The 72,089-nt window shown below is 36.6% G+C and overlaps 1 long non-coding RNA gene across 1 annotated transcript; it reads left to right on the top strand.

The window, feature by feature from the left end:
* The first annotated feature begins 18,231 nt into the window (after window positions 1-18,231).
* LOC311430084 lies at window positions 18,232-64,946 on the top strand. Its single transcript, XR_014688543.1, has 4 exons — window positions 18,232-18,360; window positions 22,897-23,026; window positions 62,860-62,987; window positions 64,584-64,946. It is a non-coding gene; the product is annotated as an uncharacterized lncRNA (long non-coding RNA).
* Window positions 64,947-72,089: the final 7,143 nt, after the last annotated feature.

The following is a 72,089-nucleotide window of genomic DNA, read 5'->3' as shown; positions in this document are numbered from 1 at the left end:
TCTACTAATACAGGGATGAATAGTATATTAGTTATACAACATTATGACCCACGTTTTTTTGTTGTTTGTTTGTTTGTTTTGAGAAACAGCAAAAAATAAGGAAACTATGTGAACATCTTGAAAATAAGCAAAGTTTTATTTGACTTGTAAATAAATACATTTTTGAAAAAAAAGCAGTTTTAGAAGAAACATGTTTTTCTCATGATTCTTTGTTTTTTAGCACATTATTTTTACGTGCATTTTTGATTATTTTAATTTAGTGCATAATTTGCTTATACTGAACTATAGAAAACAAAACTTTTAAGAAAACTCTCAGGTTAAAAAGAAATGAACCTAAGCAATTCAGTTTTTATTTCCTTTGGTTACAGGTGTGTGCTACTTCATGAATATTGAAGTGATGGCATATTTGTGTTTATGTATGTCTTCATAGCCTTTTGTTTGAAGGAATCCCTCTTTGCTTGCTTTTTGCATTCAGTCCTCTTGATTTTGTGTGTCGCTCTCTTGTTTGTTTGTTTGTTTGTTTGTTTTATGTTTTTTTTTTTTTTTTTTTTTTTTTTTTTTTTTTTCATTCTCTGACTAACTGGAAATTGATTTATTTCCGAGTAGGATGGTTATTTCTGTGTTGTTTAGCTAAGTATTTCATCTGACATTTGATTTTTTTTTTTTTTAATTTTTCCTTTTGCTGCTGGTTTGTCTTTACTGTGTAGTGCTATAATGATTCCTGGTAGGCTTCCTATGCATTGATTAATTGCAATAAATAAAATGACAGTATTTATGGTAAGAAGGAACACACATACATATATTTCCTGTATATTAGTAATCTGACTCTTTTGTTCTCTTTCTCTCTCTAAATGCAATTACATCACAAAATTGATTTTTTTTTTTTTTTCAATGCAGAGGAATAGTGAAATAAAAATCTACATTTAAGGGGTATCCTAATTACTTCTTACAGGTGAGACAAGGTTTTTAGCATTTGGACGCAAAAAAAATATTTGTTTTTCGGTCTGCACAACACAAATATTATGTATCACAAATGTCGTAAAATGGCTGTTCTTGTTGCATGCAACCCAACCAAAAAATTATTTGTGACAGTGTGTAAAAATGTTTAAAACTGTTTCTTTGAGGACAATCTGAAAAAAAAATTATTTTTTTATTTTTTTCCAAGTTGGTCATTTTTCTCATTTCATTTGGGAAGGAGTCTTCTTTGCCACTCTGAGTGTATAATAGATATATACAATAAAGAGCAGCAAGACACCAAGACACAATGTCTCATCAACTGAAGTGAAAAATCTCATTTATCTAATCACACACTCCTATTATATTTTCATTATACCAAAGAGCACCAGTTCATCTGATGTAAGACTAGGGGAAGGGATATTAAAATAAGTGATGAAAAAGGAAAAGTTACTCACTTAATTCCCTTGCCTGGCAAGGTTTCAAGAGGCCATCATACGCTGTGAGAATTGCAAGACTGAAGAGCTAGCTATAGGAGGGGGAGAAGTGGATATGTTTTAGTACTCTGTGATGGCATCTTTATCTCTTGAGGACATAACACAAGCTACTGCCTAATATTGTGGAAGGCTGTACATTTGATCATAATCAAGGCCAAAGAGGCTTCTCAGCATTGGGACCCAATGCTTACTTTGCAGATATTTATATAATTATTGACAATTCAGACCAATTTGTGACTATCCAGGCACCTCTTTGTTGGGACTTGCCAGCAGTTGTCCTCAGTCATTGAAAATTATTACCAATAGCTGCAACTGCAAACAGCACTGTCCTTTTTTTGTTACCTTCACTTAGGGGTTCTCTGCTGTTAAATATCCAGCAGCACTTGTTATCGCTGACTTGACCTGCCAAGTTACCTTTTTTCTTAATTTAAAATATCTCCTTTAACATATATTTTGTCAAATAACTAGAAAAGTCAAAATGGTATTTTAGGAGAAAAATATACAGAGAAGACAGCATGAAAATAGAAAGGAATGTTTATGAAAAAAATTACAGCTAATGAGTATTTGGGATCAAGCATCAAAATACCACTGGAAAAAAATACAACTGCAGCCTTTAGTACTTTAAAAAAAAAAAAAAAAAAAAAAAGTATAATTAATTGGAAGATGAATTTTCCATTTCATAGTAGTTTTCACATTCCAGAATGTGCTCATCATAAACATGTGCAATGTGCTGAAATTTCAAATTATTTCCTGTCATACAAAACCTAAAATATTTTTTATTCATTTACTTCAAATAATCCTATTACAAATAATTACTTTGATAAAGCCAAAATATTTTATTTACAAAAAGCATAACCCTATCATCCGAAATAGGTATAACTATATTCAAAACTCCATTTTGGTTTTGATCTATTCAGGATCTTCTCATGGATTGCAAAAGACATTCTAATGTAATAACTTAGAACAGCTTCCTCAAAAATGTTTAGATCATCTCTTAACTGATACTGCACATGCAGCAATCGAAGAAGGAAAGAGTGCTTCCTAGATACAGTAGCATGCATCCACAACTTCAATTATGAATTGCATGTTTCAGATATCCCTCCATGGTAATATTCACAGCCCAGCAGAGCTAGCAATATAAATCACAGAGCATAACGTAAAGGAAAGGCAAGTTGATAGAAAAACATCCTGCAATTTTAGTAAACAGCATGTGCACAGCTTTCATTTACACCATGGAGGGCATTCAGTAAATGCTGATTAGCTTCTTCATAAGTTCCAGAAGCCTACTGAGTTTGACATGACCTTTCCCCATATCTGTAAATACTCAGAAGACTTCTGAGATTCAGAAGACTCTGGCAAAAAAAGCAATAGGCAACCTTAGCTCTCATATTATGTATCGGTGTAGATTGGGCCCATTTACCATTTGCTTTTGGATTTGGTTTATGTAATGAACCTGTGTGGATGGTCCCTAAACTAGGACATGGGAGGATACTTCTGAAGAACATGACCTCCAGAGTTGCCTAACAAATAGTATCAAATACCTCACTTCTCTTTCCTCCTTATTTAGTTATTTATTTATTTAAAATTATCATGTTAGGTTAAATGCTGAACTTGCCAGGTAGTTGGGAGATGAACTGCTATCATAAAGAAAGGTTGGGCTGGTAATGGAGCTTGATCATGAAAACCAGCAAAAGAACTGGAGATGTATATAAGCATTCCCCTTATGAAGCATAACAGGAATGGGTGGCTGATTGTGTTGTTCTCGGTGTGATAACCTCTACTGACAGTGGAAATACGAAGAAATTTCTGGATCAATCAGGCTTTAAGCGAAGGTCCTAAATAAGTAAGATACACTTAGGTCTCCAAATCTCTGAGAATCTTTACTGCATCTACTATTCTTCTCCGTTCCAAAGTGTCATTTGTATTATTCAAATAGCACTATTCTCATTATAAATGAGGTCACAGTATGCACACTCTGAGGAAAATCAGCTCTCCTTTTTTTCCAGTACATGCACTTCTTGGTCACTGCTTGATTTTTTCACTTGTGAAACTGTAATATGGCATGTGGACTGAAGAGCCATTTCTGTACCTATGCCACCCTGCGAAGTCAGGCAGTCAGTGCTCAGCCATGACTGTTAGTACTGTTTCCAGTTTTACTCTCCTTAACACTGAATTTGCCATGTTTTTCTGAACAACAAAAAAACATAAAAATAAAAAAAAGGGAAAAGGGAAAAGACTTACTGGAACTCGCAGATGCACTCAGCTTTTTGAATGTAGGTGATGAAATTAGAATATGAAGCTATTTCTGCTGCAGACCCTGCTTAGAATAGTGAGCAAAAGCCTGTGACTAGCTTCAGTCCTTGAAGTGTCTAATAAAAATAATTGAAAACTTTCATAGCCAGATTTGAGTGCAGTCAGTCCTCAATGGGTACAATCAAAGTTGTGCATTTAATTCTAATATGCTTCAGGTCACTGCTCAGAATTGTCTTTTATAAGAACACCACTTCCAGTTTCCTTTTCTAGTAGCTATACAAAGTTTTTTTTTCCAACACTTGGAAACACATGATCTCCTATGTGGCATCAAAGTAAATAAACTTTCTTGTTTCTTCTGTTCTGCCCAGTTTAGTTCTCCAGTCAATTTTATGATTTTTTAATATGTAATATGTGTATATATATATATATATATATTTATTTATTTTTTTTCCTGAAAAGATTATCTTGGTCCCCCAAAACCTTCCCAAGTCTTTGTTTTACTTTTGTTTTCAAATCAGTCATTTGTGGAACGATTTGCATGTTTTAGGATCTGTCTTGACTCCCATTTCTGATAGATTTTTCCTCAAACATGAGAGTTCTTCTTACAGAAATGACACTTGGCTTTGTGCACTCCCCATTTCTTATCCCTGACAGTCTGTGCAGCTCAAACAAGCTGGCATGTTCTCAATCTGTGGTGTCCAACTGAGATTATCATTTTTGTAACACTTGTTAATGTCAGTGGCATTTAGAAGTTTCTACACTGAGCTATGAAATAATTCAGATACAGAGAAAATCCTCAAAATAAGCATTTGAAAAGAGTGCCTGCAGACAAAAAATGATAAACATCCACTATTCTGAACCTTCCTATTTAAGAGGATTTTGCCAAACAAATCTGATGCTCCCAGCATGAGAGTAGGGCCATTGGCCAGATCTCTTTGGATGACTGAGCTGGTTAAGAAGATATAATACATCCAGGATGATGTTGGTGCCAGTTCCAGATTCTTTACCTGTGACCATTGAAACTCAGTTTCACCTGTCCCTTCTCACACCCCTGAAAAATTGTGTATTTATTATGCTGGTTCTTTAACTTTCTACTTATGGTTCTTGATGTGACGTACTGACACTTATTTTTTGTCCTTATTCTATTCCATTGGGGCTCTAAGAACTATCAATGTATTGCAAAACAGGTTTTAAACAAAGAAAAAAGGAGTCTTTAGCTCTGTTCTACTTTACCTCCTTTATATGACAACATTGCAGTGAAAAGGCAGAAGAAGGGATCCATAGGATATGGAGCTTGCCCTTATGTTTGTTACACAAAGGGCAGCTTAGCATCAAGTATCTTTTGTTTCCCTTCGTCATCACCTTTAATTAATTATAATAGAGAATCTGCTTTTCAGTGGTTCACCTTTTTACCTTAAGCCTACAAATAAAAGCAGAACCTGCATTGACTAGGCATGAAATTTGGAAGAGGATAAAGCAGCATTTGAAAATGAAGGGTGATGAAGGAACTCTGCAGCTTCTTCAAACATGTAAGGAGAAATGTATGTTAAGGTTTTACTAAATACCTTACAACTTTTTAGCTGGTATCTCATAAATTTAAGATGCTATTTTCAATATTCGATCACCCAAAATAGTAGGTATATGATAACCCCGGATCTCCCACCACACCAAAAATATTTTAGAGTGTTTGTTGACCTGGGTTTCTCCTCTGGTAGGCGCGCAACCATAAGGTTATACTCAGCACCATTTGTGACTGTGAAGCAAAGACAATATTAAGTAAGAGAATGTTTGAAATATTTTTTTTTCTGTACTTGAAGCATAATCAGTATGAATGTTAGATGTATTAGGAAGGATTTTATTTTTTTAGAATACTGTTTCACTGATATTTTTTGAGACAACATTATGCAAGTAGATCTTGATACTAATATCAGAAAATCCCCCCCAAAACACTGACATTTCTTGAGGCATACCTGAACTAGGCCATCAAATTTATTTGACTACCACAAATCACAACTTTTATTTCTGAGTAATGCAGTACCATGCAGAATAAATGCAAACTTTGGTCCTGGAAACCATATACATATATCAGATCACTATGGCACTTTGAACAAGAAGCCTACCTGCTCTGCAGGACTAATTAGTCTGAGTTCAACACTGTGTTCCTGTGATCATATTGTCTTATGTCATAGGGTTATCTAGTGTTTTCTCATGCATTGGTCTTTATAGTGCAAACATAATCAGTCAATAACTAAGTTATTACTTATTAACAAGGTACAGAACATTAAATCCAAGGAGATTTCTTGTCAGGTCCAGCACTCTTTTCAGATTACCTGTTGTTGGAAACATCTTTGATTTGAGTTTTTACTTAGACCGTTGTTTCAGTGGGGTGTTCATAGTGTGTTATGAGCTAAGTTCCTTGCTGCTACGAAGTCCTGTCCTGCTTTCCTCTTCTGCTCATCTTATGCCACTGCAGACGCTCTCTGGATCTTTGGTGGGCTGACTGATCTTATTAACCTCTCTTAAAATTATTCTATCAATAACAGAACAACAAGAAGTAGGTAGCTTCTGATAGGTCACCAGTCTGACAAGTTCCTTATCTAGGAAAAACAAGAGCAGGACCACTTAGTTGTTACCAAGGGAGAAGAGCGGTAGGAACAGGAAAGGATGAATGAGACCTTCTCCCTCTTTTGGGGGTTGTTGTTAGGTTAGACTTATTCCTTGAGTGACCATGACCTAAGCAGACAAAATAAGTGAAACCCAAGGAAAAAGTGTTGCATAACTGTGCTAAGCACATATATACAAAAAGTAGAGGTCATGGTTCCATGCTGTTGTTCTCCGACCTTTATGTATGGCAGAAGTAAATTCATTTTAGCAGAGTCCAAATGGCCACCCTGGAAACCATAACTCCTGAGTTATGAGTGCATTAAATCAGATCTTTAGATGATTCACCTAAAACAAAATGTCATATGAAGTCGTTTTTTTTTTTTTTTTTTTTTTTTTTTTTAAGAAACAGGAAAAAAATCTCCACACCATATGAACAACTGAAACATAGTAATTGTAAGGGAATTTCTCTCTGTGGTGGACAGAAAATGGAAAGGATGAGGTGGCCTGAGTAGATGAGCTTGGCCATCAGGCCAAGCATGGATGTGTAACTCTGCACAGTATTTCTAATATAAGAAAATCCATAGGAAGGTATTGTGCGATAAGTAGTGAAGATCTGGGAATTTAATGTAGACTAAAAAACATACAGTAAATGGCAGCCTTGTCTAAAATGCAGTATTTTTATCTCTGACTATGAATAACTGTAGTATTTAATGTACATAAATATTTGATGATTAACTTTGGTTAAGAGCTATGCTATCTTTGTTCATATCATCAATTCAAGCTCTGAAGCAATAGTTTGGACAAAACACTAAGGACTCAATTGTGCCTTGAAGGCACGGCGCCACATTGGGGATAGTGCAGAGACACATCACCTCAGAAAGAGCTCCAGGAGGGATTGTGCCTCAGGCAAGCACTCTGCCTCCTGGAGCTCTTGGGGAGTGTGGCTAATGCATTCCATTTGTACAGGGTGCCACATGTACTCCCCTCCAAATGCAGCCAGCTCTCCTGGCCTTGGAAGACCTACCAGAGTCAGAGACTTTTGGCCTCATGACCCTGCCTTGCTTTCTGTGAAACAACATCACCATCAAAGGCCCTAGCACTAGCAACCTGTCTAAGGGAGACACCATGAAGTCAAGTCATTATACTCCACATTTGGCTATGGGAAAGCCCTTTATGACAACTCCTTTGCAATACAGCATAGCAGGAAACTTTTAAGTGTCTGAAGGTCATTTCTATATTGTCTGGATACTCTGTAACTTTCGTGGCAGCTAGTCTGCCTAGCAGAAGGATGGTTGTTTCTTTGCAAATAGCCTAGAGGAGAAAAAAATGTCCATGTGTCTTAAAATTGCTCTAGTCTGCATGATATTCTAGGACTTCAGCTCACCTACAGTAGAGAAGTTGATGGAAATATCAAGGACTGTCATGAAGTTTCCTGCCACGAAAATGGTGAGTAGAGAGGTTCATACACCTCTGCTCTGCAGGCTTGAACACACAGTCTCACTCTTAGTCCTTGAAACTAGCATGCAATGTTTATATACATTATATTATGTAGCAGTGACAAGAATTCTTGTGTCAAGAGTCTGTCAAGAGTTTTTGTCTCTGGAGAAGAAGCTCAATGGTTGGGTAGTACAGTAGTATACTGCCAAATATTAGAATAAATAAAAGTGGTGGAAAAAAAAATGGAACTCATTACTTGCTTGCTGTTTAAAAGGTACCAAGGTTGTCAGAAACTCTTTTTTGTTTTGTTTTGTTTTGCTTTACTGTTTATAGTGTGCTTCCTTTTAGCCCTTGTTTTGAAAAGTTGTTAAGACACCTATGAAATTTTATGCTGCTGCTATTCTGTGTGGCTGTCAAAGTGATCTGGTTGTCGGTGGGACACCTTAATGAGTTACAGTGGGTATAGTATCCTGACAGATAACTGCACATAAATTGTTAAATTGTTCTTACCTAGTTCTTAAATCCATTCTCTACTGGGCCATAGATCTTATTGTTTATTAACCTCCTGGTTAGAAAATGCCTAATGACTAACTCAAACCACATGGTAAAAGCCTAAACCCATTCCTTTTTCCACTAAACCCTACAGAGATGAAAAATAGTTGGCTTGTTATTTTTCACATAATCTCACTTTAAAACAAAACCAAAACCAATAATCACCCCCCCTTAAAAAAAATAATAAATGCATAAAATGTAATCCCACCTCCTGTCAGGACTTGTGTAGACTGAACAACCTGATTATGTCAACCTTTTCTTTTGTTCCCTGTTTTCTTGCACTCTGATCATCCTTGTTCTTTGAACTGCTTCCAGATATTATGAATTTTCACTGAGGCACACTGACCACTATAAAACAGCCAAAGAGCTACCAAAGATGAATAAAATAGATTGGTTTGGGTTGTATGTATTTTATCATCACACTCATCTTTGTACTGGAGTCTGCTAATCATTACATTATCTTGTCCAAATAAATATGTTGCTGACATCAGGATATGGTGTGGCAGATCAAGCTGTGTGGAAAGAATGGATATTTTAAGAGCCTGATTAACAGGGAAGAGTTCATGAAAATCTGGTGGTGCAATATAACTTTGGGTGAAAGGGATCACAAGTTCATCATTCTGAAAACAGGTAGGAGGAGTGAGAACAGCCGAGTAGGCATAATGGACTTCAAAAACACACTCTTCAACAGCTGAGGGAACTGGTAAGTAGGGTCCCTTGGGAAGATAATATAAAGCATAAAGGAATTCAGGAGACTTGGCAGTTATTGAAGGAGACTATATTAAAGGCACAATGCAAAGTATTCTGATGTGAAGAAGAGCTTGGAAGCATATAGGGAGACAATGTGGCTGAATCAGAAACTCTTTAAGGACTAAAGAATAAAAAAGAGACCTATATTAAAAGTGAAAACAAGGACAGCTGAATCAGGATGTGTATGAAACATAACAGAACCTGGAAAGGCTAAAATGTAAAATGACTTAAAACTAGCAATGAAAGGCAACCAAGCAAGTCTCTATAAATACATTAGGAGGGAATAGAGAGAAAGCAAGGAAAAGTATCAGTTCACTACCAAAGAAAAAAAGGAAGTAAATAACAGAAGGTGCAGAGAAAGTATGTTGTGGTGTTTTGTTTTGTTTTGTGTGTGTGTGTGTGTGTGTTTGTTTGCTTGTTTTCCCATAATCAAAAAAACCTATTTTTAAAAAGTTAACATAATTTGTCAGTAGACCCTGACAAAATTCATCCTCAAATTCAGAGGACACTTGCTGAAGCAATTTCTGAGCTGTCACTTTGGTGAATTAATGTGAGATTGGAAGAAGGGCATATAGGCTGTGAACATCAGCAAGTAGTGCAGCATAGTATTATTATGTAGAGGCAGAGCTGGCATGGAAGTAGGGTCTTCAAAACATTTTTTTCAATATGTTTTTGTTTGTTTGGTTGTTTGGTTGTTTGTTTGGTTGGTTGGTTGGTTGGGAATTCTTCAAATTGACTTCTGTTTGGTCCCATGGAACACCTGCAGTGGGCTTTTGATCAGTGTATTCCAGTTTAGTTTAATCTAGAAGGAACTCAGGAAGCCTTTGAGACTGCTCCACAGTGTGAACCAAAAAGCATGAGATCCAACATGACATTTGCTTTAGAATCATGCTCTTGATTTGAACTAGAATGGTAAAGTAGAGGTGCTCATTTACAGTTAAAGTGGGGCAAAAAGTAAGGGAAATATAGAAAACTCAGTCTATATTCAATAGCAACCCAATTTAACTTCATTTTAAAATGAAAAATGAAAAAAAAGAATCAGTAGATGATGTAAAGATAGGTTATAATTATGTGACAATTTAATTTTGGATCAATCTGTACACTCCATAATAAGTACTCCTATGTACTTTCATAAGCAAATCAGAGAAACAGCTGAATGAAATCATTGGTACACTGTGTCAGAGGTGGAAAACTTTGCTTAAAAGCAATTATGAATTGCATTGTGAGAACATTTCAAAAGAGATCCTGCAGAAGCCTGTGTTGAGCAGGATTTAGATAAATTATTTGGATGATGGAAGTGAAACTGCATTTGTACATTTTGTTCATGACACTGAACTAAGGACGTTTGTAAGTGAGAAGGGAGACAAGATCTAATTATATTAGGCCAGAAGTCAAAATGATCTTGATATATTGAAAATATATTTGGCCCCAAATATACCAGCTCTTGAGGAAAAAAAAAGGCAACTGATTCTCAGATGTGTTAACAGGACTGTCATGTATAAGTCAGGGAGATTACTGTTTTGCATTGCAGTTGGAGGCTCAGGGAATCTCTTTGACTAATCTGGGGCTCCAAACCTAAAGAAAGGTATAGACAAAGGGCAAGAGTCCAGCAGAGAACAAGAATGATATAATATTGAGGAACCTTAAGACCTAAAGAAAGGTTCAATAAATTGATTGTCCTTGGATGGAAAAAACAAAAAGAATATGAACAAGTACCTGAAAGTATGGATATTTCCTAAGTTGAGTTGCCTCTTCACTATGGTATAACCAATAAAAATACAGCGTGAATTGGAAAGTCTCTCCTTTGTCAGATACTTGGTGAAACCAAAGCAACAGCTGCAGTTTGAATCAAGCCAATTTTTTTTGGTTTGGTTTGGTTTGATTTGGTTTGGTTTTGCTAAGCAAGCTAAAAGGGAGACCAAAACTTATTCTAGTAATACAAAACTTTACAAGTGCACAAAGTTAGAATTATCTGTCATCCCTACATGGACATCTTGGATACTCTTGAGAATTTCAGTTAACAATAGTTAGCACCTATGTTTGGGCATCTGAAATGTGACTATAGAGTCTGTGGATTTGCTTTCATTTGAAGCCTTATGGCAAACATTTTAGAGAAAATTGCTATCACAATTAGTGGTAAAAGCAATGATTCTAGTTGTAGGATGAAATTTGTCTCAAAGAGGTACATAAAGTAAGCAGTCTAAATCACTGTTATTTAGGATACTGCTTCGTTGTTCCTACTACCATACAACATCCTTTTCAAACATCCTTTCAAACATCATTAGGAAACAAACAAAGAATATGGTCATAGATGAGAGGCAATCCTGGATGACAGCATTGCTCTCACTCTGAATTCTACCATAAAGGGAACAGATATTTTTTTGTTTGTTTTTAATGATCATTATCATTATCATGTTTTATTTATTTAAATTTAATTTAATTTTATTTTTTTAATATATATATATATTTTTTTTTTTTTCAGTATGCTACCATTAAAAGAAAAGTCCCAAACAGCTGGCAGATCTTGGTGTGTAGTTACTCCTAGTCCCACCCCAGATTGTTTCTACCCTACAAGAGCTACTGCTGCCCCCGCAGCTCTGCCCTATAAGCAGCTTAAACATGGTTTACTAGTCACCTCAGATATTTATCCATTTGTGTGCACTATATGCAAGCTCCAGTTCAAACTCTTGAGGGAAAACCCTGTTCCAAGGAATGTGCAGCACAGAGAGAAGTTAAAAAAAAAAAAAAGTAGCTGATGAAATCCTAGGTGCTATCTGCTTGGTTGACAATGGGCACATTTACTTGGGGAGAAGGAATCTGGCCCAGAGCACTGCAAAAAAAGTTTGCATGTGACGATATGTGAAGAGAAATGATGCAGGAGGCAAGATAAAGATTATTGAGCTTAAAAATTATCTATATCCTTATATGTGGATACGTTAACAAATGGACAGGGTGGAAGAGGTGTTTGGAAAGGGGCCTTTATGTTCAAATTGATGGTGAAAAAATTGTACACTTTTGTTTGTATGCACTGAAGAGGAGGAGGGAAATCTGCAATATGCATGAAGTTTATATGTCATATGAGACCTTAAGGTGAATGGAGTTTATCTGAAATGTTGTTAAACTTGCCCTGTAATGAAGCTTGAACTCGTACCTACAGTAATATCTTGACTTATGAAATAGAAGTCCATGTATCTGAGGATCTGAGGATGACATGTCCTTTTATAGACAACTTAATAGATCATTTTAAACAGCTCTACAAAAATAAACTTTCTATGAATGTGCTTCACTTTTTTTTTTTTTTTTTTTTTTTTTTTAGATCTGTATATAGGAGGAAGTGATGACACTGATTATGAACCATATTACTAAAATTGTAGTAACACTTTATTCATAAATGTCACTTTAAAATGATTTCAGATGAGTATAAATGTCTGTGAAATTACTGTTTTTACTTAGTCTCCTTTGGTATTAATAAAAGGAAATATTAACATAAGAAAAATGTGGGAGCTTGCAGAGTAGTAACAGAAGTTTGGTAACACACTAAGTTTTCAGTAAATTATATTGGTAATTAAAGTCTGGTGTTGCTTACCATAATGTATTTCTACATATTTTATGTAAGGTTTTATAAAGAAATCAGCTTCACAGGAAGAAGAAAAGAAATTTAGCACTTCTAATTCAAATCTGCTAGTATCAAATCCTCAATGAAATATATCAATCCTGGAAGTCAGTTTCTACTGATATGCTCACTGCAACATTATTGGTGGTAATATACTTAATTAGTGAATTTTATATAAGATTTGTTTTATTCACAGAAGCTTCATCTGATAAAATCCTTCATTCCAATTCATTTAATAGGTAGACTACAGAAACTACATTAATATTACATCCATGAGCAAAGAGATTACCCCACAGTTAATGATTCTCTTGGGTTGCCCTTTCTGACAAAGGCTCAGAGCCAAGGAGTTCTAAATTTTTTTCCTTCTCTTTGAAATAAAGAACAATTGCTATGTAAAAAATTAAATGTTGTGTTCTTTTATGTAACATCTGGATTACAATCAAATGAGAACTGGTAAAATTTAACTAATTCCTTAAACAAACATGGCTCTGCTTTGTATTGACAAAAATCTCTAGAGTAAAAAAGGATTCCAGAGGTTGTTGATATTGTCTGGAAATGGCAGTCTAGTCATTTTTCATTTTCAAACAAAAAATCTAGTACTGAGTGGGGTTAGAGAGAGAATTATGCATCTTAAACTGCTGCAAGGAAAGTTTTTAAGTCATACAGAGGTGTTACTTGGAGCATTACTTGTGCATATGAAAGGTTTGACAGCTGCACACCAGCATTTTGATGGCTTCCACAACTTGTGCTTCAGAAGATCTTGTATTTGTTTTGCTTCTGCTATTGCTTCTCAGGGGCAGGAAGTATCACTGAGATAATACTTTCTATTGCAACACTTTTTTTTTTTTTTTTTTTTTTTTTTTTTTTCCCCACTGTTTTTGCAGTTGTGTGGGGGAGAACAAAGAAAAAAGGTGCAGACCAGCAGCTGAATAGGAATATTGCAGACAGAAAAGGGGAGAGTGGTGTAGAAAGGACAGACATGATGGTCTTCCACAAAGGCTTGACATAGACTCTTATCCAGCCACATTATTTCATGGAGGAAATTAAACATTGCTGAATGTGATAAAAGTTTTAGTGGAAAAGAAGAAATGAAAACTATACTGATCTTGGGCATTTGCTTACTGTTAGGGACAGTAGTACAAAACCACAGAGAAAATATGCTGTAACAAGCATATTGCCATCACAAGGCAATTCATCCCAGTTTGAGATGTCTAGATAAATGAGGTGAATCACTCCCCACAAGTATCCATCATCCTTCACTGGCTGTAGAGGTAGCTTAACCAAAATGTCAGTCTTTTGATCTGAAGCTAGAAATCTTGGCCTTGGAGTCTGAAAACCTATTTTGTCTTCACAAGAAACACATCTTAAAACATGTAATGTTCAACTGCATTGAATTTCTCTTCTCTGCTCTCCAGTTTCTGGATTTGCCAGAGGTACATTTTTATTCCCATTTGCTAGGCCTCATAAACTCAACAGTCCCAAGGTGTAGGCCTGAGGACCAATACCGGTTAGTCCCTGTTGTGGTCCTGGACTTGATGTGGACTTGGCTGGTGCTGACCTGCCTTTTCTTTACAAATATTTGGGCATAGCTTGGGGTCATGGGCAGAAGACTCTGCCCAGAAATCAGCATACCACCCCATTTTGGGGAGGGAAGAGGTGAACTGCTTGGATGCAAGCTGTGCTGTGCCTTCAGTTAGTTTTATTTGATTTCTGAAGCATTCACTTCCTACTTGCTGAAAAGGCTGCTAAAAGGCACTCGGACATTTTCTACAGAAAAGCGTAACATTATCCTTTTTATTTCCTCCTGTTCCATATTTCAGCTCATTGAATAACCGTAAAATCCCTATTGCTTTATAATAGACTCATAATAAGTGGCTTTTGCAATTGATTAAGTACCTCAGCTTCACTTCTGTGTTAATCAATTGCAGCATATGTTTATTGCTTCATATAGTGCTGCAGTAGAGTGGATCATTTACAGTACACAAACTTCATCCCAACTGTGTGCACTGTTTTGGCTCTAGACATCAACTGCTTTTATGGTTGTGTTTTCCTGGACTGTGGAACAAGAATCATAGTGTGTTTCATGATCATGGGAATATGGAAAACAGGAGTAAAATGCATAGTGACCTACTTTTATGAAAATAATTGGAGCATATCACATATGTTTGTAACATAGAAAGCACATTAATATTTATGAGGAAGTACCTTTACTTTTGAGAAAAAAAAATTAACAAGTATTTTTTATGGTCCAGGTCTCTGATTTAAAAGTAAACTGTGTTAATTTTAATTAAACTAATTCTATTTTTTTAAAGGCTTCAGATTAGTTGTGATATGTTTAACTGAGAGTAAGACTCTCATCTTATTTCTCCCATCATACCTTGATGAAAAGTGAAATATTAAAGAAACCTGAAACTATCAAAAATTATATTTTCCATAATTTTTCACTTTAATGTCTTCAAAACCTTTAAAATAGTGATGATTTGAGTTTCATAGTCAAAACATTTCTTTTGTAAAGAAACATGAATCAGAATATAATTTTTAAGCTTAGCCATGTTTATATGCATGAGTGATTATTGCATAAGGAGATTAATAATAAATCACAGAGAGATTTATAAATAAGTTATCCATGGGAAACTGAGCTAGTGCTGCCAATTTACTCCTTTACTTTGTACACATTGGATTACCATTAAGCTATTTAGTTCTAAACTATTTAGTGCTTAATTCCATATGTTGCCATTTTATGAATTTAGGTAGTAGAAGTGGTGAGCTGCATAGCTATAGCTCACTGGCCTGCGTGGCAGTTGCTTTTCTTCAGAGACTCGCTGGATCTATTCACTGGAGCAGAGGTGCACAGTTATGCATACATATATATGTGTGCTTACTGTCAATCAGAGTCTTGCTTTGACTCAGCTGAAGTTGCATTAAGCCTCAAGTCAGTAGTTATACACTATTTAGGACTACAATTTGTCAGCTACTATTAGTGACTTCATGAGATTTCTACAATGAAAAATACATTTTTCCACTATAAATTCAATGTGAGGTACTATGATTATGTGGAAGGGTGTGATTGGAATTACAAGGGTGGTCATATGTGGTCTCTAACTAAAGAGAGTATTAGGTCTAAATTAAAATAATCTTTCTGTTTTTACAAGTCTTATTTTGGCCAAATGTTCATCCTTCTCATTTCTGTGAAGGCATTTGTGATCAGAACTTAAAAAGAGATAAAAGTAAAATAAAGCATTTTGTATGTTATGTAAGTCATACAACACAGCTGTTTTATGATCCTATCAGTTTGAGAAAGGGGGTATGAGAAGTCAGGGAGGCTTTTTGAATCTAGTCTTACATAGTCCATCTGGTGTAACATATGACAAGAAGCCAAGCATCTGAACTTTTAGGAGCTGTTTGGATCCTTGGAGTGGGTCTGGCTCTCACCATACAGACAGTGTTGATACTTCTACTGATTGCACTGATTGACTGTTGTGTCATATTATCCCTGGCCTTTCCGACTCCCTCACTTCAGGGGATATCAACACTAGTAATCGTCAGGCAGAGCTCAATTGATTATCTTCAGAATTTTCTCTGGCTATTGACCATAATGGGAAAAAAATGTGTCTCTGAATTATTCAGAATGAAAACATACACAGAAGAAATCGATAAGGCACATCTGATATTAAAGACAAATTAAAGCAGGCAGTATAACTTGTCTTGGGGCACCTGCTACATACAAAGAAGAAAGCATTTTAGAGGTAAAGAAGACTGTTTTCTTTCCTTCCTTTCATTCTTTTGTAAGTATTATATTTTAGCTGTCAAAATTAACATCTTTATGAATTAAGACATTAAAGGTTTCTTTTCAACTTGTTCTTTGTAAACGTTAGAATTTAACTTCAGACTCTAGGAAAATAATTCCTTCTTTGTATCCCTACAGTCTTTTTAACTTAAATGTAACATGCCATGCTGGAGGGATAAAATTATAGAAAAATGTTCAGGTCAGAAAAATCACATTAACAAATATCTAGAGCTAGGCACTAAGCCTCTGAAGACTTTGAAAGTGTTAGAGATTAAACTAGGGAAGAAAAATGCGCCCCTCTCAGAAATATCTAATGTGTTAGCAGTGGGAAAATGTCTCCTATTTGAATCACAGATAAGAATTTTAAAAGTCTATAAAGGAGGAATGGCTTGTGTTTTGAGGCAGTGTTACAGAAGAGTCATTCCAGTTTTTACTCTGAGTTTTTGATTCAAGACAAACTACATGAAGTAGAATGATGTAAGGAGTGTCATGTAGCATCCCTGATTTTCCCTTGAAAACATTCAGGGTTTGGCATCATTAGCATATTCTCTGATTGTGGATCTGTTATGAATGTGTTAAATATCTCAACAAGCATTGCAGAAAGTTGTCATGTATGTGGTTTGAAGCAGTCAGGGAAATACAACAATATATTCACATGACAATGGCCATCTGAACATTTCTAGCACTTGCTTGGAAATATGTACTAGGACCTGATTCCTTGCACCGTCACTTTATGCCTTTATTATTATTATTTTTTTTTTAGCATTAGTCCATTGTCTTCTTTGTAGTTAATTCTGATTTACATGGAATCGAAAGCTGTAATCAAAATCCAATAAAATATAGAAAGGTTAATATAAATATATACATATGTTTTCTGAGGAATCAGGTCCCTTATCCAAAACACAAAAGATGGGTAATCACCACTGTGGTAATGAATGCTCACAGGATCCTGAGTTGTGTTCAGGATCATTTCACAGCCCCCAGGAACGAGAGCATTTTTGACTGAGTGGTATTGCAAGTAACTAACACAAACGGAGTTTGTTTTCACTGACAGATGAAATTTATAAGGGCTGTTGAACCCTACAAAACCAAATGGGCTTTTGCTCAGAATTTTGAAGGTTGGAGTCAAATACAAAAGGAACTGAAGCTGGTGTGTAAAAGAAGAAATCTGAATAATTTCTGATGTTAGTTTGTTGGGTTCTTTTAACTGGGAAATGTGAATAGGCTTAAGCTGTTAATACCAGTAGATTTTTACTGCAAGAGGTACGATTTCTAAAAATATAAATTATTGAGAGATGCAGATAAAATATTTAAAACTACTTAATGTGTTAGGTGCCCAAGTTCTCTTGATCTCAATGGAAAATGGGCAACTAAGCTGCTTAGCTGTTTAGAAAAATCGTTCTGGTATCCCATCCTCCCATGTAAATACATAAATACACCTGAAATCTGGATAAAAATGCACAATGAGCTGTGGAGAGGCTATGTAACATGGCTGGCATTCTTTTTGTCTAATTTTAGAGAGTAATCAGGAATTTAGGTGAGATTTTTAAACAGAACTCTTTAGTGCCATCAGAGATGCCATTGGATTTGTACAACTCCATAGGATTGCCAATATGATATAAGACCATCTGAAAACTCCGTCCGTCCTGGAAGAGTAGGTTGAAACTAGGAGGGAGAGTTTGGGTTATTTCAAATATGACTAGAAGTGTGTGTTCAGGCAACTGAGTCCCATGTTGGGGTGACTAGTGTAAGTGTTCTTTTTATGGCTTTTCTCATATTTCCAGACCAGAGAATGCTTCTGGTGTCCTGACTATGACAGAGTGACAGTGTGAAGTGGCATCTCCTCATTTTCAAGATATGACTAGGAAACCTGTGACTACGAATTGAACAGAAACTGTGGAGGACTACTACAAGTAAGTCTAAACTCAGCGCAGGGCACCTACCTGTATCTTTTCACTTGCAGGACCTGAGACAGACAGCTGAGACTGGTTAAATATGAGAAAAATGAGAAATAAATATGCCTTGGAAAGGGACAGAGTTTCACCCTTCAGTTGAAAAGTTTGAATTTTGCACTGGTTCTGAAACCTCAGAGTGTAATAGTGACTGATGTTGAACCACAATTTAAACAAAGTTTGAGTTTGTTCTGCTTGTACAGTACATGTTCTGTACTGGTAATGTGTAGTTGCTTGTTTCTTCTTCATCTTGCCTGAGGATGCTCTCCTGTGGCATCCCTGTGACAAACTGTTTTCAAAATGTGTGCTACTGTGTTTAAGATACACACACACAAATAGATCTCTTTTTTTACTTTACCCATCATTTTGACTATTTTTCTATTGTGATTAAACTTTTTGCTCCTGAAATGGAGGCAGAAATATCACATTACAGTGACTTGACCCACTGATAGGGAATTATACAAAATTCCTGTTGATGTCAAATGAGAATTCTGACTGTTGAACCGAGTAAAATATGGTCAATTTTATAGAGTCTATAAAACTGCTGGGAACTGCCTTGCAGAACTTCTTTTGAAAGTATCTTACGTAATTTTACATGACAAAAATCTATTTTTTTTCTCTGAAATTCTGCTGAAGCTTTCATGTTGCTTAGGTAGATCCATATTAGCACGCAAAAGATGGATATAAAGATGAAACTCTAAATATTTTTTCCCATAATTACATCTGCACTATTGTCTACAGCAACACCAGCTCCTAGATTTAGATTACGGGGCTTATATGAAGGCTTTTTGCATCCCAAACTCTGTGTGTGCATATATGTAAAATGTGTCTGTACTCTCTACATCAAAACTTGGAATTGCATATAATACAGTTTGATATTTCTCCTTTGCACAGACTAAGTCTTTTAACAATATATGATTCCTGTTAGACATGTGTTCCTCTGTGAAACAGTAAGGTGAATGAATAAAGTTATAGCATTGTTTACAAAGAATGACATGTGTTGGAAAAATCAATTAAATGTGAAAGAATGTAAAAGAAACAAAACAACAACAACAAAAAAAAACAATAGTGTATCTAAGCATGGCCTTCAGTGAAGGAGCTAAGGGACCAGATACTTGTCTACTTGCAATTTCAGTTTACATTGCTGTCAGAGCACAGATGTGTTGAAGAGGTGCTTTTTGATCTATCAGTGAAGAACATGAAAACAAAGTGAGAACAGGTCAAACCAGAAAGAGAATATGGCAGGAATGATTTTGGTAGTTATATTTCCATGCTGTCAAATAACTCAGTACCATATCAGTTTGCTCCAAACATCTTTTTTAGAATGACCAGTTAGGCCTAGTGAAAAGAAACCCCAAATGTCATTCTGGAGATAGTTCAGCACAGCTGACAGCATAGATATGACTCTACACTGATTTAGTTCCCTCTGTCCTAGACAGTCTTCCAACACTAGTGCAGTTGGCTTTGCATCCTCAGGCATCTCAAAGTATACAACAAATTCTGTTTTCATAGCATATTATGCTATGAAAACACCATCTTTCTGGGCTGAGACACATTATTTTGGACCATCGGAGCTGAAAACAAACAAACAAACAAAAAAACAACTAAGAGTATAATTATCATGTTCCAGGGTCACAAGGCCCCCATTGCCATAGAACATAGATAACTGCAGGACCAAATGCTGTGCATTGTGAAGGTGGCCAGTTGGCCTTAAGGGGGTTATTCCTTAGCAATGTGCAACATATGTCATCTCTATTCTTTCATAGGAGATGAGAAGAACCACTCAAATCTTGATAACATTGTACATCTATCTCATTCATGAACCCCAACAGGTTTCATAGCTATCTGTTTTGCTTATAGTATTTGGCCAATGAATCTTCCCATATGTTTATGGGATTTCAGTCAAACAGATAAAGGACAGGAATCATCATATCTTGTTTCCAAAGTATGCATTACTTTATAAACTACAAAAAGAGTCAATATCTCTCCTTATTCTTCTGCCATCAGAATAAAAATATAACTCTAACTAGAAACCTATACTGAGAGGTGCATTCAGGATTATATATGCCATTTGAATGTGTGTTTCCCTTTCAGTCTGAGTATAGGCACTTAGTAGAGAAGCTAAGAAGTACATCCTTCTCCATGTCATTTCTCACACAATGACTTAGGTAGCCCTTTGCTCAGTATTTTGTTTTTTTTTTTTCTACATGTTTTTAGGTACCTAGTTCTTCCTGTACACTCTATGAGCAGTGACAATGCTGGAAGTTATAACTGTAACATGGATCTCATGCCCCCTTTTCGATTCTAGCTAGTAAATTTGCTAAGAAATTATCTTTAATAATGGAAGACTCAAAAAATCTTGGACTGCAAAAATAGATCAGATGATAGTCTTATTTTGTGTTTGTGTTGTAATTCTAAATTATAGCAAAACGAATATAAACTGCATGGAGAAATATCAGATGATGAATACTATTCACTCTACAGATCTCTGAAAGCTGACAGAGGAAGTGTATGGAAGTGCACCCTTGCTGCTGTTTTTCCTGAGCATTCACTACTGGCAATTGTCAGGGGCAAATCAGAGGAATGTCCAGTCTGAAGTAAAGCAGCCATTTTAAATATTTTTAATAAACTTGTGGAATATTAAGATCACAAAGTTTCTCAGAAAATGGTATAAAAGACCTATAGTTGCTATCTGTGGCGGAGAAGATGTGGAGACTGCTAACATAAGTACAGTTTTCATGTTTTCAGTCAAAATATTCTCCATGTCCCTCTTTAGTACATAAAGTGGGATTAGCCAGCCAGCAAAATAAAGAAATATGACTAATCTTAGATGACGCTTCTGAGGAAAGCTTCTGCTAAATCTTATGTGCCTCCTGAAGAGTGGAAATGCTTGTGGGTGCCTTTTTTTTTTTTTTTTTTTTTTTCTAGCTGTTTTCAAAGTGCTCATAGTATTTGTGCTGTTTGCATCCCATTTCAGCAAAAACTCAGGGATATAAAATAAAAGCTTCAATTCCACATATAGAGATATGCTAAGGATCAATAACAAGAGAAGTCTGAGTTGCATGCCTTTCTGTGTTTTATCAGGTTAAAAGCTCATTCTACTTTTTCAGTCCATTGCCAGTGATTTCTGACAAGATGATACAAAAACACACACTTCAAGGAACAGGAGGAATGGAACGCTTTAAAGAAATTTATTCAAAATGATTTCAGATGATAGTTTGAAATGTTTTGGAAAGATGTTGGATTATTTTTACATAGATATTTTCTTGTTATATGGGAAGTGATATTGATTGGCTCCTTTAGTATGATGCTACAGACAACATCAAGCTACAAAGAAGTAGCAATTGTTGCAATATGAAGTTTAACATGATAAACTGCATTTTGAGTGCCCAAATGTAAGGGCCTTGAAAATAAAAAATCAGAACTTGTATGGTATTTCCATGAAACCTTTGTCACAGTGTAGATTTTCACTAATATACTCATTTGTGCTCTTCAAACTTCCCACTATCCTGCTCCTAGAAATGAGGTTGTCAACTTTTCATAGCTTATCTTTTCACAAGCAGAATATGGTAGAAAGTAGGTGTCAGCAGAATAAGTCACACTGGAGATCTTGTTACCCACAACTTACAACAGGGTCCTGGGGCAAATAGAAAGTATTTATATTAGTTTACCAGGTGATACAGTACTGATTCCTATAGAAAATCTGTGAATGGAAAAATTTAGTTAAACACTATATTCAGAAGATAAAATACTTTGGAAATATTATTATTTATTATTTAGCAGTTTGGGAAAATCCCAATATATGAGGAAATATGTTTGCATGTTTAATTGCTAACAAGATACTATCAAACACAATGATGGGGGGAAAATCTGAATAAACAGAAAAGATACTTTTGTCTTTATCAGGCAGTGAGAACAGTGTTTCAGAATGTTTTGGGGTATGCAGTCCAGAGTCAAGGGAGCTCCCCAGCCTCAGAAGTTACATAGATGTATTGGTGAAATGTCAAAAGCAGATGAGAAAGAAAATTGATCTTGGAAAGAAACCAGAGGATGACATAATCGGTGATTCCAATTTACAGTCTAAGTTGGAAGTGGTAAAAAAAAGAACTGCACTGGAACAAAAATGTAAGTGGCTGTAATAAAAATAAATAAATAAATAGATAAATGGATGAATCTCCTGAATTTGAAATGGTTTAGCTTCATATGCCATTAATTTTGATTACAACTATCTGAAATCAGAGAAAATGAAGGAAGTATTGTGACTGTTCCTTATTCTTCTTCATTCTAGTGTTCTCCTAGCTCTGTATACTGCAGTTCATCATGGTTAGGTCTCATAGTTCCTTTACAAAAAGTTGAGCTAGACAATGTATCTATTAATTAAAAAAAATATATATTTTTAAAATAACACTGTGCTTGTGTGGCTTTTCATGACATATATAAAAGCTGCATATAAAAGTTTATATCATGAACTAACTACTCTCTGTCCTGTGATTAAAGGGCATATGATGACCTCGTGAACCACCCTTCAGACTTTCAGTGCTTCTGGCTTTAATATTCTGTGCTAGATTCACAGAGCTCTTCTACAGATGCTAAGCGTTCAATCCTGAAGGCTCCACTTCATCATCAGGTAATTAGTATTTTCATTAACTTGCTTATTGTCAAGGAAAATGAGCCTTGATCATCTAATTTTTCCTCAATGAGTTGAATATTGTAATATATCTATAATTAATGTGTTTTATGCCACAAACGTGTAATGGAGTGGAAATCTGAGCCTGCTCCCAGCAGTCACTGTCAGTAAATGTTTGATGAATAAACAGAGACTTTCTAATGGGAAATGGTGGCGACTTTTATAAGCAGACACAATAAAGACTTTATTAACATACTTAAGAAGCATTCTGGGAAATAGAATTGAATGCATTATTACTGTAGGCTCCTTTTGTGAAAAGTAAATTTTACTGTCCCCATAACAAATGTTTGCTTGTTTGATGTAACTTGTAGTGTCATTCTTTTATGGAATATCTTTCAGTGTAAATCTGTGAAGCATTTTAAATTAGCTACATATTCCCTATAGGTCTATGATCTGAAAAAGAATCCCTCTGAAATTTTGTATAAACCAATCACTTATACACCTGCTTGTAATGGAAAAAAAAAACAAAACCAAAACAAACAAACACCTCTTCCCCCATTACCTCCCTCCCCCTCCAAACTAACAGATATTTGAAAAAAAAATCCAATGGAAGAGAAAATCTTGTTAAAATGAAAAGGTAATGTTCAAAGAGTGAAGAGAACCTAGGGTGGAATGGCAGAGCATTAACAGTGCCACATCTGCTATAACTAAGACTAAATATGTCTTTAAAATGTATTAATTAACAGCTCCAGATGTAATATTACCATGATATAGTAAAGAGCCAGAAGTGTCTCTGAGCTAGTCAGGAACTTATTTAGCTTCTTGGCTGGGTCCAGAATGGAAAGAACTATAATGTCTCAGTTTTCAGTGTTGTAAAGTGTACAGCCTGTGCTGAAGTCAGTGGTGGTTGCAGATGCTGTAATAAGACAGATTTCAGAAAAAAAAAATAAATAAATAAAAAGGAAAAAAAAAAAAAAAGAAAAAAGGGAAACAAACAAGCAACAAAAAAGAAAAAGTCCTTTCCCTTTCAAGTTTTTTTGTTTTGTTTTGTTTTGTTTTAATCTGGTGTGCTGTTCACCTTCCTAGAAAAAACTGTGTCCGTGGAAGATCAATTGACCTAAGAAAGACACTTGAATCACATCTACTGCTTTAACTTACCTAAGTGCAAATTCTGTGCTCTGATTTGCATACAGTCAAGAAGCTTTTTGTGTCATTGATATAATATGACAGAGACAGCAGGAATAAGAAGAGAAGAGAAAGGGTAGAGAGTGGGATGCAGAGACAAATTTCCCCTAAAAATATTGCAAAGACAACGGTGAGCGTAAGCAGTCTGGCCTTTGTATACCACTGTCTGAATCCCTGCTCTGAGAACATCAGATAGTCTTTTCTCTGATCCACCATCATCTCCCCAATAATTTCAATGACCAGTGTTGGTAGCCAAAGTCTCTGTGTCATATGCATGATTGTTGATTGTTCCCACTGCAATAAAATTCTGCAGTGAATTGTCTGACTCACAAGGCACAGACACAGGCTGGAAAAGGCTCCCATGTTGCCTGTGCTGCTAGGAGTGGACCAGACACAGCTGGCAAAGGTGAACTCCAGATTATGGTCTGGGATGGGAGCTATAGATGGAGACCTGGCACCATGTCATGCATCTGAATGGCAACTTGCCAGCTATACCTTGTGGAGAGGACTGCGCAAATCTAGGATGTGATGCATCTGTGCTACTTCAGATGTCTACCTTAAGATTTCTGAATCATACTGTAATGAATTATTTCAACCTTTTTGTTTTATTTTAAGGTCAAAAGTTTAAATTTTACATTAAGATGTGTTTAATTTTTTTTTTTTTTACACTGTTTAGACAAAAAATATGATCACAAAATCATAGAATATCTTGAGTTGGAAGGGACCCACAAAGATCATCAAATCCAACTCCTGGCTCCACACAGGACTGCTTAAAAAACAGACCATATGTCTGAGGGCATTGTCCAAATGCTTCTTGAACTCTAGCAGTCTCAGTGCCATGACCTCTTCCCTGGGGAGCCTGTTTCAGTGCCACATAGCATGGGTCACATAACATTATTAAAAAATATTAATTCAATAGGGGAAGTCATTACTTTGTCTTTTCATCCTAATTTGGTGGAAAAAAAGAGTCAAACTTCTGTTCAGACTAGTTTTCTTGTAGGTATAAAAACAGAAACAGAAGTTTTGATACAAGTAAATCCTGAGACAGTGTTACTTTGTGTGGTAGATATAAATGAGATTTACAGGAAATTTCCAGAATTAAGGAAAGAATACATTGTCTACTCTGGTGTATTTCAACTGACCAACTGTAGGTGTTTGTTACAACTACCTTTAAACTCCCAGATCAATGAAGAGACACTGTTGTCTGTAGGCTATCTATCTCATCCTCTTGTAGATCTCTATAATAAGCCAGATCTAAAAGTATGAATTTCTCTTGACCTCTTCACTAATTTAAGGAGAACCAGAAGTCACTCACTCAGATATTGACATATCCTTAGTAGACCTTTACACTTAATCTAAATCATAGAATTATTTAAGGTTAGAAAAGACCTCTGAGATCATCTGGTCCAAAATTTAACCTAGTACTGACAAGTCCACCACGAAACCATGCTACTAGGTGTTGCATCTACATGTTTCTTCAAGACCTCCAGTAATGGTGACTCAGCCACTTCCCTGGGTAGCCTATTTCAATGCTACACAACTCGTTGAAAACAAACTGGTCAAAACATTACGAATTTGATTGCAGAAGACGTTTTAAAATGTCAGAGGATGAAGTTGTGAGACTGATTTTTTTTTTTTTTTAAATGTTGATCAGACATGATCCTGCCCTACAGCAGCACAAGAAATTTCAGTTAAGGTATGCAGCAGGGGTGAGATGTAGAAGAGTTTATACAGGGAATTTTAACTGTGGCCTACAAGGTTTTTCCAGCAAGCAGGTTCTTCATCTGTCCTAAAAGGGATTTAATCAAATTAACTCCTGGAAGATAATATTAAGAATATAAGTGAACATGGCTTAAAGGTGTGTTCATTTCACCTACATTTAGGCACCCAGATGGGAATCCAAAATGAGGTGTATAGTCACTGAAACTTCATCTGGAGAAAGCTTAAGACCTTCATATCCAGTCTTCATATGTAGCCTATTTACCTGAGATCTTAACACCTAAAACTGGAAATGAAAACCTGAGCTCTGAGGTTTGATAACCATGACCTCTGACAAATATAGTTTAGCTAAAAAGGCCAAAATATATTTTTTACATTGGCTGAAATATCCATATTAAATTTTACAGAAATGTGTTTGTTTTTATGTTTGTTTGTTTATTCACTGTCCATTGCAATAATCCAGATGGATGAGGTGTTTTAAAACAGATGGAAAAAAAAAAAAGGAATATGAAAATCCGAAAATCAAAACTCAGTAAATCATTTTTAAAGTATACTTTACTGCTGCCTAGTATCATAAACAAAACCACCTAATTTAAACAGCAGTCCAATTTTCAGAATGTTGGAGGCAGGAAAGTTATGTACTCTTCTGAAGCAAGAAAACCAATTATGTAAGATTTTCTGACATATCTATCTTCAAGCTAGTGTCTAGGGTGGAATCTGGGTTATTTTGAAAGCAGAGGGAATTTTGGAAGGGTTTTTGTTAAAACATTTTCACAGCAGCTGGGATTACATTTATATTCTTCAGTTATGACATGTGGTAGCATACTGAATTGTATAGGAAATATCTGAGAATTTGCCCCATGCTTCTCTACCAGCTTAACTGCAACCTTGTTATCCCGTACCTGAAATGAAAACAAACAAACAAATAAATAAATAAGTGAAGAAAATATTTTGCAGGTCAGAATTGGTTATTATCACAACAGATAAAATCCACATATGTACTTTTTTTCCCCACTAAAATTACTAGAAGACAACAGACCATTGAACATCAACAGCATAAACTGGAAGCATATTGCTGTTCTCCATTGTGATGCTTCTGATCTCAATATTGACACCTTTTATTTTCTCATTTACACTACCATTACTAAATGTAATACTTGATCCTGTCTTCCAATAAAAAATACACATTTTTCTATTGCCTTCATTAATCTTTGGTATTTTTCTGGACAAGCCTGAGATTTAGTAAAATATTTATCTTTAGAAAATATATTAGAGTTTTTATAAAAATTCTTTTTATATGTAGTGTTCATAACTATTTCTAGACATTTAATAGCTTAAATGACTTATATATTTAAGATTTTATTGAAAGTGCAAGTTAATGACTTTTATGAAAAATCTTCATTAAGATGTAGGCCAAACAAATATGTCAGTGGAAAACCAAAGTAATATGGTGTTTTCTATTTCACTGTAAAAAAGATAGAAAAGAAAATGAGGTTGGCAAAATAAAGCATATAAAGGCTAGATATCTGTGTCCTGAGGCCATCAGACACTTCCCTAATGGACTACAGAATGTGTAAAATAATTAATCATGTGGAGAAGGTATTGCCAGGGTTAGAGATGGGGTCTTCAGCTTTTAATGGAAATGCTTTGTGATTGAGCTGGAAAAAAAACTTCTATAGTTAGAAAAAGAGGGCATCTGTCATATTTATAACAGTTTAGGAGTACGATAAAATACCAGAACTGGGTTAGCACTTTTATTTTGTGGAGTATTAAAAGTATACAGGAAAAGTACAAATATGCACTGAACCACTCTCCAGGGTAGCATTTCTAAATTTCAACAAGAGGAATACCTAAAAGGTTAAACTCTGACTATGTGGGGTCAGATTTCTTTCCTCACCATTACCATTACCAAAGTAATACATTGACCTGACTAATCCTTCTGTATATACTTTTTTTTTTTTTTTTTTTTAATGTAGTGCATATTCTATCTGCATGTTTGATAGGTAACTGAGAGAGTGAAAAAAGGATCATTTAATATATTTGTTTGCTAGAGGACTGAACACAATGCTAATTTAAAATTATAATAATATTTTTTCTTTAAAAAAAATCGCTTCTGTATTTACATACAAATTTTACAGCCCAAGGACAATATTAAGATTAAGGCTGAAGAGCTTAGAAGAGAAACACAGTTAGGGTTGCTTATGAATGTGAAATCTACATCTGTCCATCTGGTGGAGACACATTATGGTACAGTCTTTAGTAAAATGATCTGTAACCTATCCTTTTTCACAGGATACCTGCCTCATTTACTGTATGGGATGAACAATGTTCATTATGTGAGCAATTCCTTTAAGTTCTGTTGCATCCCTATAGGTCAATGAATTCATCTAATTTGTATTCTTCTGAGGTATTTAAATCACTCATTCAACAGTCTGGATGTCCAAACTGAGGTGGCTGACATCTGGGTTTTATTCAGAGCTTGGACATTTGGCAGTGCTGTGTATGCACAAAATAGAAATCCCAAACAGTTCAGTTGAAGAGATTCTCTTCAGAACTAGCACAGATGGAACTGGGAAGCATCAGACTGGATGCTCAAAAAAATGAGAGTACAATCCACAGAAAATCATCAGTTTGAGTATATTAGTCAACAAAAGAATGACTATTAGCAAAGAGGCTTGAAAATGCAAGAGGTACCTATCCGTGCAGAAGATTTATTAGAAGCATCAAGGGAAATATTTAAATGTTTCCATCTGAATTTTTGGGTACAGGTTGAATCATACACAGTAAGGAAGAAAGAATTCAAACTGAAATAGTGAGACAGAGAAAATGAGTTATGTATTTATCAATTGTCTTTGCACATTCTGGGACTGTTTAGAAATAGAAATAAAAAGGTTGAAATGCTCCCCCAAAATGAGTTTTTTAGCCCACCTACAGTCAAATAAATATTTTGGTAAAATCTATACTTGTGAGATTTCAACTCTGACTTAATCCAATGTAGATCTGTACTTAATATGAATTATGACCATTTTTGCAATTGGAGGGGAGGGGGGGATTTTATTGATGCGTTAGTGGTTTTATCCTACTCAGGAATCAATAAGTTAAATTAGACAGTTAAGGTTGAAGAAGAAATAACTAGCAAAATATAAATATGTTAACATAGCTCACTAGCCATATGTGTATGAAGCAGAGAAAAAACATTCATATGTAGTCAAACTTAGAATCATATTGCATGTCAGCTCACACTGACTAGACCAAAAGGCAGTATGAGGGGAGTTGACAATGAGACACAAAAGTATTGTTGATATTGCTTTCCAATCAGTTCATCCCATTTGGGACCACCATCAGGGACAGGAGTTCTAATCCTATACAGTAACTCCCCTCACTCTACCTGTAAGGTCAATTCCAGGAACTGGAGTGTCAGGCCACTGTGCATTAACAAGCTCTGGAACACGGCAGAGAAGAGTTAAAAAGGCTGCCCACAGAAGCAGAGCTAAGTCTGTGCCTAAAGGCACTGTGGTTCAGCACGTGTGTACACATTCATACTAGCTTTAATCGAGATGAATGGGAACCACGTAGGTTATCAAAGGCTGGCACAGCATCTCCTTCAGCACAGGCTGCACACCTGCACAGCACTCAGGTGCTTTCTCATGTAGCTGCTGTTCCCTGAATCACTTGTTGCTGCACCTATATTCAGACTTAGCTGTATCTCCTCTAAGCATCATTCCCCAAAACAGAGCAGGCAGGATGTAAGCATGCAGTTGCAGGCTCTGGGCTTTAGATGAGAGGCGATTCAACATCTCTAACACAGCTGTGAAGAAGGTATCTGATGTGCTTGAAGTCTGGGTGATGACGGTCAGTATCCAATATACTGGTGATGCAACTAAAGTATGTCATAACAAAACATGTATGTGTGGGCACATGTATAATTGTGTTTGCTTGAATTCTTAACAAAAACAGATAAAGGAGAGGGTCAAGGTCCACCAGCACTGATGGACCTTAAAATGCAGTGGTGTGAAGGCAAAGGAAGTCTGATGTCTGAATGTCACAGCTGTGGTCCAGTGACAGACAGGCTGGGGCAGCAGAGGCTAGAAGAATGGTCATATGATGGTAGGTGATGTGTCAAGGGGGTACAATTTATTGAAAAGCAGATCACAAAGGAGAAAATCCTTCCTGCATATTATTAATGCTATTGATTGATTTATATAGTGCATTTCTTAAGCAAAGCTCTTTATAGAATTACAAACTATTAAAGCTGAGTGAATAACTCACAATGAATAATTTATCCCATGAATTTAACCTTTCTTTCAGCTCATGAAATAGCCACAAAGAGATCACTATTTCCTTAATTATTCAATGATTTTTTTTTTTTTTTTTAATGAACTTTTAAAACACTGTGAATTGATCACCAAGAATGTTCTGATAACACAAGGTAGCCAATGTGTCCTCGGGTCCTGATTGTTAAGAGACAGCCATACATGTGGCTAACAAAAGCCCGTGCACTATCCTATGCAAATCTGGTGGCTTGAGGTATGCATTGTCTGCACAGCTCAGCGTTTTGCAGAGATATCTGAGCTATCTCTGAATAGGCACAGTTTTAGACAGAAAGAATGACAGCTGTGGCAATGCAATGTTGTAACCTGCTATCCATTCCTCTACATACCACAAGACTCATAGCTGCTACTCTGGGATGCTGACAAACATGGGTACATGGAGCAGTAGGGTCTTGTGGAGACGGATGAGACCTTGTGAAGCCTCTCAACAGTGTTGTGCAGCTCATGACTACCTATAAATACTTCCCATACACATCAAGCCAGCTGGCTATGTACCTGAGCAATCTTTTTTTATTTTTTTATTTTTATTCTTAATCAAAACTAGAACTGTTATTCTAGTATAAGGCACATATTATTTTTTTCAACCCTCACCTCCTTCCAACAGTATGAGTGTGTAAAGCCCTGAATTTCAAAGCTGTGTTACAGTAAAATTCCTCATCTATTAATATTCAGGCAATGAATGTGCAAATTGATTCTTTAAAATATTTTTTGCTAAGATAGCTTAATTCCATAAATGTTAGCAGAAAATTAACACAAAAAAACAGGGTACTGCAAAATGTGACAAGGTAGCTAGAGAAGTTTTGCACTGTGTGCTTGACCCACAAACCAGTTATCCCTTGGAGTCATTCTACTTCTTTTATATTAATATCAGTCCTCCATGAGGAAAAAAATGAACTAAAAAATAACAGGAATAGCAGAAGCACTATCCAGTAGTTTGTGGAGAAGACAATGTCTTCTGAAAAGGCATGGGAACTGAGATTTCATTAGAAAATATGATGAAGTCTAGGTAGAAGCCTATATTGGCTAACATAGGTAATGCATCTGTAATGCATCTGTAATGCAAATGTCATTTTGGGAAGATAGGGGTAGGTTCTGAAGTTATCTGTAAATCATGGAATCATAGAATCATTAAGGTTGGAAAAGACCTTCAAGATCATCTGGTCCAACCATCCGCCTACTACAAATGTCACCCATTAAACCATGTCCCTAAGCACCAGGTCCAAACTTTTCTTGAACATCCCTTGGGACAGTGACTCTATCACTTCCCTGGGCAACCTGTTCCAACGCTTGACTACTCTTTCTGAAAAGAAATGTCTCCTAATTTCCAACCTAAACCTCCCCCTGTCAGGTTGTGCCACAGGAATTTAAAAAACTGTTTCACAATTAAAGTTTTATGCTGCACAGTTGGAGAAAAATGAACTTCTAGCATAGCTCTGTGCTCTGGTAATGGACAGTTCCTTTTTAAATACAGGACAAATTTTAAGATATTCCACAGCTACTGTATCCTAATACAATGGCAAACAGGACTGAAGACTAATGCATTTTGGAGCTGCAACTGTGTGTGTGTTAGGGCTTCCTGGTGTTAATACCCTGAGCATGGCAGCAGATTAATAATTCACCTATAACAGCACAGTGCAGATTTTAAATGGAGTAATTCAAAACAAGTTACTGACAATGTCTGTACATTTTTATTTTTTTTAAAAAAAGATAATTTAATTTGGTAGAAAGAAATATGAAATTCTACTCTCAGATCTTTACTGAGCTTCTAGATGGAGAGCAGACTGTCAGTCTTATTTGTCACATAGAATGAGGAGCATAATTTTACTGAAAGATAGCATTAATTGCTCTGTCAGCCCTTTTGTTAAGCACAAGGGAGATCTTTTGGAGTGACCTCCTTGTGGCTAGGTCGATATCTTAAAGCAGTCATGGGCTGACACAACAGATTTCTTTGGGATGGAAGGAAACCTGGATTTCCACATTTGAGGACCAAACTGGACTAGGTCCAGTGCAGCCCTCTTCCTTCCTCCCTATCCCCTAAGTGAGTACAAAATGGTTTTCAGGTTCTCAGTAACAACTTTTGTGATCTATAAATCTATTCTTGTTTGTCCACGCTAATGGATAAAATAGACGTAGACTCATTTAAGGAAAATACCATTAATCTTAATTTCAGTTTGAGGCAGTCTGGATGTCCAAATCAAAAATATAACATGAATAGAGATAAAATATTTTTCTGATGAAATTTAAACCTCTTCTATCAGATCATTATCACCTTTTAAGAAAGTAGCTATGATATGCAATTTTCCTAAAACACATGCTAATTATGATAATATGTCATTCTCATTTTAGCAAGCTAAACAATCCCTCTACTTTCATAATATTTAAATAGTCAAATAGATAATTCTGGATACCTGATCACTGTGCACTTCAGATGTTTAACAAATGTTATGAGCGTAAGTGTGCATCTCAAATGTATATTCATATTGTTGTGCATAGAGTAATGTGTCTTCTGGGTCCTATTGTAAACAAGCTGTCAAGCTTAACTGGGTTAGCCTGTAAAAATATCTTTCCATAAATAAATTGGAAAAAAAATAATAACAAAAAAAGCACACCACTCTAGCAGCCTCTTCTAATGGACTTGATCAGAAAATGCAGGGGGGAAATATAATAACATGATAATGTAGTCTTGTGTACATTGTCTCTCAAAATGTCAGTACTTGTAACTTTGGGATATAGTCAGCTTTGGGCTACTTTTCTTTGTTCTGTGCTTGATGATGTGGAAAATTCCAGATTCAATTATGTCCAGTCACACCCAGTTTGTTATTCATCTATTCTAGCTCATTCATGTCCTGCCAACTTAGATATAACTAAAATTATCCACAGAGAGATCAAGAGTGCATTTGCCTGCAACATGTTCAACACTGCAGTAGCAGAGCAGAAGCATGACAGCATCACAAAGAAAAAGTGACTTTTTCAGACAGCTCAGTACCTGAGGAGGATTAGAAGTAATGCACAGAATCTAGAGATTATTCCTGATGAAATTATAAAAGTGTTAACAGAGATCAAATATAATTTATTTTGGCTCCTTTTCTAAGTATGAAATCTCTGTTGCTGTGGCTGTTTGTTTCTTCTCTGTCACCCTCTTTGATCTACTCTGCTTTCTCATACAAATACTGTATGTAATTATGACACTTATGCCAACCTTTAAAATAAAATCACTTTTGTTTTGAGGAGGGTTACATAGTAGTACTAGACTTCTCATAAACCCAGAGTAAAATGCTCTGACGTTCTAACAGATGACAAAATAATTGTTTATATAAAATTTATTTTAGAACTTGCTAATTAAGAATATGAACTGCTTCCATTAAAAACTCCAGTTTAATTGCTCATTCTTTTGAAATTGTTTTTGTTGGTGGTAGTGTCTCTGTTTTTTGTTTGTTTGTTTGTTTTGTTTTAATAATTAGCTTGATTTTTTTTTTTTTTAATTTATAAAATATTTTGTTTTCTAAAGTTCCTTGTGAGGAAGGTAGAGTAAGAAAGACAATTTTCTCTCTTTTCAAAAGAAGTTTAAAAACAAGTAAACTATGGTAATAAAAATTAAAAAAAGCTCTCCAGTAGGGACAGCCTTCAATGAGGACTAGATGGTGGGCATTTGAAAACAGATTCTGACACATTTGGAAGATATTTCAGACTGCTTTTTTTTTCTTAGTATACATTAGATCTAGCATCTGAATGACATTAGATTTAACAACTGAAAAATTTCTGTTCCCATATCTATATCATGAACTCATGCTGACAATGAGTTTTGCACCTTCCATTGCAATCACTGCTGGTTTGCCTTCATCTTGGATAGCCACTGATGTTAACACAAAGATAAATAGCAAGCCACCTTTCTGACTAAATAGACCCTTCTGAAGCAAATATGCATAAATTTGCATGAATATTGAAAAGTGCAGAACTACAGGGATTCAGCTGTTTTGTTAACAGTGGACCATAACAGAAAACATAATGTAACAGGATGGGAGTGAAGATTTCACATCCATTGATATACTCTAAAAATAAGAATAAAGTTGCTTAACAAAGTATTATTATTCCTCTTAAGAGTTCATAAGATTGTGACTTAAAAGGTCTGTACAGAGCAGGAAGCTCCAAGATAAACATTCTCTAGTTGGGATTCAATATCAAATTTCACAATTGATACTGAACAAAGCTAAAATTGGGTCTGATGTTATTTCTATCTTTTAAAAGATTCCTGGAGGCTTCATCACCATATTTTTTTTTCTTTTTGCCAACATTGTGCTGCTGTTTTTATTTTTTTATTAATTATTATTATTATTTCTTTCTGTATAGTACTGCACTGTATAATTAATTTTAAATACTTTCATGCTGTTTTTGTTGTCCAACCTAGGAGCCTTACTGTTGCTCCTCCCCCTACCAGACACACACACACACACAAAAACCAAACAAACACCACCAAACACTTATCACCAAATAAAAAGCTCTTCCTCGTTTCTCTACCATCTGAATGAAGAAATGTTTGGAAACAAAATATGAATAACACAGCTATGCTAAATGCATGGACCTTCGCTTCCCTTGGCTTGATGAATGCAATTTTGTCTGCCCGTGCCACATACCAGTTATGCCCTGAGGTACTAATGTTATGTCACATTATGCAATATTCCTGAAGTAAAATGTAGAATATCCTGAGTTGGAAGAACCCACGAGGATTTTTGAGTCCAATTCTTGGCTCCACACAGTACTACCTAAATGTCTGACCAAAACCATATGTCTGAGAGCATCATCCAAACACTTGAACTCCAGCAGCTTGGTGCCATGACCAGTTCCCTAGGGAGACTGTCCCAGTGTCCAACCACTCTCTGGGTGAAGAACCTTTTCCTAACACCCAGCTGGACCTTCCCCTGTCTCAGCATTCTTTTCATGGAATCCCAGAACGGTTTATGTTGGAAGGGACCTCTGGAGGCCATATGGCCCAACGCTCTGCTCAAGCAGGGAAACACCTAGAACAGATTGTCCAGGACCATGTCCAGGTGGGTTTTGAAGACCTCCAAGGAGGGAAAATTCACAGCCTCTCTGGGCAACCTATTTTAGTGCTCCATCATCTACACAATAAAGTACTTCCTGATGTTCAGAGGGAACCTCTTGTTTTCTGCTTTGTGCCCACTGCCTCCTGTCCTGGCACAGGGCACTATTGCAAAGAGCCTGGCACTTACGTGTATACATCTACATCTACATCCTGCACCCTCCCTTCAGATATTCATGCACATTGGTAAGATCACCCAAGCCACCTCTTCTCCAAGCTTAAAAGCCCCATCTCTCTCAGCCTCTCCTCATAGGCAGGATGCTCCAGTTCCTTGATCACCTCATACTTTTCATCCATCAACACCCTGACTCTTTTGCATCAGGGCTGCTCTCAATCCATTCTCCACCCAGTCTGTATTCATGCTTGTGATTACCCCAACACAGATGCAGGATCCTGCACTTTGTCTTGTTGAACTTCAAGAGGTTTTCACAGGCTCACTCCTCAAGTTTGTCAAAGTCCATCTAGATGGCATCCCTTCCTTCTAGTGTGTTGACCACACCACTCAGCTTGGTGTTGTTCACAAAATTCTTGAAGATGCATTCAATCCCAGTGTCCATGAATCCGACAATGATGTTAAATAATAGTGGTCCCAATACAGACCCCTGAGGAACACCACTCATCACTGGTCTCTGCCTGTGCACTGAGCACTGACCACAACTCTTTGAGTGTAACCATCCAGCCAATTTCTTATCTAACTCCATGGTCCATCCAGTGAATCCATGTCTCTCCAATTTAGAGACAAGGAGATTTAGAGGATCTTGTGTGGGACAGTGTCAAATTATTTATCTTGTGAAAGGTTCAAGAAATGTCTCCTTTCCTTTGTACTATTTCCGGTGTGGTCAGTTGCTGGTCCCTAATGCTTCCACAATGCAAAGGGTAAATACTGAATTTCTGTAGACCATTCATGTTGCCATTCATTCTATGTTGCCAGCTTGCATTGCTCTTTCCAGTCCGAACAAGCACTACTTTCCCTGTCTCTGGTTAGTAGAGAGTCTTTCACTCCAACCATCCTATCTCAATTCTCACTTAATCCTGCTCTAACTCTGCTTCCATTTCAAGCTCCCCCCTCTTTTTTTTTTTTTTTTTTTTTTTTTTAAGTATCAGTTGATGACTTTGCCCGTGTTTGCAGCCAGCTTTAGAGTGAATGTTTCAGTATTAAGAGGACATAATACAGGCAGGCTGTGAAGCTCTGTTGTCTTTCCTCTTTCTTCCTAGGTGCATATTTTGATGGGAACAACTGCAAATATGTTGTTTGTTTCTGTCATGTCCCACCATCTCTTTTGACCCAAGTACCCATGCCTCCCTGCCAACAATGCAGGATTGTCGGTGCATTTGTGTGCAAGAAGGGATTATGAAAATTACTACAATAATATCCTTTTTAACTGTCTTTATCTTGAAATCTGCAGCCCCTGCTATTCCCATAATGTATTTTAACGGCTTTGATAACAAATATTTCATTTTGTTGTCTCTATGTGTTTTTTTCTTTCCTTGTCCTGTCTTTATATCCTATAAAATGTATGATGCCCCAAATGGAATCCGCTGCCTTTGTTCCAGAACATTAGAGATGTGACCTTAAAATTAAGCATAGAAATAGTGAAACAAGGTAAAACTAAAGTTAGAGAAGAAGTGTTCCAGACTATTACAGAACAATTCATATTCAATAGCACTGGACCCATGCTGACATATTAACAATAAAAAGGAATCATCTGTGGAAGCAAAGATGGTAAGTCACAGAGGGCATATATAAGTGCAGCCTCAGAGCTATAAAAGCCAGACTGACATTTATCACTCTGTGCATATTGGAGCTGTCATGTTGGTCCTCAGATGATCGTGTTACTACCTTCAAGACATTTTTTTAGATATGAAGCAAAGATTAGAGAGGGAATGAAAGAGAGAGAGAGGCTTGCTAATAAGCATGGGCTGAAAGCTGCATAAAGGAATTAGCATTTATATTATTTATTGTCCCTTTTTCATCAGCTGTACTCTCTTTCTATCTATTTCTTTTCCTTTCTCTTGGCTTTTTCTAACCTTGCACTGAGAAGATGTTTGTACATTAAACCTAGTTCTGCTTCAGAATGGATTAAAATCAGTTTGACTAAATACTATGTTCAGTGAACAGAAAAGTGTACAGCTTCACACATTATTATTTGTGCTAAAAGCTATTATGTAAATATATTGGCTTATATAAGCTTAAACAGGATGACACAGGAATGCAAAGATAGGGCATACACACAGATCTACTGAAATGATACTCTGTGAGCACATCTTCTAATAGAAAATTGCATATTCTCACTGAGAGGGCAGAAAAGAACCATATGTCTATTTTAGTGGTTATGTCCTGAAATGATGCACTTATTCCTTTTATAATATTTTGAAATAAATACATATGGGACCGGTCAGATGTCAACAGTGGCACTGAAAAGAGTATGAATTAGTCACACTGGCACACAGGGCCCTGGAACAATGAACACTGCTCTGGAAGACCCTTGAATGCAAGCCTATTTGCCTCTTAATCCAAATGAATAATTAATGATAATTATCATGCTGCAGTTATTATCTGTGATAATAATATATCCGTAAGGTGAATAAATTCAATCTGCTACTATGCAGAAATGACAACTCATAATATTCTTAAGAAATACAGATATAATTATCAGTATTAACGGTCAAGAAAAAATAAAAAAGAATTTTTTATATAAAGAATTACAACAGAAGGTCTAAAGTTTAGTGAGAATGAATTTGATTGCATTATGTTTATTCTTTAGCTTTTATTTCTATGGTACCCGTTTGCAATCTTTTGACATCTGATTTTCACAAGACCCATTTAGCAAAAGCTGAAATATGCATTTTTTCTTTACAATCTATCCATAACTTTTCCATCAGCCTACTGCTCAAGAAGATCAGGCTCAGGATCTTACAAGCATCCATATGTAAACTGGTCTATTTGTGTAGTTCACTATGCTGACAATTTTTTCAGCTACAAAACTTTAAAGTATTAAAGCAAAAATCAATAAAACCAAATAAAATATTAAAAGGCCAAATACATGTTTGAAGCTTATACAAAAACAGCCATAACATTTATTTTTGAGAGCACTGTAGGTGAGCTGTCAGCTAGACAGAATAGTAGGCAATCATATTTAATCTTATCACCCTTATTGGGCTTGTTGTGACAAAAGAGAATAGTAGGGGGATGGGTGAATGGGAACAAGAAGGAACTACCTTTCAGTTCTTTTTGAAATTGTTTTAATATCTATTTATTTTGACTATTGAGTATCTTGGTTGTATAAATTAAAGACTTCAGAGTGTACTTAAGTTGAATTAAATTAATGATTGAAACAAAGCTTTGAAATTCAAAGTTCATGGAGACCTTTAACTCACACCAGGAAGGCATGGTTTTTCCCTCCTTCTTTTCATCCCATGATTTGAGAACTGTTTTACTCCAGGGAATAGTAATGAGATGTAGAGTTTCTCACCTCTAGGTCATTGCTTCAAATCTGGTCCAGGTTGGTAGGAACCAAAATTCATTATCATCTACTTACGGTTCACTGGCCTATGTGAAATGGGTTGATGGTCTTGCAGTCTAGTTTTCAGTGGACAAATGTCCATACAATAAAAAACACTAATTAGCACTGGAATAGGGCTGAAAGTTGTATTACAAATACAATGTCCAGGGATTGTTGTGACAACCCCTCAAAACTCTGGCACCTTCTGGGACTATCTTCCAGAAGGAAGGTTTAATTCTTTCATGATTGCCACTATTATTCATCTATTTTTAATTATTATTATTATCTTTTTTTTTTTTTTTTCTGAAAATGTGGGCAAAAGAAATTGCCTCTTTTTCACTCTCTTTTTCATGAGAAAACAACAGATTTCCTTCAAAGTGGATCCTGACAGGTGACAGGAATAATAACATGTAAGAGTCAGTAAAAGGATGCATTATTAATCACCCTGGGTTTCATTTAGGCCGTCAGCTCAGTGGGTGAGCTCTGTAGAAGGAAGAGTGGAGATATTATCATTATTATTTACTTGTCCACCTAGGAGTCACGAACCAGGACATCATTGTATTAAGCAATGTGCAAACACAGAAGAGACAGGTAGACCATGCCCTAAAGAGCATACAATTTAACCATAAAACAAGAAACCATGTATACTTACAAGTAGATGGGCATAGATGGAGGAATACTGATAGGAAATATGTAAGCAATGAGATAGGAGGTAATCTTTGCAATAGCAATTCAAGTATAACACAAACAGTATTTATTAATGGTGGAGAAAACAGAGTTGCAATAACCTAGATAGAATGTGATGTAGGACTTGCTCTGTGCATGTACGTGTGAGTAAGAGGACACAGAAACAGTTATCTTGAAATCATCTTTGCCAAAAGTCTTAGAAATCTTATACAGTCTAGTACAGTCTGGATGGGATGGGTGTACAATATATATCTTTTTTTTTTTTTTTTTTAAATGGTCTTATATTTTATAATATGCCTGAGATACAGGAAGGAAGATGAAAATGTTAACCAGTGATCCAGAAAAGGTTAGTAGAGTATTTTTGTCAGAAGATAAAGGACTTGCTTAGCCCTCTTTAACTTGAGAAGTTACAAATCCACAAGCAAGTAGAAATTCACAAAGCAGACTTTCTTGTGCAATGAAAAAGATGGTTCGGTTTAGAGAAGGTAGGTCTTTGAGAATCCGCTGTTCATTTTCTTTTATGAGTAATATAAATAAAAAGGAAGAGAAGAGCCATTTTGTAACTCCTTCCTGCATGGGGAAGAAATTTGTGATGGATTACTGAAGGATTGGACAAAAGTATGAATAGAAAGGAAGGCTGGTAGAAGACAATGTGATGAAAAGGGAGCACACAATCTTGTGTAAAGAAAAGGAAAGGTATCTACATAAAAGATGGTGGATGTGTCAAAGAGGATGGGATCAAGAATTGCTAGCGGGTTTTAGATTTTCTGGCAAAGAACAGTTTCAGCAGAGAGCAGGGGGCACAAGGCTGTCCTGGAGGCTATATAGGCTGGAAATGGAGGGGGAGAATTACAGATTCTTTATTGTAAACAAGCCATTTGATGAATTTAAAATGAAATGGATAAGAGTTAAGGCTGTACTTGAAGAAGAAATAAAGGTCAAAAGTGAAATTTTCTGACTGAAGCATCTAAAGCATATTGTACTGTGAGAGGAAAGTCAAAATAGAGTGTGAGGTTAAGAGTAAGAGAGAGGCTGTGTGAAGCAACAAAGGATGTGTGGAGATGGAATAGAACAGGTTCACTGGGGCACATGGACAAGGTTTGGAGGAGAGAGCAAAGGAGAAATGTCAATATCTGTGACAGAAAATAGTGCAGGATTTGTAAAAGGAGAGGGAAAATAGAGATGCTTGCCGAGGTGAGGAAGGAAGGTCATGACTTGTGTTGCTGTTCTTTTTTGGAAGAATAGCAAAAATTTGGCAGAAACAGAAGTAAAGGCAGGAAAGGGGGAAGATTTGAGATATTAATTAAAAGTTGTAAAAAATCATCTGGGTTTGTTGGTCTGGGATTCAGTTAAGCTAGAGCTAGGTGCCTGGGAAGACATCAAAAATGAAAGGATGAATTTTCAGTGAAGAGATGTGAGAGATTCTATATAGTTCATGGAAAATAATGGATAATATGCATGTTCATGGTGAGCCAGGAAAAGAGAATGGTGTAATGGGGCTTGAACTGGAAGAGAGAAGCCAAAAGCTCCATGGTGGAGGAAAGTAACACAAAACAAGTAAAGAAGAAGGCATGCTGCTAAGCCTTTGGTAATTATTCAGTTTTACAGAGCAAAAGTAGCCATCTTACCTGGTGTTGACTGATGATGATACTGAACTGAGAAGAGGTGGATTTTGATTCCTTAAATTTCAAAATTCATTTGCTATATCCTGTGGGACAGACAGATCTTGCCCATTTCTTTCTCAGTTGTTATGAACTTACCTACTGTAGCACACATGCTACCTCAGTACCAGCACAAACAAATTCCTGGTCAATTCAATTGCTGCACTGTTGACAGTATCAGCCCCAAAGTACAATATAAAGTGCACTGCTTTATTACTTTGGATAGTCTGTATGACAGATTTCACAGCAAATTTTTCTTTCCTTTCTCTGGAATTATTAAAACTTCTATAGATGGTTATAAAACATAATATATAAGATCTATCAAGATAAAAGTTTTAGACTTGTTCATCTCTTTCTGAACAAGCATAATAGATTCAGTCTTAGCAACTATTTACACAGGTGGTTTTTTTATTATTTTTTTTATTATTTTTTATTTTTTCTTCATAGTAATCCTTTCCTGTTACACCTATTTCAGTGTTAACATATCCTCCAGAAAACTCCTGAAGATACATTATTACTTGAGACAGGATATTTATATATACATATATTATTTATTTATAGTTAAAAGTATGTTTCAGAATATTTGGGGTATGTTTTACACCTGATTTTTGTAACAAGAGCTAAGTCATTGCCAATGCAAATGATATAACAATGTTCTAGGAGTCAGTCTTCACATAATACCAAGTGAGGGGCAAACAATCAAGATTGATGCACCTACGGATGTAGTAGGCAGGTGTCAGTGGTTAATTTCAGTGATTAATTTCAGTGTACTAAAACTGAGTCAGGAGTCCTATAGAGAATCAGGGTGAGTTCATCTCACTAAGTTTCCTAGGCAACTTTTCTAGATGGTTTTCAGTGGAACGGTGTTTATCTGCTGTATAACTACTGTGTTTTATTCAAGATCACTGTTGTGACATCAAATGAACAATAAACCTGTATTTTTCATTGAAGTACCTAAGAAATATATAGTTTCTATAAGTGATCTTTTAAACTGATGTGTTTCAGTATATATGGCATTCTAACAGTCTTATACCCTAGTAGTCTTCCAGTCCTAGTAAGTCTTTTACCTTTTTCCTACTGCTTCTGTGTTATTTATTGGTTCAGCGATAGACATTTAATAAGCAGTAGTGACATGTTCATAGGTAACTATAAGAAGGAATGTGATCTATGCAGGAGGAAGAATCAAATTAAAGCCCTCTGAAAGAAAAGCATCAATCTGAATTCAGGGGTGATGTGTTCAGCTAGGCTGCTGTTTGGCCAGTCAGTGCACACACAGGCCAGCCAGTCAGCAAAGCCATCACCCCAGCCAGCTTGTCCAGCCCTGCAGTGCCTCCCTCCTGGACGAGAGCACAGGGAACAGCTGGAGATAGTGTTAGATGTCTGGGAGAGAGGGATGTGGTGAGGGTGCAGACTGCAAGCAGGGAAAGGGAACTGAAGTTCTCTAAGGAACTGAAAGAGTGAAATGGTCCACAAGGGTTATGGGAAAGAAGTAAGGATTGTCACCAGAAGGGCAGAATAGCTGCATTGCACATGGAACAGTCTGCCATATTATTTCCATCCTCTTCCTTTGAAGAACTTATTTAAACACATCCTCTTCAACTCTAGATTCCTAGATCACAGTGTGGTGAAGCACTTGAGCATGTGATTGACTTAAAAAATGAGTTATATGCATTTCTTAATTGACCAGAGGATCTAAACAGGTCTCAAGGTATGTTTAATGTTAAGCCTATGCGTATACACTCTGCTGATTTAGAGGCTGAGTTATGTGAAGGGCTTCACGACTCTGAACCAAGAAAAGTGCAAGGTAGCCATAGGTAGCAGGATATGAGATTCTAGCTGCTTACGCAGAAGCTACCATTGGGATCACACTGTGATACAGGCATTGTGTGTTACTAATAGAAACAGTGCATAATAATAATAATAATTAAGATAGCTTTGGCATACTGCATAGGATGTTTGTGACCTGCCCACCCTTTCTGCAGTTTCTCCTCCTGGGTATTTGGGGTTATTTCAACAGACTGTTAACTCTATTAGGCTTAAGATAAATACAAAGACTGAAAGAGTTCTGGATCTTAAAGTATTCTGGCAAGGTTAGTAAGAATGCAAATATATAAATAAATACATTTTAGAATTACAGGCCAGTAACTTTTTGCAAGTACATTGTTAATTCTTATTGTTTTCATTAAATACTTGCACAATTTAACTAGCATATATTACTATGGTTAACACAAACTGCTGGAGCACACAGTGTACTGACCTGTGTTTTCTCATATAAGCAGATTAATCCACATGAATCCTCCCCTCACACAAAGTTATCATGACTCCTTTCCAGGAAGGTTTCTAATAGGCTGGCTCTTACACTTGGCAAGGGAGAAAGTCCTTTCATGAAATGAAAGAAACCATCAGAAATGCAGATCTGATACATATGATACTTGTCATCAAACTTCACGGATAGTAAGTAGGGAAGCATGGTTAAGTTTGCTTCTGATTCATCATTTGGCATGTTTACAGCAACATAGACTCATGTGAATAGATTCTATAGTCCCCTCAGTTATCTGGGGTACTAATGGGACAGAACAAGATGGGTTAAGCAAATTTGTGGACAGCACATATGTAAATAAGAACATAAGAAACCAAAACAGTGGAATGGGGAAAAGAGGAGAAAGTTTGGCAGCACCGTGGTCCATGCCATGCAGCAACACTTTCATTTCAGTGTGCTTGTGCCTGCAGAGAAATTGTCATGTAATCCACCCACAAACATTCAAAAATTCACTTCAATTTCCTTACAGTGGTAAAGAAAACATTTTCATAAGGAAATTATAAAAATGTGGTTACTCCAAAATGATTTAACACCATTTGCTGGTAATTATTGAGACAAAATCTTGATGTTAGCTGTTTCAAAGGTGCACTTCCGACAGTATCGTATTTACAGAAAATAACAGTTTTTAGTCAAGTACAAATTTATTTGTAGGATGATACTGCAAGTTTCTGATTGATGGAAATATCTATCCAATCTGAAGTATCAGTAATAGCCCTGAATCCATTGCCCTGTTTATTCCCAAGAAAAGACAAACTGCATCTTTCCCAGCAGACCTCAGTGTTTGTCCTCAACATATGAAATTCACCTGAGGGGATGGAATGATCAGGACCCTCCATCTAATTCTATCCTGCCTTCTGTTTCAAAAGAAACAACAGGTTAAAATATGAAAATATGTATTCCAATATACCTTTAAAGCTTTTACAGCAGTTTGTACTGGAATATACCACTTCTGTAGAGTTGTTTCTGAAACTCACAATGTCAAATTATTTATTTTAACAAAATTGGCTTTTTTATTTATGTCTTTAATCTAGGTGAAAGTAGGTGCTGGTGTGATCACAGTAGAGAATGAAAGCATTCTTTATGCATAGATATCCAGGATGTTAATCAGCCTAGCAAAGTTTTTCATCTAGAACCTGAGGAAACTACATGTTTCTTCAGATGAGAGATTGGTTGTCTTTGTGGCATGCCTGTCCTTAGCCTACACAGTGATGCCAGTGTTCACCACTCTACTATTGTGTAGAGACAGAAAACCAGGATTACTCTTACTGTCAATAATATTTGATCAGTAGCTTTGTAGTCTTCATTTTGAGAACTGTGATATTTACTGAGCATTGCATTGTATGTTGATATCTATACAGGTAGAACAGACAAATGATTGCCTGTCTGATATAGAATCACCTGTTCAAAATAAGATAGCAGAATAAACAGTTGATTTACATAATCTTTCTGAAGTTTGAAGTGATTTTCTCTTTGAAAAGAAGATTTTTATTTTATCACAAAGAGTTACGTATTAAAAGGTGAATTTGTTATGGCTATCAAGAGGATTGTGGATGGAATTGATTTTAATAATTTTGATTCATTCCAGACAGTAAGGCATACTGGGGCCCATTCATGTGATTTTCAGTTGTTACCTCTGACTATGGTGGTCCTTTAGCAGCCATAGTGATTCCACATCAACTGCCCTTTTCATTCTCCTACTGACATCCAGTTTCCTTCCCTAAAATGTTTAGCATCAGCTGAATATTTCTCTTGATTTTCAGATTGGTCTGTGCCCATCAAAATACAAGGGAGACAGGCAAGAGAACAGGGCCCAGAAAACTATCAGTAACTTCAAAAATATTCAGATAAATTCAACTGTCTTGTTTCACAGGACCCCATTCTTGGCTGTATCTACTGATCTGAGCTGTAACATTAAAAAACCAAATAGTCTTTGTTGTGATTACAGAACTCTGCATATGATGTTATATAAGCACTTTCAAGAGCAAATCAAACATGAATTATGTCTATCTGTAAACAGAAATATTTGGTACTGAAAATTTCAGAACAGTGTTTTGTGTTTGTGTTTATATCAGTGTTCATTAGTATATATTAGATAATGAACAATTCAAATAATCAGGAGTTAGATAAGTATCTAGCACCAGGAAATGCTGTACAACTATTTTTAAATTAATGTTGGTGTAGGAGTTAACAGTGCTTTTTCTTTCCCTGATACTTGTTCTGAAGGAATCAGACTGTAAATCTACAAAACTTTAAAAAGAGGGAAGGTCACACCTCCACTTCTACCACTCCAGTTCCTTCCATGCTTTTAAGCACTTTACAAGCTTTACAAGACTTTTGGCTTACTGTTAAAAAAAAAAAAAAAAAAAAAAAAAAAAAAAAAAAAAGTGTTTATTTTCATAGCTACAGATTGCTATTCCTCCCCCCCCCCCCAAAAAAAAAAAAAAAAAAAAAAAGTAAAGAAAAAGCATTTTTGATCAGTTTTGTGATTTCCTTAATATGCTAGTTTGACCGTCTAGTTTAACTACTGTTATGCCTTCGTGACATTTTAACTTACAAATGAAAAAATTTTACATTCTGGGTCATCCACGATTCTGTACAGTATTCCTTATAGACATGTTTCATGCAAGGCTCAGAACAAATCATCATCCATGATCCATTTGCATACTCAACATTTCATTTCTTCCAGCTAAATGCCACTTCTGTAGTCCCAGCAATTTTGCCGTTGAACATTTACTGCAGATACTAATCCCTTAGTGGGAGAAACTGTATACCTTGATAAAAAACATTTGCAAATGGAAGTTCTTTATTAAATTATAGCATAATAAAAATATATTTTGAATATAGAAGTTGTCAAGTAATATATTATTTAAAATTATTAGCAATTATCACAACTCAGGGATAGTTCAGTGTTATAAAAAGTCTCGGTAAATAATAAACAAAAAACTATTATGTTATATATTCTCAGAGCATGGTTCATTACACTTTACTAGTTTATAATTTAGGAGTATAGTCTTATGTAGGCTGCATCTATAGTCAGTGTATTGAATATTGAGTATTTCAATATCGAATATTGAAAGAGGGTGACGTGATCTTCCCTCAAGTAGGGAGATGTGGTGCTTGCAAGACAAGGAAATCAGGAAATTATAAAAATGTGCTAACGCCAACAGGAGACTGCAGAAACCTGACAAAGACGCGTTGTCAAAATAGAGTTTGGCTGGACAATGGGACTGGAGAAAGAAGCTCAGTGGAGGAAAAGTTTCAGTCCAGAGTGGTTTGGATAAAAACATAGTGTAGTAATGCCTGAATAATTAGGACTGGGGAGCTGGAATTACATCTGGAAAGAGAATGAGATTGAAAGAGTGTTGGATTACAGTTGTGAGTCAAGATAATACAGCGATGGCTGACTGAGCAACAAGGTGAGGGCTGAGAAGTCATAAGAAAGCAGCATGATACCTGGGCAGAGAGAGAAAAGGAGCAGGCATAACCTGTCCTAAGGGATGCAAGCATTTCCAACACTGAAAACTGAATCCTTCTTCTCTCTTCCAGAACATATCTGTAAAACCATCCACAAAAATGGGCTCTGTGTACATTGACAGACAGATATAAATTCACTTTACAAGTGGCAGACAGATCAAGGAACCTTGTCTTTCCAGCTGATCAAAAAGAAAGCTGAAAGAACCTGAGGTCAGACAAATCCAAAGTACAGAACCATAGTCAAGGTACAGTTTTTAATCCTGAAAGTTAATAACCATTATAAATTAAAAAGAGATATGGCATTTTTTTCACTGGGGAAGAACAGAAATATCAACATTTTCCAAATGTAAAGAGAAAACAGCTCAAGGAAGTTTTATGCCCCCTGCTATGTAATGGTTGTAGTGTTTCCTCCTTCTCTTTTAATCTGTAATTACCCTGTCCAGACCCCCACTCTAGTCCATTTAGAAAAGAATGACTTCTTACATCATTATTCAATTACCTGAAGTTTTCAGTTGTACTGTTGATCCTGAGACCATTATATGCAAGAATTGTCAGAAAAAAAAAGTCTACAATTTCATAAAATTGTATATATATAGTAGGCTGACACACACTTCCTAATTCATTAGTCACAAAATGATGTTATTGTCTAATTAACTTCATAGTGCTTTAAACTAAATTGATTTTTGTTAGCAATGTGGACGTACATTACACACTTATATTCCACAACATATGGAAAAATAAGTTGTTTAGGCTGAGTAGAAATGAACAACATTGATGAAAAAATCTGCACTTCGTCTATATTTCATTTTGCTTTCTTTGCAGTACAAAACAATGTGAAGTTATTTTTATATTGCACTTTATATTGTTCCCAATGAAGGAACCAAAATGAAAAGGCATGTTTCACCTATTATTTTCAGATCTAAATACTAGAAAGTATTTTATCTAACCTGGCTGATGTACACATATAAAGTATAAGATATTAAGTATAATGGCTGAAGTCTAGTCAGACATGTAGGTGGCTAAGAGACACCTACATTCCAGGTCTGATAAATCAAAGGGTTCCATACACTTAAATTTAATTTATAGAATATCCTAAAGGTACCTAAAGATCCATTTGCTTGCATAAACAGCTATTTTGTTAAAACAGTGTCAATATATAGGGACCATTTAACTGTTTTTGATTTACTATGAGAAACTGATTTAAATTGCACAGCAATTTCTACCCATAGAGTAAATAGAAGTTTTTATCGTTAAAACATTTGACATTCCCACCTGTGAAGGTGATGTCTCCAGGTACACAGCAAATGTAGACTTAAATATAATCTCCAGAAAATATGAGTCAAGTGCTCTGGATGTTGTGAACTTCCCCATTCAAATTATTGTAATAGGTAGCACTTCATGTTTCTTTCAGATTTTAAATATTCTGAGTTTTTCTGGAGTTAGCTCTCTGCCAAGGTATTATAGAATTAACAGCAGGTAAGTTTTACCTAGTTTAGTTTTTAAAAATGTTTCTAAAGTTTTAACATGGACATATTGAAAAGAGTCCAACAGAGGGCCACCAAGCTGATGAAGGGATTGGAGCACCTGTGAGGAGAAGCTGGGAGAGCTGGGACTGTTCAGCCTGGATAAGAGGCTCAGGGGAGATCTTATCAATGTTTATAAATACCTGAAGGGAGGGTGTATAGAGGACAGAGTCAGGTTCTTTGCGGTGGTACCCAGTGCCAGGTCAAGAGGTAGTGGGCACAAAGCAGAACACAAGAGGTTCCCTTTGAACATCAGGAAGCACTTTACTGTGCAACTGATGGAGCACTGGAATAAGTTGCCCAGAGAGGTTGTGGAGTCTTCCTCCTTGGACATCTTCAAAAGCCATCTAGACATGGTCCTGGCTAACCTGTTCTAGGCATTTCCCTGCTTGAGCAGGGGTGTTGTGCCAGATGGCCTCCAAAGGTACCTTAACCATTCTGTGATTCTGATGATTTTTCTTCTAAATTCAACACTTTACAGAAATACTGCTAGATCAACTATAACATTCGTTTCCAAGAGGTAGATATAAGCCAGGTAAGAGATTTTTCTTACTCCCGTTCTATTCAAGTAGTTTCCTATGACTTATGTAGAGAATAAAGCTAAGTTCTTCTTTTTCTGACTGAAGCATACATGTATATTATAACCTATACAACAAGACTTGTTTTTAATAGGCTTCTCCTCTGGGTTCATAGCAATTCCCACCAATGTCAGCAGGAGTGATGTGAACATATGGTTAGAGAAGGCCTGAGAGAGGGCAGCTAGTCTCATGCCAAATGAACAAGATTTTGCACCACATTTCAAGTGTTTTGTGGATTGGGTGCTGCCAGAAATGCTGTAGTAATAGCTTTGTTTGCAGTATTTTGACGTTGTGTGGGAGACAGTCTGGAAACTCAGGCAAGCAACTTTGCATTGCTAAAGGGTTAAACTTTGGAGGCTGAGCACGTTGCCAGGAGAAAAGTGAACTGAACTGAACTAATTTTCTCATCATGTGACATATTGCTTGAACACATGACTTTTCACTTATCCACAGGAATCAGGATGTCTCTTTCTGTTAAGGTCTATGGTCACTAGCAAAGGGGCAAGTGACTTTTTATCAAAATAAACTGTGAATCTCCAGATGTAGAGTTGAAGTTTGTGAAAAGTCCAGGAAGCCTCCTTATTTTATTTTCTGTTCTTGAAAGATGAATTACATCTAAAAGTTCTCCATGATTTTCAAATATGCACAATAAAATGTATATCTGTAGTGTTGGAGCCTTCTGTTTCTTAAACATAACAAGATTTCAGAAACACTTTGAATTTCCAGAGTGGGATATCTGGGACATTTACTGCCCCTGATATTGGCCCATTACTGCACTGGGGAAATTCAGGTAGCAAATCACTGAGATAAAAAGATTAAAATATTACTGTGAAAAAGGCACAAAAAATTGGTAAATGAAGAACATGTTTTAGGATTCTGACTTTTACTCATAGCTGTCAATTTGTGTCAACCTTAATAAAAATGTCAAAGTCTTTGTGGTTTACCCATCAGAGATCACCTCTTCAGATTTGAATACCGATCCTATATGGGATAATGTGGGGTTTATCCTCAAACTCCCTTGAAAAGTTTATTCAAAGTGATGGCTAATTCAATGAATGTCACACAGATAAATAAGAACCAAATCTTCCAGTTTACAGTGCAAGCCTCCACAAATTGAAATAAGTACTGTTTTCTTGAGGGACTGTGAAAGTAAGTCTCTATACCAAATATTTGATCTGTTCTGTTCTCTTGCAAGATATATACTCTGCATAAAACACTCACTGAAATGGGGTCTGCTTGACCAGATGAATGCATTATACCACTGTGTGGAGAAAGGCTGGTCTAGAGGCAAATTAATGAGCATAATTTATTCCATATCCTTGCTGGAATAACTTGTGCTCCTGAGCCTCCTCAGAAGTGTAGTCAATAGGGAACTGTCTGGCTACATGAAGTTTCTTAATACATATTTCAGTAAATCAGAGATTCAAATACAAAATCTAGCATTCAGGGAGATCATCTGAATCTGTGGTGCTCCCTGGAGAACTGGAGGTCTATAAACCAATGAATGGATTACAATGAAATGTAAATCCAGCATTTTCAATTCTGGAAGAAATGACAATACTCCAATATTTTTCAAGGTGTATACACCTCCCTCAGTCAAACAGTAGCACTTCTTAGCATTTACCAAGACTGTAATGTACTTTAGGAGAAAATGTAAGTGCTAATCATCATTAAAAATATAGCTTTTATATATGTTTAAGACTGTCTTCATTTTGGGAACTGTCTCAGTCATAAATGTGCTGAGCACTTGTATGTAGATATACATGTATATGTATTTTGATTTTTTATATGTTTATAGTGAGGAAGTTTTTAAAGATTCTTTCTAGACTCAGTGACATATGATAAGTAGAACCCAACAGGTAGAAAGAGTTTGTCTGGTCGTTAGTGGAGTCTATCAGGAAAATATGGCTGAGGGTCACAGAGCTGAAGACACCTGCAATTATTTCAAGTATCAAGACAGAAAAGAATGTTGTTGAGGTAAAGAATGGATATGGTTCAGTTGCAGTCAATGGTTGGGGAAGTGGTGCTTGATTCATGCAACACTTTTTTAAAGAATCTATTTATGGATACTTTAAAATGTTGTGTAATTTGAAATCTGGTGTTGTCCTGTTGCTGGCAAAATAAGGTTGAGTGAACTACATCAAATTGAAAGGGAGTCCTCCAGATAAACTGCTGAGATGCAGTAGTTGATCTTTCTCCCTGCATTTCTTCCCTGCTTTTTCAGTGCCAAAGTGGTATGATAGTTTCAGGTATTAGATTTGTACTTGTCAAATCAACCTTTTTACTTCAAACTTGTCTCATTCCTTCCAAAGACATTGTTCAGCTTTTCTTCTTGTCATTTCCAGACTCAGATGTATATGGAGCAGCAGCACAGAAGAGCCCCTCAACTGCCCTTCATCACCATATGAAAGAGGACAGAAAGTATGTGTCTACCTTACTGATCAGTGCAATGCACAGAGAGAAGGACTGGGGCTCAGTTTGCTGTGCTGTGTCACGGTTTTTGAATCACAGACCTACACTATCTGGGGTTTCCTGGTGATGAAGTTTACACTGGCTGCAAGTCCTAGGCATACATCATGCAAACATAAGGGGAGAGCTGTTGTAGGACCTTACGCCCACATTACAAAAGGGTCTATATTACTTCATGCACTGCTTCATCTGTGGTTCCATCAGGAAAGAAACCAAGTTACACAAATCCATGGTACCCATCTGTGTTTACTGCATAACTGCAAACACACTTGTTACACTTCAAAGATCCCCAATCAATATGGTTTTGGAAGTTGTTTTATTATAGAGGATGTAATCATCATTATGAAGTGCATAACTGACACATGTATGTGATGAAAAGGTCAAAGATGAAATAATTTCACATTGCCATGGATGGCACTAAATTACAGGCCAAGATCTTTTCTCAGATACTCCAAAGCAACGCACAGGCTAGGATGTAGCCTTTAGCTATTGAACTTACTGTTTGTTTTGTTTGTTTGTTTTTGCTCGTGCGTTAGTTTTGTTTCATTTTAACACTGGAGGTAGTGAATTGAATTATGATATGGACTCTATAGTAATGGCTTTGGGTTGTGACATCGGGGCAAAACAAGTTTCACAAGAAAACAGAATTTAAAAGGTAGTGTGTTCAGTGCACTGGCTCTCTGCAGTTATGTATTCACCCTGGAATGCTCAGTACATAAAAGACTTGAGTATAAAAATGTCAAAATCAGTTCCTTAATCTTGATTCAGTTTAAATATTACTTCTGGCTAAGTATTACTTCTGAACTAAACATATGACTTGAGCTTACAGACAAGAGTTTGTTCCTGAGCTGATTCATGTCAGTTTTATACTTGTAAACATCTTTTGATTTCAGTGGCGTTAATTCATATTTTCAATATCTCAATGAGTACAGAATATGGAGTAGAGTTTTAAAATGCCTGTTTCAGCACAGCCAGAAAACTCCCTTGGTACATGAAGGAAAATTGTTAATGTCAATATCAGAGGCAAAAAAATGAAACCAGTCAAGATACAGTATGTGTCTTCACTGAAACTAATACAGAAATGAAATACACAGCTCCTTGAGTGAGATCATCTTCTTGAAAGAGTCAGTATTGTCAGTACATGCAGACAGTTATTGCATTGCTGTTTCCACATAACACAGGGTGTATGAGATACATATTGCATCCAAGGGCCAAGACACTAAACTAGTTTTGCTAAGATCACTTTATGTTAAATCAAAGAAAAAGGTGAATTAGAAGAAGAAAATGCAAATGGTATATTTCCAATATTTTCTCTTGAAAATTTACTGAGGTTAAGAGAAAGGAAAAAATAAAAACTGGAAGGTTGATGGAAGGTTAAAATATTCACAGAACAAACTTGATTTATTCAAGCTTTTTGAAGTCCCAAGAAACATGTTTAATGGGAGCTGAAAGACCTTAAAAGAAACCTTATTGTGGTGCACAGCAAAGTAATGTGGAAAAAAAATCTCCATATTTCTTCAGCCTCTAGCTTAGCTCACACTGTGGGGAATCTTGCTGTGAAGAGATTAATCACTGCTGCTTAATAGTATCTCTGCTGGTTGCTACAGGATAGCACGTAGCTACATAATGCAGTAGATGCATTCTTCTTTTAGTATGGCACCTAGTGTACTGTTAATGTGACAAAGGGATTTCAAACTTACCATGGTGCAAAACTGACCAGCCAATGCTGGAAACATGTTGCTTGCCTCTTCAGGGGCCACAGATTCTGGGGAAAAAAAAAAAAAAAAAAAAAAAAAGTGAAATTGTTTCCTCTCCCTAGTTTTGTTTTATGGAGGAAATGAACTGCTTCCTACAAATCTAGCTTGGTACCAGGCTACTCACAGATTTAGGTCCCAAAGTTTTCCCTTTTTCTGAAGCCAGCCCTTAAACTGAGTCTTTAGTAGGGATTTTGACTTCACATCTTGATCTCACTTTTTATTTTCTGCCATTTATAGTAATTGATTTCCTAAGAGGCAGACTGGACATTTAATTTAATGCAATAATTACTGGTAATTGGTTACATGGCCTTCCCTGTCAGTTCTGCTTTGTTCCCCTTCTTACTAACACCAAAATGTCTCTAGTTCCCTTCTGTCCTTATTGGGCTAAACTATTTTCCCTTCTCTCTATTTGCAAATCTGCCTGTTTTGGCATCATTATCTCTAGTGGTTCTACAATGAAGAAAAATCCAACAAAGAAGCCTTTAACAAGCCAGGTCTTGATATAATTTTCATATCATAAGATACAAAACAAGGAAACTGGTTCAAGGAAGACTAGTTGGGCACAGAGACAAAAGAAGGTTTTTAGGATGGCAAAATCAACCCTTTCTTGAGTTCTTCCCGTTATTGCATCACGACTTCAACAGCTTTATCTGAATGATCTTCAGAGACTGTGGTTCAAAGGTTTTGGCTTTAAAGTGTCTGGACTTTTTTCCTTTGGCAAGAAAAATGGACAGGTTTATTTAAATTAAATGCTTTTCAAAGATACTCTCACAGAAGCTTTCATCTCCCTTTTTCTTTGTTTCCAATTTTCCTGAAAATAACTTCAGTGACACAAGTGCAAAGTCTTTTTGATCATTTCAGTAGTAGTGATAATGCAGGTTTGTGAACTGCAAGGCATGTTGTCTGAAAAAGCTATCTTCTACAATGAGCAGTGGAGGAAATGAAGCACAGCAACTGGCAGTCTTTCCCCCAGATCAGTAAACCATTACAGAACTATCTCCAGCAGGTGAGTAGAGGATTGATAAACTGTTATCTTTTGAGGACTTCCAACCATGAAAGGAATGGCTGTTGCATATGTAGGAGAGATACTTGTAGTAAAATAGATGTTTGAATTCACAGTAAAACTGAACCTGAGGAAAGGCTGCTGGGTTTTGATTACCAGAAAAGACGAACTACTATTTCCAGCTCCTTTTTCAACAAAACAGCAAATGAAGAGGCCAGATGAAAATACACTTAAACAGCAGTACTTAACAAAGGTGAGATTTAGCTCCTGATTCAGACACTTAAATGCATTTTTTGTCACCTAGATGTTTTGGCTACTCTCGTGTTCACTGTGGGCTCAAGAGAGTTGCTTCAACATGAGTGTATAATGCCATATGAGACTTCCTAGAGTACCCTGCCCAGCCACTAGCTGCCATGTCCAGGGGACATGAGTTTCCCATAGGTACTGTGCCATATCTGCCATCCTGCTGCATAAATCTGAAATGCATTAAATACAATAGAGCATCCATAATGTTGCCAGACAACTACTTAAGCAACTGAACTGACCCCTGATGGTGTGGATTAGGTTTCAGTGATTATAAAAGGAGTGTGGATGAATCTCATATGGAGGCATCTGCATATATGTTTAGGTAAACTGAAGTGTTTCCCTGGTGGTCCATTGCTGAGTTGTTGCTTGCTAGTGGCACGCAGTGCCCTGTGCCTTGTGGCTGGCTGAACATAAACAAAGGCGTGATCTCTGTTCCAAACAGCTTACAGTCCCAGCTTAAGACAAGGCCCAATGACAGATGTACACAGGGTATGTGGAGGGTACAGGAAAATGAAAAAAAAAAAGAAAAGAAAAGAAAAGAAAAGAAAAAAGAGAACACAAGTGTGGCATGCTAATTGAATAATTGCATCGCTCCCAAGGGATGTTTGTAGCCAGAGAGAACTTCAGGGAGGGATTTAGAAGAGATGGAAAAGTCAGTTTTGCAGGACTGGGGGATCTTCTAAGCAGTAACATGGGAAGCTGGTAAAATTAATCTGAGAATTTGCCTCAGTATCTGGTACTCCATGTGACGGATATTCTTGGTGAAAAGAAGCTCTATAGCTCATGTAACTAGAATAATGATCCTAAGGGATAAGTCAAATGTGGTTAAAATGCCAGTTAGGTATGTTATCTGTGCCAAGAATATGAGTGGAGAAAGGTTATGTTTGTTGAAATCGGAGATTAAAAAAATAGGACTAGTTGAGATATGAGGTGTTAAAAGACTTCACTGTGAAAATGAGCAGAAAAGACCTTATCATCTGCTGTTCAAAAATAAAGTCTCAATTATATTATTTTGGATGACAGTACCTAGGCAGAGATCCAAGCTGAAGACTTGTTTATGGGCTTGAGCAATAAGTAGGATGATGGTGTTTTCCACAGCAATCAAGAAAGTAGCAGGGACAGTGTGGAAGAAAAAAGATTAGAGGAAAATGCAAATAATGATTTTACCTGTCTATTCAATTAACATCTAGGCCTGCTTTGTAGCTTCCTGAAGCCTCAGTGTGTCATAGAGTAGGTGACAAACATTCAGAAAGAGGGACCAGCCAACACTTATTCAGGTAGAAATTTCAAATATTCTGGTATATATTCCTCTACTATAAATAACTATCTGCAATTTCAGTGTCCTAATTTTGTGTTCAAGGTAACAAAATAAATAAATAAATAAATAGAAAGAGAGAAAGAAATGTTTCAGCAAAAAAAATAAATATATATATATATGTATATATGTATATATACTGTTAGGTATTTGGGAGATTTAAATATCCTATTAGACCGCAGGTATGCAAAAGTTTAAACCTCTTTTTTCAAACATCATCTTGAAATACATATATACTTAAGTGACTGCTCATTTTTTTTTTTTTTTTATATTGGATATTTCATAAATTACACCAAATTAATATTGTTATTTTAAAACAGTACTTGCTTTATCCCTAACATAAAGTCTTTGGAGATAATATTTTTTTTGGCATTTAAGTAAATGACATGAGGGAGAATTCCTTGGTCTTTCTTGACTTTTTGTAGATTAGGGCAAAAATTTTGTAATTTTAATTTTGCTATATTTAATAAAAGATGAACTGAGAGGAAGTGTTATTGTTTATGGCTTGTATATTTTAACTGTGTATATGCAAAACAGTGTTTCAGTTTTCTGGTAGATAGCTGCTTGATTAAAAGGAACAAGTTACTGTGGTGACTGTAGACACTTTACCTTGTAAATTGTGTTTTAGAATAACTACAACAAACAACATGTTTACAGCTAAGAGATACTTATAAAAAAACCTGAAACTTTGATCACGGGGGATTTTAATTTCACAGATACTTACTGGGATAACAAGTATGCAAAACCTGTAAGGTGGGAAGCATGTTTCCAGAGGCAATGCATAATTGCTTACTTACTGAAGTCAGTTTATTGACTGAACCTCATGATCAGAGGCTCTTGGCACCCAGAGCTAGGAAATTAGCCCATCTTGATAAATAGAGCAGGGCTGATTTAGGTATGGCTGATTTGTATCAAATTCATGATACAAAAAGGAAATGAAGAGGAAGCAATAAAATGAGTTTTGGCTCAGTGGAAGTTCTGTAAAAAAATATAAATTCTACGTTTTGATGGAGGTAACTATATAAAGTAGGGATGTTTTTCTGGAAGATTAATATGTTTGCATTATATGTCACTATATGAATTACATCTTTGCTTTAACTAGAAGAAATAGCTTGTGGTAACATAAACAACTGTTTATGGAAACATCTTGATGGAAATGATGCAAGATCTCATGACTATGTGGGAAACCTGGTGCAAAAAAATGGGAATTATTTAAGAAACAGTTGGACATGCTGCAGTTACAATTCACTCAGGCTAAGTCTATACAGGGGGAATGTAACAGAGACAATGTGCTTAAACAGAGTGGCAATAACAACATTTTTAAATGTCTGTTTTTGGGAGTAGTGAAATTGTTATTTACAATTTTAAAATATTGTAGAAGTTAGGATAATCAGAAGAGCAAGAAGAGATATTGGCTATGAGGTTACACAAAATATTTCACTTCCTCACTGATTTCATATTTGCAGCATGCAGCAAATGAAATGGAAAGTTACTAAAAATGATAATTGAAGTTACCCAGTTTAAAGGAATGAATGTGATTGATCAGGAAATAGTATGTTCATTTACTGTTACAAACATCTACAAATGGTAATAAGTTGCCTCTTTGGTTTCAGGTTTGCTTCTTGTGTGATTAAGTCCAGTGAATGTTGGCCTTTAGTCCCTGTAGTGACTATGACTGGCCAGATGGAGGAATATGGGATAGGAGCTTCGTTCCAGCATGACTGCTTTGGGAGAGGTGGGCGGGAGGGTGGGGTGTTGTCTTCAGCATCTTTAGATTTGTGGTAAATGTTTAGATGTTTATGCTTTTACAATGTTCTGAGTACATAGAATTTGTCCATGAACTCATGTAAGAATTAAGGCCTTGCAGTATTTATCTTATGTTTTCAAATCAGGCTCCTGATAACACGTGTATGAAATAAAAGATATGAAGAATAATACTTTGAAAACAGCCCCAGGAAATCTTTCTTGCCCCGGAAGTCACATTGCTTGCAGTAGCACCACTTAGTTAATAATTGCTTGCACAAAGAGGCTAATGTTTGAAGCTTCCCTAACCATGTCCAATGTCACCATTGAGGAGCAACGCAGCACCATGGCTACCTATTTGCAAAGCGAAGAAAAACAGAAAATGCAAAAAATAAATTCAGTAAATATCAATAAGAAAGTGAATACAGCATACAGCATACAGCAATCAGACTTTTAGGTCACACATGGTGGCATGGGTATCTGACAAGCTGTTTTTTGTCAGGAGGCAGCCACCCTTTACATATTCACTTTTCAGCTTCAATGTTTTTTTGGTCCCTGCTGTGTTTTATTTTAGCTGCAGAAATGTTTATTAGGGGTGTGAATCCCTTGACAGTCTCTGGCAATTCAGGTGTAGGTAAAATCGCATTGCAAATGCAAGTTTTTCACTGAAAATTCCCTATAATTTATTGTACTAGAGTACAGTTACCTGTAGAGTATGTGGGTGTTTGCCTGAAGCTCTGGTCTTTATTCTGTTACATTCTGAACATTACATCTTAACATATATAACTCTTCTGTCATGCATATACAGGCAAAGGATAGGACTTTGTAGTGTAAGATAAGAAACTTACATTTGCATTCCCAAATGAGAGATTTCAACAACAAGGAGGAATAATGCAATCAAAGCACTCCAGTGTGCAGTCAGTGTAAAGCTATCACGTAAAATATGGTGGTGCAGTCAAGAGAAGAGGTAATGCAAGTTGGATAAAGCTGCACTTGTAACTCTGTATGATGCAGGCTAGACTTATGCAGACAGGTGAACTGAATATTGATCTTCCCTGTTTATGGTCAAGACGCACTTGCATTTGGTACAACTTCCTTTTCACATCACTGAAACAGCAAGTGGGAAGCTTCTGTTTGGAAAAGTAGAGGATAAATCCTTTGCTTTTTCATTTACTGCTCCATTTCTAAGGACTGTCTTTGGAAATTCATATGTAACTACTAGTTCTCTATTGACCTGTCTCTAATTTTTACTTATCAATTAGTGCTGATAAGTTAAAAATAATAGTATGAAAGCATTTCAATGGAAATACAGCAAGCTGATCACCTGGATTAAATGTCAATATTAGGGTTATGTCTGAGTATTGTGAGAGTATTTTGATTAGTGAATTAAAAAGTTGCTCCTGACTACTGTACTGTACTGACTGTACTGACTACTCACAATGTAGTCAAATCACTTGCATACTCTGTAGCTGTGGTTATTCCAGAGATCAAAATCAGTCATCATAATTGTACCTGCCTTCAAATCAGTTAAGATCATGGAGTGTCAATAGGAAACAAGTTATTGAGTGATGTCATCCCTATTTTCTTTTCAGAATTGAAGACCATCATCAAAAAAAAAAAAAAAAAAATCAAAACAGAGCTCTGTTTTCAGGATTTATCTTAGCTTTCAGTAGGTTCATGTAGTACCAAACATTTGTAATAATAATAAGAAAAACTATCATGAAAAACATTTTTACTCCTCAAATAGTCAGCAAAATAAAATAACTATTCATTACTTCACATAAAGCTGTCTCCTAAGGTATTTTTTGTTGTTGTTTCTAACAAAGGATTCAGGTATGTCCGTATGCATTGCATTAAACTTCTCTTAAGATAGTAGGACTATGTTAAGGGCAAGATGATAACAGTCTTGCTGGCTCAGCCTGCTGGAGGGCTACTACAGGGCTTTAGTAAATTGCTTGCTATCGAGAAAAGTAAGGTACCAAACCCTGACAAAGAGGAAAGAGGACAAGTATATATATGCATAAGCAAATCTGACAATAGAGCAGAGCTATGTTAAGAGCACAAGGCCAAAGAGATGTAGTGATTTCATTCAGCTGGAAATCATGTCTGTTCCAATATGTATTCACTGCAGCAGATGTGGTTTAGTAAAACTTTTATTCAGTAAGGAAATCTTCATAAATACAGGCAGGCCTTCTGCATTTTACTTGAACTGCCACATAAGTGCATGTTGTTGAAACATAACTTTAAATAGCTTATGAAGACATCCCTATGAATTCAAAATTACTGCACTTGCAGAAAAAGCAACAATATCCGTCTGTAAATCCTTTAATCATAAGCATTAAAGAATAGTTCTTCAGAGAATCACAGGCTGCTGACTAAAGTTTACATTTTCTTGAGTTGCTTTTGGTGCTGCTAGCTATTTTTCTCATTCGCATGATGCTGATATGATGTGACACTTGCACCTGTTGTCACCATCTTATGGTAATTAGCATAGTGCCCTAAGTAGTAGCAGGGCCATCACATCCAAACATAAGCCATTAACATATTGCAGCTGTCATCAGTAGGGAAAGCTAATGGAGTTAGTGGATTTGCACACTACTGCATACCTTGGCTCAGCTAGCATAACTCCCCATATTGGGGTCATTTGGGATAGGAAAAGAAATGTGGGATGTAGCCAGTCAGGAGTGAAAGAATACATTTTACTGCAGGTTTACTTTCATGTATTATGCATGTCCTTCAAGGTCACTGCATGATCATTTATAAGATTTTAATGAGATATCAAAGTGGAAAGAATGGAATGTAATTAATGTGATCATACAGAGAAGATACAGGTATAAAATAGCACACATCAGGCAGTCAACAAAAAGTGGGAGCAATGAGGAAAAGAGAAGTACTATTTGGCCAGATTTCAGCCTGTGAAACAATAAGCTTTCCCCTGTACTTTCAGACACTTAACACCCTGCCAAACAGTTCTCCCCAGCTAACAGCAAAATAATAGAGGGAATTAGAGAAAATGCATTCTGCGGCTTGTCTTTGAGTAAAGGCTATGTGTGCTTTCATTCTTTGGGGGAAAATGGGTGGCTTGTAGCTAAAAGTATGCCAGTCCTACAGTAACGTGGCTTTGTGAGCATTTTATATTTTATTGTTTCAATTCCTGTTGCTAACAGAGTGTCTGACAAGCCTGGATTAAACAGAAAAATAAAGCCATATAAAAGAAAACCTCAGCATACTAGCATACTTTAAGTACTTTAAGTACTTTTCTAGAACCTTCTTTTTGTGAAGGTGCCTGGGAAGGTGCAGAGATTTAATAAACCCCTTTGCAGGAAGAATTCCTTGGAGGCTTTTCATAAAGTTGCTGGCTGTCCCAGACTGTTTTGGTCCCCACCATTGCTATACATGCTTTTATTTTATTTTATGTATTTATATATATATATATATTTTTTTTTTTCTGAGAGAGGACTGTAAATCAGGTTGGCAGTGTTTGGATTCAGTGCTCCTAAGCATACCTGAGTCCTCTTGCAGTACTTTCGCCTGTGTTATGTTAGCTGCTGGTGTTTCTGCTTAGGGGCTGGCATTAAAGGTTGATGACAAAAACAGGAGGCAAAACTATCTTAACAATGTAAAAGGCAACCTTATCTAGGTAATTAAGTTAGAGGACAATCCTGCCTCTTAAAGTCATCACATCTTGGCCTTTGGGAAACCACAAAAGGCAAATTTTCAGTTGTGGGTAAGTAGCTGCACGCTTAAACTTTAAGTAGAAGCAGACACACATGCTTGAAAATACTTGCCTGATCTGCCACAAGGAACCATTTCACCACCGCCACTATTCACACTACCACATTTTCTTACCATTTTGCACTAGGCCCTTTTTCCTTGTTTTCTAGGAATAGAGTGGTTTGGAAAACAGATTTATCAAAAAGCTACCTTCATCCTCAAGGGATTCCAGGAAATTCCTTGGGATTTGTGCTCTCATTAGGACACGGAGCCCTAAGTATGACCATTGTTACTGAATTCATGTCTCCAGGTCCTGAATGCTCCATTGGAAATTTAGAACATCTTAAATCTGAGTTACTCATGTTTACAGTCTGAGCTTTTTGGAAAGACAAATACATGTAAAAATTTTCATTTTTATGTAAAATCTTCAGTGTATGCAAAAACAAACAAAAAAAATCTTAATTTTTAAAAGCAGCAGACCTTTTCTTTCAACCTGAAACTTTTTTGTTGTTGTTTTCTTTCATTTATTTTTAAGTGCTTTTTGTGATATTTTTAATGATTTTGAATAATTGTTAATCCTCATAGGCAACTTATTTCTCCCTATTCTCCCCAAAAGATATAAAAAACAAGGAAGCAATATTTTAACATCCAAAAAGAAATGAGAATGTGAACTCAAGAAAACAAGAAAGAGGTTTATGTAAAGAGGGTTATTTCAGGGATGTACCTATATGTATGAATATTTACTGAGATATTTCCATTTAACCAAGTTTTAAGCCATGTTTTATAATGCCTATACTTGATTGAACTTTCAGTTAAATTCACATACACAGCACATTGCTTGTTAGTTACTGGGAGTGTATACTTTTTTACACTGTTTTATTTGCAAAGCAGCTGTCCAAGCCGACCTTCTAAGACATTTGTTCTAGGAAAAACAGCTTATGGATATAAGTGGAGAATGTCATGAAGAATAGGAAGCAATGAGCAGGACCTTCTGACTGAAGTTATAGGGAAAAATGAAAAACAGAGTGAAAATGAAGTATTTCTCCTTTTTGTTGGTTCTTTTCTTTGGTCTTTGTCTTCTTCACCTCATTTTCTGTTTCTCTTTACTTTTTTTTTTTTTTTTTTTTGTTAGTGTTTTCTTTTCTCACCCCTCTACCAGCCCTGCTACCTGTTCTCAACCTACACCTAGTCTTTCTATCACATCAATCTCTATCACATCAATGTCCACATACTAATGTTTACAGAGAGACATCTTGGAATACCCATTTCACGCAGGACAGACATAATGTGGTTCCCAAGGCAAAGCCAGTTTACCCAGCAGCATCTGGTAGCTCCAGCAGCTCCCTAATCTGTGACTCCCTCCAGCGGTCGATTTACCAGATTTACCAGAGTTTACCACAGTTTATGTGCCTTCTTTTTATTTTTTATTTTTTTTTGGCTGTGGTAGGAACTGGCAGGAAATCATCAAATGGAGGCAGGAGACAAGAGAACCCAAGAACATCATTTTTTATATCTGTTGTCACAGGATCGAGCACTTCACTCATCATGCTCCACTGAGCACAGCTCCTCAGTCAGGTATTATGGGGGACAGACCACACTGAAATCCTACTGCTGCCAAAATCTTTTTCAGTTGCCCTGCATGATTACATCACATGTCATATTTTTGCAGTTAACTTGTCTTTTATTTCTACAAAAGGGAATTTGTATCATTTGCTTGCACTTGCTGGCTGGTAAAAAAATGATTCAGAAGGGAGAGAAGGGCAATCTTTGAAATAGGCACATGGAAAAAATATATAAATACATACATATATATATGTATATATATATATAAACAAACAAAAAACCTTCCAGTTTCTATTTCTGACTGTATATAAACAAATGAGATTTTGAAGATGGAGTCATTTTGGGAAAGTCGAGATAATCTTAGGCCTAGAAAAATCAAACAATTTAAAATTCATGAAGGTACCATCTTCCTATTTATAAAAGGTTAAGTTCCCCTAAGCTATGAAAGAAAAACACCCTCTGAAGACCTGGGAAGGCAGTAAACACTGGTGGCAAGTGACAGGAATTGATCCTGCTTTTCTGTGCCTGTCATGTCTCTAAATTTTATTTCCACCATTTCTAGGGTACTATGATAAGAGAGGCAGGGATAGGAAAAAGGATTGAGCTGAGGCAAGACTATGGCCTGAGGGCGATGGTACCTGGGTCTCTGACTTTTTCTCAATTAGTAGGTCTCCCTGCCTGACTGTGAGATGTGCATCTAACTGGGGACTTAGAATGTTGCAAGGTATTGATTAGCCATAATGTGAAGTCAAATCTGAATAAAAAAGCATTGTGATCAAAAGCCTTTCATTGGAGACAGCATGCCCTCGAAGTCAAGGGTCTGCAGAATCTGATGAGCTCTGTTTCCTTTTTGTCTGAGAGAGATTTCCACGGTTTACTCATAAAGGCTCTCTTGATAGGAATGTCCAGTGGGCCCTCTGTCAAAAAACCTGATGTCTCAGATTTGACAAGTGCTTGTTAGTTTTTCATCCCAGATCACTCAACATGCACACAAAACCAGAAAAGACGACTGCTAATAATGCTATGTTTCATGTTGACTGCCTTGTCATTTTCACTGGAAAATTCACTGATTCAGTCTGTACATTAAATTGTCTGCATTAAAGGAAAACAAAACATAGTCAGCCATGAAATGTATTGGTTTTCTGACTGCTAGGACTTAAACAGCTCAATACAATTCATTGCATTGCGTTATTTGGTAGGAACGGTTTATCCAGTTCCTGTATGAAGCAAAACTTACTGATGGTCTATTTAAAACAACAATAAAGCAGCAGAGAAAATTGAGAGATTCATTTTAATACATTTTGTTTTTTTTTTCTGGAACTTAGCTTTCCTTCCACTGAAAAACTTAGTAATGAGGAACCTTCACTTGCCATGAGCAAGATCCTTTTGAACAGTGCCAGTCTACTAGTCCAATGTAGTCCCATCCCTCATGAGCAGTGGCTGATTTCTCTCAAAAACTCAAGAGAGAAAAGAGGTTTATTTTCTGAGGACTGTTCACATGAAGAATTTACAAGCCAAGGGTTTAGTCCAACAGAAATGATATATCTTGGTAATAATATCTCTGGGCATTATTATAATCAACTCCACACTTTGTTTTGTCTTCTGTAGTTCCTGGTCTGAACCCCAGGGCAGAGCAGTAGCTGTGTGGTGATGACGGACTCTGGGACTTGCTGGAGGTAACAAGATCCCATTCATACAGCACGGGAGATGTCAGAGATCTTTGGAAATGGAACGAAAAAAGACCAAAGTTTTTACTTTCCAAACTTGACCAAAATGTTGAATTAACCATTCCTATATATTTTTGAGTCAATTAGACAGCATACTGCATTAGTGAAATTGGTGTTTACAGTGACATTGACATAAATGATGTGTTATATTTGAACTATCGTTTATGATATTTACAACATGTCTTGCTTCTGAGGAACAAGACATGCTATATATCATCCAGGAAAAAAAAAAAAAAAAAAAAAAAAAAGAAAAAAGTGTTTCTGGAGAGAGAGGTAAGTCAAGAATTAATATTTTTTTTATCATGACTTGGGTTGATACTGATGCTTTTTTGTAGCACCTCATGCAAGTGCCACTATGAGAAGGCAAAGCCAAACCCACTTACAGAGAGATGAAGTGGAGCGTCTTTACCCACCAGTGGCACAATGCCAAGCATGCAGCAGATAAACCAGCAGTGGCCTGTAAATAAAAATACAACCCTCATCTGAAGAGCTGGGCACAAAATGGAGTCCTGGTCTCTCATAAAGAGCTGCCACATGTAGAATAAATTAAATTAGTATTTTCTGTGGGAATGGTTGCTCAGGTTCAGACTCTCAGATGCTGTCATGAAAACTCTCCTCTTCATCTGGCATGAGTCATGTCTCCAAGAGGTCTCACCCAAGTGGAGTGGGATTAGAGCTCCATCCCTTTCTGTGCCAACAGGGTTTTATAATACCATCCTCACCCTCAAAGGAGCACCCTTACCACTGGCATACAGACTGCCTGAGGTTTTCAACGTGTCATTGTATTGACACGGGTGTTGTGTGGGAGTGACAGTGCTGTTCAGGGCACAGAGCAGTCCCTTATCAAGCTTGTCAGTGATAAGAAAGAACAGAAACCAAACAATGGCAAAAAAAAATAAAATAAAATTAGTCGATCCAAACCATAATGGTTATGAGGTTACTCCTGGCTCAGGCTCTGAGCTGCAAAAGTCATTGCTGGCATTCCCAGCTAACAGAGCATTTTTTGATAGCTACAGTCACAGCTGCACCATCCCTGGCAGATATGTTCACCAACAAATGCACACACATGACAGAGGAGCGAGGGGAGGAGAAGAAACAGACTGCTGTTATGAAAGTCTGGGGCAACAGGGAGCTTTAAAATGCAAGCAGTCACAATGTGGTTCGTGGCGTTCAATGCACAGGGGCAGGAGCTTGAAGACCTTGCAGTGGTCCCAGGGTGAGAAACCTGCCAGGCATTCACATCAAGGCCCTGCTCGAAGCTGATCTGCACTATTGCCTCCCAGTGGGTGAGCACAGAGCGGGGTTGGATGAAATGGCTCTCCTCCTTCCAGTATATGAAGGTGTTTTCCACCTGTATTCCAACAAATGGCAAAGGTGTGAGCTATTTCTCCAGGCTTTCAGCCTGCAGTGCTCACAGCACTCTACTTCCAGCCCTTCCCAGTGCAGCTCAAGGTTGTGAAAGCATAATGGAGCCCAAAATATTTCTTGCTGCAAAGTATTCGTTGTGGTAAATGTCGACTATAGCAATAAGGCACTGAAGACTGTGCATTAGCAAGCTATTAGTGCATGCTGAGTGCTCTGGTTGCCTTCTAATGCACATTCTACAATGGCCATTAAAGAGTATGACTCATTATTTTTACATTTATTTCACATTTTTAAAAATCCTTTTCAAAACACTTTTGCACAATTTCAGGAGATGTGTTTTTTTTCACAAGGAAAAAAAAATGTTCGCTCCTTATGAATAAAATGTGAAAAGAATATGGTAGGCAGAGATAATCTTTAGTGCTTCTGAGTAAATCTGAAAGTGACTGGTTCTTTTTTATACCACTTTATTTTTGCTGTTTTTCTTTTTGACTGTGGTAGACTGATACATCTCCTCCCAGAGTCTTCCTTCTGCCTTTGCATCCTCAGTTTCTGACTGCAGCCATTGTGTTTGATTAAAAATAGCACTTTGGCAGACACATGACATTACGTTCTTCTGCTTTTCACACCAGAAAAATGCAAATTGTCCATGAAGTCATACCTTGATCCTAGAACTGTGGCTGTGTGACCATTCAGAGAGACCTGGAGAGTTGGGCTGAGAGGAACCTTATGAAGTTCAACAAGGGCAAGTGCAGTGTTGTGCACTTGGGGAGGAACAACCCCAGACACCAGCACAGGCTGGGGCTGACCTGCTGTAGAGCAGCTCTGTGGAGAGGGACCTGGGGGTTGTGGTGGACAGCAGGCTGATCATGAGCCAGCACTGTTCCCTTGTGGCCAAGAAGGCCACAAGCCTGCATCAAGAGCAGTGTGGACAGCAGGTAAAGGGAGGTGATCCTCCCCCTCTACTCAGCCCCGGTGAGGCCACATCTGGAGTGCTGTGTCCAGTTCTAGGCTTCCCAGTACAAGAGGGACATGGAGCTACTGGAGAGGGTAGAGCCACAAAGGCAATTAAGGGATTTGAGGAAAGACTAAGTGAGCTGGGCCTGTTTAGTTGAGAACAGAGAAGACTGAGAGGGGAACTTATCAACCTATACAAATACCTGAGGGGATGGTGTAAAGAGGATGGGGCCAAACTCTTCTCATTGGTGGCCAGTGATAAACAAGAGGTAATGGGTATAAATTGAACAACAGGAGGGTTCATTGTCATGAGGAAGAACTTCTTTAGATGACAGAGCACTAGGACAGGTTGCCCAGAGAAGTTGTGGAGTCTCCTTCTCTGGAGACACTCAAAAGCTGCCTGGATGCCATCCTGCACAACATGCTCTAGGTGACCCTGCTTGAGAAGGGAGTTTGCGTCTGATGATCTGTGGAGGTCCCTTCCAACCTCAACTGTTCTGTTATTCTGCAATAGAAAGCAAACCTTTAAACAGGTAATCCATCATATTTTTCCCTTGTGCATCTCATTTCTACCTCTGTCCCATAATTGTCTTTGCCTATGCCCCATCACCACAGAATATTGAATTTGCTGATCATCAAACAAACATCCCCACAAAATTGCTGATTTGCCTTTTCCCTATTGCACATTGAATGCTACAGAGTGACAGATGTGCACAAAAGGTAGTGTTGATGTAGGCAGGTTGCAAATACAACTGCTGAGCCTGCTAAGAAAAACTAAGGTTACGATCAATTAGGCAAGGTTTAATTCTGCCTAACTTTAAACACCTAACTGAGGTGCTTAAATTAGGACTATAATTGCTCTAGGCTGCCTAAGGAATCAAGTGAAGGTTAGATGTCTCCAAATGTGTTTGAGACAACTTGAGGGCTAAATCATCCTCTCCTTTCCTGACAAGACTTTACATGACAATGCTTCAAATTTTGTCAGCTAAATGATATAGGTAATCTGGCTTGGGATTAATCTGAGTCTTGTTTTTCCCAGGGCTGCTTCACTATTTAATGGTTAAGTATCTACAGTGTGAATATATGTTCTTAAAGTATCAGCTGTCTCAAAAATACTGGAGTGTCAAAATAATGGTGTATTTTACAGTTGATATCTGAGTAGCACACTATGAGGTCTTTTGTGAAAATGCCCTGGAGAAAGGATGTTTAAAAAACAGATTGGAAAAAGTATAGAAACTTACAAGGTATTTGGCAGGGGAGAACGAAAGATCACAATTTTTGCAAAACAATTGTGCATGTGAGTGGGAGAAGGCAGTAGTGAAGTGCTGAAGCAATTTTTTTTTTTTTTTTTTTTAAATATAGGATAGCTTAAATATATATGGAATCAGACATTCCACTACTGAATAAAACTGACACTGAAGGAATATTCAATGTTATGTTACAGTGGCTGAAAACAGGCAAATGTCAGAAATTCCTCTTTTAAGGAGTCCTCACTCTTGTTCAATAACTTCAACTGTCAGAGCATGGAGCTGTATCAAAAAAGGTTTCACAGAATCAAAAGGTTTGTTCCTTAGCAACTCTGTCAACAAATTTAAATTACTGCATATCATGGCTGTTCCGTAATCATTTGCATGCAAGATTTGTAAACACAAGTTTTCATTGTGCATCCTGTTGTCATGGCTGGTAGGGAGGCAAAAGGGGACAAATACTCAAGGGCAGGGGCAATACAGGTGCCAAGGCAAAATATGCAGAACTAAATAAAAGGTTCTGTGTAGCATACTGGGCCAAAATCTGGTTTTGTTCATTTTGCCCATGAAGTAGAAATAGCAGAGGCAACAAAACCAGACACAGCTGCAATACTGCAGTAGTATATAATCACAGAATCACAGAATTTCCTAGGTTGGAAGAGACCTCAAGGTCATCGAGTCCAACCTCCAACCTAACGCTAACAGCCCTCCACTAAACCATATCCCTAAGCTCTACATCTAAACGTCTTTTGTTAAGTCACAAGACTGAATGACTGAATGTTCTTTTTTTTTTTTTTTTTTTTTCTGAGAAAAAAAGCATTGAGGATCATATTTGGACATTGTTTGCACAGTAATGAACAGGCCCAGCTGCACTGCCAACAGGCAGTGTATGTATGCTACCTTTAAACGAACTTGTTTAAAGGTTTGCTATAGTAACAATATTGTAGTTGAGGCAATATGAGGCTCAGTTGCTGGGCCTGGGATTGTAGGAAGTTTTCTGCCAGCTGAACTCAAGGCTGTGCTGGTGCAACTGCTATGTTAGGTACTTCAAAGCTTTTCAGATATGTCTAGATGGACTCCAGTTATGCATACTTCAGGAAGGCTAGGCTGGCATACTTTTGCCCTTTTTTTTGCTAGCTCCATCAAAGACTGTGGTTAAGAAGTAATGAATACAGTCCATTTTAATTTTTATGTCATTTCAATTGCAGTTATTATTTGCTGAGTGCCTATAATGTGCATGGTACTGGAGGACACACTTTATTTAATATAATGCATTTTAAATCCATTTTATATAATAGGATAAGCATATATATGTCTATGCACACTCAGTATGATATAGTAGACTGAGAGGTTATGCACACCTTACTTGTTTATATTTTCAAATTTAATGAATTCAGCTTATCTCACACATCTAATGGCTCATATACAAAATCTCTGCTCATTTCACATAATACCTGTTATAGGTTTAGTGTTATTTATTTGCATTACAGTAATCCCAGAGGCTCCTGCTTTACAAAGTGCTTTGAAAAACTGGGGTAAGAGACTGCCTTAAAGAACTTACAGTTTATAAAAACAAGAGGGAGGGAATGCAGGCACAAACAGGCAAAGTGACATATCCAGGTTCACAGTCCAGGCATAGAAATGTATGTTTTGGGCATCCCTTGGCAGTATTTCCAGCTCTTGGATGAAGGAGTGTAGGAGTTGGAGTGTGTGGACCTAGAGAGCTTCCAGAAGATCCTATATGGCTCAGCCTAATCTATGCATTAGATCACATTAATTTTCCACTCCGTCCTTGAACTGACTTTCTGCCTTCCTTGTTCTCCTTTCCCCATGCATTAGAATTCAGAAAATATGTAGGTACTGCTTGTGAAATGGCTAATGGAAGCCTCATGGTAGCACCAAATAAATCGAATTCCAAAACTAAATGAAAAACACACCCAAAGCATGAAACAAAACCTGAGAGAGGCAGGTCTGAAATTCTCCAGAAGCATCAAATTCAGCTATACATTAATATGCAAATTTATATTCTACATAGGTGTCACTAGTAAGGACCACCAGACTTTATAGCACAGGAAAAAATGATTGCCTCTTCTTAACCTGTCCCTAAATAACCTCAGCTGGTAAGAACACTTTCTCCCTGCATCTTGTGAAATGAGAGGAGTGAATGTATAAATAAATAAATAAATAAATAAATAAATAAATAAATAAATAAATCTGTGCTACTGATCAGGTAATAGGCTACAGAAAAACAGATATACAGAGTTATACAGCAGATGGTAAAGTCTATCCTCAGGCTCTTGGAAGACACAACTAAATGGTTAGACCTATTAACGAGAAAAAGAGGGGGGGGGGGTGGAAGAGAGAAAGAAAGAACAAATCTAATTCAAATACACTAGCCAAAAAGGGACAAACAATTCTTCTAAACACTTGCTAGAACTTCTGTAAGATAGTTAATATTTAATGGAGCTGAGTGGCACTGCAGTTCTTTGCAATTGTTTTTTAACGCTGATATCTAAATTTGACTCAGGTCACAAGTGGAAATACTTTTGGTGCATACTTGCCTAATCCCCATAGGCAACCGCACAGTTTGGAAGAGCAGGTGGTCCCTTCACACAGTATGACAGAATCAAGGAGCTGGCCCTGCCAGAGACTGACTCACACTGGAGGTCTAAGTGCCATCAGAGCTCAGCATCTGACAGGCCCAGACCAGAAACAGCAATAAGAACAGGAGGATAAATAATAATTAAAAAAAAAAAAATCTTAACAGGAGGATAAATGCAGAACTCTAACAGAAGCTTAGAATAAATACAGTCTTACTGTGAGCTCTTGCTTGTAGGTGTTATAGGTGTTAGATTTTCACCTTAAGGAGTACTTAAACATCTTCCTTTTTTTCCAAACCTTGAATAAAATTACTTTAATGCCCAGTCACAGATAATACAACTGATCAGGATGAAAGTATATCAAATGTTATGATGACTTCTATGCCATTTATTGTCCTTGAGGTAATCTACTAAAAATCACTTAAACTTGCTCTTGGTTTTATGGCTTAACATAAACAGGTTAGGGGAAAAAAAAATGTGATGGCTGATTGCTATCTAATTATTACGTAGGGTGTTTGTTAGGGAACTTGGGGTACATGGATGTTTATGACATAATTCCCATGACAGATGTGCCACTGTAAATCAAGAAAGGAATCACTGTCAAAGTGGTTGGATGAGCACACGGTCTATTGCAGCTCTGGATGTGCATGTATGACTGTCTGCACTATTTCTTAGTAGCATCTGCAGAGTTTCAGGAGGGAATAGGTGTCTCATCAACATACACAAATGTGTCTTGTTCCACCAGAGTTAGCAATGTTGATCGATTTTCTGACGATGTTAATCGATTTTCTGATGATGCACATGAACGTCAGCAAAACAATAGAGGGACACAAACAATTCCTTACCTTTTCAGTGTGACACGTAACATAACTTTCTTCATACCTTTCTTTGGGATAATACTATCACAGTCTCTTTGCGAAGGAACTAACTTTTATCTGGGCTGATAGTCATAGATGAAAGTAATGCCTTTAAAAAAACATCTTCCAAATAGTATTCCATTAAATGGTTGGTTTCTAGAAATGGCTATAATTTTAATACCTCTTCTTTCCATATTGACAGATTGTAACATTCAAATTTTGGTGCAAGACTTAAAACCTAAAAATGGCGCGATTTGTCATGCTGTTGTATGGGCTACCAGCAAACACAACATTTTATCTACTCTTATTGAACATACTGATCTTGGCAATCTCCTGACTCTATGTTGGACTTGCATTTCTTTGA

This window comes from Aythya ferina, assembly GCF_964211825.1.
Source record: "Aythya ferina genome assembly, chromosome: 1".
Classification (NCBI taxonomy): domain Eukaryota; kingdom Metazoa; phylum Chordata; class Aves; order Anseriformes; family Anatidae; genus Aythya; species Aythya ferina.
The sequence above is the reverse complement of the archived record's forward strand: the minus strand, read 5'-3'. Positions and strand labels throughout refer to the sequence as shown.